General features: G+C 45.1%; 1 protein-coding gene across 1 annotated transcript; it reads left to right on the top strand.

Annotated features, from left to right (window-relative positions):
* The first annotated feature begins 46,491 nt into the window (after positions 1-46,491).
* On the top strand, positions 46,492-53,427 carry Il12a (interleukin 12A). Its single transcript, XM_032898270.1, has 7 exons — positions 46,492-46,650; positions 47,113-47,246; positions 49,239-49,352; positions 50,373-50,414; positions 50,489-50,530; positions 50,620-50,763; positions 52,861-53,427. Exons 1-7 carry the CDS (start codon positions 46,635-46,637, stop codon positions 53,014-53,016), a joined length of 648 nt encoding a protein of 215 aa, XP_032754161.1. The 5' UTR covers positions 46,492-46,634; the 3' UTR covers positions 53,017-53,427.
* The last annotated feature ends 18,662 nt before the right edge of the window (positions 53,428-72,089 follow it).

Here is a 72,089-nt window from a genome sequence, read left to right as displayed (position 1 = left end):
TTAGCATTGGAAAGTGGAGAAAAAGCACACTGTGGTTCTACCCTAAGGAGTTGTGATTCTATTTCAAGGACAGCAGAGAGTTCTCAGAGTGAGCAAAAGTGTTTCAGTTGAAGTCTGGCATAATCTGTTTGTTTCAAAGATCCCTTCAATTTCTAGCAGACATTGAAGGGCAGGAGAAAGCTAAGCTGGAGGCACTCACAGTTATTCAGGCTAAACAGGGCAAATATGAGAGAAGTCAATGGGTTCAGGAGACCCTGACAGATTCCATGCTGTTTATTCACAGAAGCAAATAACACAGAGTGACTCTCACATACGTATTAATTTTATCAAAAAGTCTTAAAATTTCCTAAAAGTACACACCTAACACATCCTAGCTCTTGGGAGGCAGAGGCAGGCAGACCTCTGTGAGTTCGAGGCTAGCCTGGTCTACAGCGCAAGTTCCAGTGCAGTCATGGTTCTGTTACACAGAGAAACAACAACAAAGAAAACTTACATGTATGTAAATATGTACTCCAAACCCTCTCTTACCTCCTTCCCATTCCTGTCGACACTTCAGATGCCTCAGTTCTTTGCCCAGATTCACAACTTTGGAGTTTTTGATTCATTTACTTAAACCAAGCCCGGCTGTGTAACACTTGATTGGCACACTCTGCGGGAGCCTGATGGTGACAGCATGCACACACTTCTGACCTGAGACACGTCATCATTCGCTTACCTGAGAAAGGCTAAAGCAGTAGGTTCAAAGATGGAAAGAATAGTTAGGGTAGTCAGCAATGAGGAAACCCATGAAACGTTGCCCTGGCAACCTCCCTGAACACAGTGCACACGTCAGTGTCAACCCTGCATTGCTATGCCTGAAACACACGTGCTGCTGAGCTTAAAACATAAATAACTTGGCACGGGGGGGGGGGGGGCAAAGGGCCCTTTGTTTCCCCAGTCGAATCTGTGTCCTACATGCAGTCTACCCTCCTTCCATACTCAGAATTTGCCAGTTATTTTATTCCATAGTTGACTTTGCTTAAGCATACTTTTCTTTACTCATACCCTTAGGTTTTCCTTCATGCGTTTCTTCCTCTGCAATGTCTTTCCTTCCCCATCCACTTGCCAAGCTTGGCTCAACTCAGCGGGAAGGGGATACCTCTTTTTGGAAGCCTGTCTACCTGCTTTTCTTCTTTCTTTCCTTCATCCCTACTTCCCTCCCTCACTCCAGGCACAGTGGGATGTGCTTCTAATTGAGGCAGGAGACTATTAACTTGGAATAGAGTATGATGTCTCACCAATCAGTAAGCTTACCAATGAGTAGCTGGGAGGTTTTCGAGGTCAGGACTATTCCTCAATCCCCATGTCATATGATTCAGGTTCATGGTATTTTCAACAATACAGCCTTCCCAGCAAGTTCCGGAGGGTAACAAAGAGCAGTGGCAATAGCACGTAACATTTGAGGGAGATCTATGGAAGCCAACGTCCCAACAACACAAAAAGAAAGTTCTTGGACTTTTTCTTTGGTAGCCAATGACGACTTACACACTCCATTATGGAGTCATTGCATTTACCCCACCCATTGATATATGTAGACATTTTAATAAGTTTCTACAGTAGTAGATAAAGAATCTCAACTTTTAAAGAGTGGTGCCATACCTAAGGTGCAGGGCACAGCAGCAATAGCGTTCAGAGAGGAAGTAGAGATGGGAAGGATAAACTCTGAGGTGAATGGAAGTCGGCAATGTTGATTAACCTGAGCTGTGATTGGTAAGCTATGCATCTGACTGGGCTGTGTCTAATGAGACTCAACAGGGCTCACTGGAAGACAGAGGCTCCTCTAGCTTCCAATAGGACAGGCACCTCTAGCTCACTTTCTGTGTCAGACACCAGAGGGAACCAAAGGCAGATCTTAAGGAAGAAGTCTGAGAACATGGGTTTTTCACGGAAGAGAGTAAGCACAGGCCTCCACTTTCTTTTGCTGCCGGGGCAGGTTTGAACATCACCTCCCAAGCATGGGCTATTTCACCAGAGAAAGTATTACATCATTACTTTCACAAACCGCCCTGATAAGTCTCCCTCTTCAAAGCCTGCGGTTTAGAGACCTCAGAAGGTTCGGTGGAATGGTGAGGCATCTGAAGGCAGTCCTGTGAGCAGGCACCTGAGGGAAGGCTGTTCCTCAAGTCCTGGCACTGCACTGATTGTGAAAGCCACAATGGGGAAGAAGTGTCGACTCAGGTCAGGAGGGAGAAAACTGGTTACTTCGAAAAGAGGAAAACTAAAGATCCCACAAATGTGAACTAAGGGTCTGTGAGTAGAGCTGGGTGAGTGAATTTCCTCTTGTTGCTCAGGAACTGGGGCTTCATGAGGCAGGTCTCTGGACGGACAGAACCACAGCAAAGGTTCCTGGCCACAACAGGCACTAGACTGTGTCCCGTCTTCACAGGGCCTTCAGAGAGAAAAGAGGAGTGATGTTTGGAAGCTCACACTAGTCTTTTCAGAGACCTCATGACAGATAGAACCACATCTGGAGTCTTACTGATGTTGTAAATCCCACTTGTGAGGATGAGACCATTACCACAAATTTTAAGCCAAATGTGAACCAAACGTTGTTAAACACAGGCCAGGATGATAGACACCAGCCAGGATGATACCTGGGGTTCTCAGAGTATGGCCACAGATTGCAATAGTCAGAGACTTATAAAAGGCAAACCCCACAGGGCTGTGTATTTATAGACTTCATCCAACTGAGGGCAAGCATAAATCACGACATATTTCTTCTCACCTATTTGTGATCAAGTACTTCCTGTTCAGTTGGGGCAGTCAAGCTTATCTGTAGAAGCAACAGCTTGTGGCTTGTCTGACATAAACAGCAGCCCCCAGCAGCCCAGAAAATCATCTGCTCTTGTTTGATATATTTTTGCTTTATAGATCTGGTAAGTGCAGTAATTTAAACTTAAAACATAACTTTGGCCTCACAATAGAAGTAAGGAATAATTCTTAAGAAACAAGCAGTTGTTTTGCAGATGTGGGTTAAACTAAAATCCTGAACATCTTTATTGAACCATTAAAGAGTTCAACCAGAAAGAAATATCCAGCCCTGAGACAGATTCCCACAGCCATCACTAACAGAGTGAGGTAGCAGTTGGAAGAGGGTAGAGTGCTTGTTCATGCACAAAGCCATGGGTTTGAATTCCGGGAACACATAAAACCATATATTGTAACAGGTATGACTGTCATTTCAGCACCGGGAAGATGCAGGCAGGAGGACCAGAAGTTCACTGTCATTCTTAGCTGCATGCCCGGTCAAGGTTAGGTTAGCTTGGACTATCTAAGACCCCATTGCAAAAAAGGAGGAGGAGGAGGAGGAGGAAGAGAAAGGAGAAGAAGAGGAGGAGGAGGAGGAGGAAGAAGAAAAGGAAAAAAGAAGGGAAAAAGAACTTGAGGTTGAGGTGAGGTAGGGGTTTTATAATTAAAGATGGGATATGTCTTCTCCTCTCTTAACATAATAATAGAATGATATTGTCCCATGTCCTTTTGTTCCTAAGAGTCAAAACTGCAGTTCACCTGATATCAGGCCGTGACCGTGTATTTGATTCAGGGACAGAAGCACAGACAGCATTGATTAAGCATAGCTTCTGAAAATAAATTCTTAAGCCAAGGGGTCCTTAGTGATCAATGAAAATACTGAGTGAACTGGGAAACTGACCACTGTCTGGGAAGAATGTAGAAACTGAATTCACTTTTCAGTCTGGAGAAGTAAGCTAACGAAGAAAAGCCCACGGAAGTTGCCAGTACCAAGGAAGCTGAGAGCACTGGAGACTCACCATCCGAGTATAGAAAGTGGTGTAGCAAGATCACTTAAAATCCACAGGAGCGCACTGTGAGCCTCCCTTCCCTCAACTCCAGGCCTCCGCTCCAAATTCTAGTAGGGAGTCTTGAAGTGTGTGACTTTGTCATTCTGTGACCTTATCTCTGGAATTACTAGTTTCCAGTGTGGCTGCTGTATATGCACGGCTGCACACAGATGGGTATGGCACTAGTTATCATCGCATCCTTAAGTCCCTTCACCGCCATGTGCCCTGAAAATAGATGGGTGCTAGCAGGCCCACAGGGCAAACATGATGTGGACAGGTTTGGCCTTTACCCCCCTTCTCCCCCTGTCTAAAAATGGTTAGATAACATTCCTAAGGCTCACACGCAAGGCCATCCCCTTATTTGGTCACTGACTCATTCTTGAGACAGCAAGGTCCAACAATCAAAATTCATTATTTACCTAATATGTCCAACAGGGATGTACAAACTCACCCCAGCACAGATCCCCCGCCTTTTCTCCTTAAAAGTCCACGCCTGCACAAAGCACTTGTTTGCTTATTGTTTACTTGCCTGCCTGCTGTCGTGCTTGTTCCTGTTGCTATGGCTGCTGCTGCTGCTGTCAACCTCTGAAGCCCCGCCCTCACTATCCTTCTGGGATAATAAATCTCTTTTGGTGTCTGGCTGTGTCCTGTACCTGTGGGGTGGGGGCAACCTCCCTTACTGAGAAGCTTGAGCGGTCTGGCAGCTTCTCATAGGTTATACTTGGATAGCAAACCTCTTCTCCCTAGTTCCATTCCCTAAGATCCCATTCTGTTCCCAAGCACGGGCTCTACAGGATAACTGCTGTCCTGAGGTGCCGGTTTTGCTCTGCCTTGGATGAGCTGCTACAGTAGTTAGGTTTCATATTTTACAGCCTGTTAGCAAATCCAGTCCATACTCCAGATCCTCTCCAGTACCACAGCTCAGCTCCAGGAAGAAGACGCCTTTTCTCTGGAAGATACCCACCAGCCGGGATGCTAACATCAAGAGGACCTAGCCATCTCCTAAAACTCATATTAGAATATTTGTAAGAAGCAATCGTAGCTAATCATGGTAAGGTATGAACATAGTTTTAGCTACTTGGGTCATGGAGGAAGAACCACTAGAGCCCATGAGTTTCAGACCAGTCTAGTGCTAAGGTTTGAACCTTCATGGTCTCAGATTTTGGACCTTTCCCTCAGCTTTTGGTGCGATTTGGGGAGGCCGTGTAACCTTTGGGAAGTTGTGGCCTTGCCAGAAGTAGCTCCCTAGCAACAGACCATGAAGATTGTACCCACACTCTGATTTCTGTCACACTCCCTGCTTCTTAGTCTGCCACATGCCCCTACGGCCATGACACAGCTGCTCCACCATGACTTCCTTGCCACAACACACTGACACAGACCCTCAGAAACTGCACAAACAAATCTTTTCTCCCAAATATTGCTTCTGTCAGAAGGGGGTAAAACTGTATCTCACAACAAACACAGACTCACCTGAGCAGAGGAAACCCAGGAACCAAGTTCTATCCCAGTGCGTAGAACAGTTCGATACAAAATAAATACACCGGAAGTAATGTTGAGGGCATGAACTGTTAGTTTTGTCCACACATGTACTAAAACTGAACACATGACTTAAGCACAAATCTGAGGATCTTCTCTAAACCTTTAATGGCCGTATGAATTATGCATTTCTAAAGTGTGGTAATTTGTACAATGCAGGCCCTTATTTCTCACTGGATACCAATTACCATCATATAAAACACGATCACATAGAACTAGTTTTGAGACATGGCAGCCTGGTTTCATTTGCCCTACCAAGGCCATTCATTCATTTATAATTTAGCTAGTCGCCATTTAACCAAAGCTAATTGAAATCATTTTTGTAAAGGCATTATTTTATATAACTTATGAAAGGATCCTTAACTACACATTCATCATTTCATGGAGCTCCCAAAAACCTACAAGAGTGGAGGATGCTGCCCTGAGGAGACTGCTGGCTTCAGATGAGATATCCATTAGAGATACGGACTGATTGGCAGATTCCAAATAATATCAATTTGGGACACTGGTTTTGTCCTTTCTGCCCCAAATACCTGATTCAAATAGAGTAGGTACACAGAAATTTTGGTATGTGATGTTTTCATGTAGCAGCATTACTGAGAGGGACGGCCATCTCAGAAGGTCAAGAGCGAGCTGACATCTAATGTTTGCTTCTTGGTGCCCAATGCATCCCTTGAGATGCTTGCCAACTCTAGCTGCCCAGAAAATATAACGGATGCAAAAGGGCCTGAAGCTGGTTGTGCTAGGTATGCAAACTCATTTAAAATACTTTTACGTTTACTTATTTTCTTATGTGTAGGAGAGGCAGGAGAATGTGCCACCATGTATGAACGATCTACAGGTCTCAGCTCTCTCCTTCCTTCATGTGGGTCCAGGACCAAGGCCGAGTCATTAGGCTTGGTAGCCTCTTTACTGCTGAGCCCCCTTGCTGGCCCTGCATGCTCATTCACGATGATGCCACATCTACACAGAAACCCCGTATCTGAAAGAGAAAAGGATATTGGCTTCAAGCCTATACATGGTAGCACTCATACCTGTAATCCAGCACTTGGGAGGCAGAGACAGGACTACCAGGAGTTCAATGCCCTTGTGTGTGCATTGAGTTTAAGGCCAGCCTAGGCTACATGTGATACTATCTCAACAAGAAAGTAAAATAGAAAATAATTAAACTGGACTACACTGATGTTCAAATGCCCAAATGAGACACTTCACAGTTTGTTCTAAGACAGACACACCTTGCTCATTGCTCTCTCTTACCCACGAGTACAGTCAATTTGATTCTTACACCACAAATAATCCTAGAAAATTTAAGCACTTGTTTAAAGGCTTAAGAACAAACTTGAAAGTCTAATTATTAACAAAATCCAACAGCCTGGGATTCTTCAGCCATTGTGATGACTCACTAGCCTACTTGTCCTGAGGGCCTTTAAGGTCTGCCTTGGGAAGAACCGGCGGAGAGGTGGTCTGCCCAGAGCCCTTGGGTTTCTCAAAGGGATGCTTTTCTGACTCCAAATCTGACAGAAGAACCCCAGCTTCAGATCACCTTCGCCAAGCACATCCCCAAGCACAACCTCGTCCCTTGTGTAGTAAGTTTAGGCCCAGCTTTCCGTTAGGAGAGTTGAAAGCTGCTATGTAAGCCCCTCCCCCTTTCTGTGTGTGATGACTACACCTTTGAAAACTAAAATTTAAGACAGTAAAGTCTAAATGCAGATCATTTAGTGGCATACTTAAACTATTGGTTTGGAGCAAAATCCATGTGAAGAAGGGTTTCGCTGTGTTTAAATTTATATAGAATTAGCTATGTGATGTGTAAATATTATAGATTGAAATTTGCCTTAAAACGGTGTTCGGTGACAACCTGCATTTAATGTTATAGCCCATGTATTTATCAGTAGACATACCTGCTCGTCGGGCTGGCTTTTTCTCTGTGCTACTTGGATTTTTTTTTTTTTTTTTTTTTTTTTTTTTTGCATACAAAATTTTGCTCAAGCTGTTTGGTTTCTATGGCAGTAGGAGAAAAAATGAAACCTGTTTCTCTATGAAAAAAGTAAGCCTGGCCCACTTCTCTGCCTATGGGAGTGTGCGTTTCTCTCTCCTGGCCAAATCCAACAGGTTGGTTGGGCTCAGAAGCCTTTTATAGCCTGTAGGTCTGGGCGGCACTCCGCTCTCTTGTAAAAACAAAGAACGAGGTCTGGCATCCATCTTGGAGGGATAAGCAACACAGAGGACATTGAGATGGATGTCTTATGACCAGTTGGGGGCGCTGTGGTGAAGGTGAGGGTGAGACTCCTCAGAAACCCCTGACCCACACCCCACCCCACCCCACCCCCACCCCATCCTGCCTAGACGTTCAAGTGACAGGCTTGGAAGGAGAGGGAGTCCAAGAAGTCTGCCCACCTGACCACCTGAGGGAATTAGATCATTAGTCAGGCAGATTCAATTCTTCTCTCAGTATTTCCCACTCAGGGACAAGTCTTTGGGGACATCCCCAAGAAAATCCAAATAAAGGCATTCATGGGATCTCGAACCTTGGCACCTTCCTTGCATGTCCTCCCGAAAAGCAGGGAGAGTTTTCCTTCGGTGTTAATGTGAGGTTTTTGTTCCAATATGCAACAAGTGAAGGCCGGTATGGGGGGGGGGGGCGAGGAGGATCAACAAGAAGACTCGATGGCTCAGATATCTATCGTCATCAGAATCCAGTGTTCAGAGCCAAGAACCTGGACCACAGATGCAAGCATGCTGCGTAAGGAAAGGACTGTGAAGTGAGGCAGTATAGCGACCATGAGTCCCTGTAGTGGATGGGTGCCTACCCACGGAACAGATGAGAAAACTGAGGCTCAGACTTGAGGGGCACAAAAGCCTGCCTTCAAAGCTTGCTTATTTTATCTACACCACATTAAGGGTTTTTATGCCAATGTGTTTCCTAATTTTTGTTTTTATTTTATATCACTGGTATTTTGTCTCATATGTGTCCATGTGAGGGTGTCAGATCTGGAAGCAGAGTCACAGACTGCTGGGAGCTGCTGTATAGGCACTGGGAATTGGACCCCAGCCCTCTGATGAGCATCCAGTGCTCTTAACTGCTGAGCCATCACTTTAGCCCCATTTCTACTAATTCTTAAAGCTCATTCAAAAAGAAAAGAAAAGAAAAGAAAAGAAGAGAAAAGAAAAGAAGAGAAGAGAAAAGAAGAGAAAAGAAAAATACATAAAGTATGACCCTAGTATTCTTTATGATCATAAATTGATTTTAAGGTCTATTGTTTTCTTAAATGACTCCAAATGCTTGTTGAAGTAATACCAAGTATTGGAGTACAGTATGTTCTAGAAAGCTTTGAAAATTATACAATAAAATTGTTATATGGTCAGTAAAATCTATTGCTTGCCTTTGGTCAACAGTTTCATCAATCATAGGTAGAAATTTTAATTCATCCAGTTGCACAAACTTACACTGTAAACACTGAACTGACACAGCTATTTCCAGACCTTGACTTCCAGACTCATCGTGCTTCATCTACCAATATGACTGGATTGGCAGGACTTAGCTGCCGGAAGAGGGCAGTCACATGAGCCACTCAGCTGCCGGAAGAGGGGAGTCACATGAGCCACTCAGCTGCAGGAAGAGGGCAGTCACATGAGCCACTCAGCTGCCGGAAGAGGGAAGTCTCATTTCAAGAAGGTTTTAGGCTCAAAGTTTCAGAGCCCTTTTTTAAAAATCAAACTTATCTGTTAGGTCAGTTCCAACATAACAGAGAACATAAAGGAAAGGGGAAAGTGGAAGGAAGGAAATATAACAAAATACACTATTGTGTGTGTCAGAGGGAGCTAACCGGCCAAGATTCTGTCTACCATAAACCTCCCTCATCTGGTAAAAGTTTAGTTTATGAAAGGGCTTCACTGTGTTTCTGGAACTCGATGTCCTGGAGCCCACTCCTTCCCCCATTCCTTCATTTCTTTTGCACAGATTATTTTGAAACCAGCCAGTCTTGAAGGACCAATGGAGTTGACCACACGAATTACAACAAAACCAAGTAAACTTCCAGCCCAGGAGCACGCTAACCAGCTTCTGTGGTGACTGACATTCATTCATATGACCCTTGGCACTAAATCAAGATTATTGGTCATTTTAACACGAGGAAGGAAAGAAAGAAAAGAGGAAGAAGAAAGGGGGAGCAAAAACAGTTACATTCCATCAAGTTTTAACAAAGAAGTGTTTTGCAAACTAGTTTTCCATTGAAGTATTTCTAAATGTAAATGTTTACTGGAGAGGGATATCAAAATGAGTAGTGGTTCATAAGGTTTTATAGTAACAGAACAAAGAAAGTCACAAATCTAGACTTTTGAAGTATTTATTTTCACTTAAATACAGTTATATCCTCCCTCCCCCTTCCCCTCTACATCTCCTGCGATGTCCTCCATCACCTCTTTCACTTTCATGGACTCTTTATTATTATTATTATTATTATTATTATTATTATTATTATATATGTGTCTGTGAGCGTGTGTGTACATCCTGATGAATCCATTTAGTGCTGCTTGGGTATATATGTTTTTAGGAGTGACCACTTAGCCTTGTATGTCCCATTGAAGTCTGTCACACCCCTAGGAAAGACTAATTCTCCATCTTTCAATAGTCATTGTCAGTACTCCTAGGGATGGGACCCTATGAGATTCCCCATCCACATTGTCATCACCATGACAACTGGTGTTGTCATTGTTCAGGTCTTGTTTAGGCGCCCATGTTGTTGTCATGAGTGTAGCTTCCCTGTCAGCAGATTTCCTGACCCTCTGGCTATTACAATCTTCCTGCTCCCAGCTCTGTGATGATCTCTGAGCCTTGAGTGGAGAAGAAGTGTTGTAAAGAAATCTGCTGGAGGTAGGCATCCTACAAAATACTCTGTGTGTACCAGTTGTAGTTTTCTGGAATGGTCTCCATCAGATGCAAAGAAAAGTTCTTTGGTGAGTTACGAGAGCTACATTTATCTGTTAGTTTTAAGGATAAGTATGTAAAATGCAGTCAGGAGTTATGCTGGTATAGCAAAACAGCAGTGGTAGTTACCCTCTAAGACTCATGACCTCAGGAACCACAGGAAATTGGAGGGAGGAGGATGACTATTTGGTAGGCTAAAGAAAGCTCGAGATAAACTGTAGTTGGGCTTTGGGCCCGCAACATTCCTTTCTTTCCACATCCCTAAAGTTCCAATCAGTCAACCAGCTTTTGAAGATGCAGCTGTTTTCCAGTAACTCTCACTATCAGGTGTCTGCCTCAATCATTCTTCACATTAAATGTTGACATACGTCTCTCTCTTAGTTGAACCTAGACCTCAACCCTTGGCTAGTCTAGCAAGCCAGTTTGTTCTGGGGACCCCCTGTCTCCATCCAAAAGGCTCTTGGATTACAGACAATCATCCATGCTCACCTGGCATTTACATGCGTGAGCTAGGGATTTGAACTCATGTCCTCATACCTGTGCCCTGAGCACTTTATCCATTGTGTTGTCTCCCAAGATTGCCTCCCTGTTCTAATTCAGGATTTCTAACACTAGCAGGAAGGGACATCTTGCTTCAGTCCATACATTAGGAGCTTCTTACACACAGTGTTCCTAAAGGCCTTAGGGGAACGGGATATTAGAAGCAGCTACGGCTCAGATCTTCCAGCAGGAGACAAAGGATGGAACAATCATCAGCCTTAGAAATACCCTAAAAGGTACCAGGGAGTGTTGACTCCCAGAAACTGAAGAGAGAGTTCTGAGAGGGACTCAGTCCCAATTGTGGGGAAAGCCACTCAAAGCTAAAATTAGCTTTGATTCCCATTTCCACAACAGGTGTCAAGCAAACTTGATACCTTGTTTTGTTTTGGTTGTTTAACCTTTCACAGTTGATAGGGCTCCCCAGCTCCATGGAAAACCCTGCTGCGTAAATCAGCCTACTTCTAGAGAAGTAAGGTATCCGTCAGCCCAAGCTGGGGAGTTCATTCATGTTCAGGAAATGTGTTAGTGAGTCAGAGCCTGTGAGCCTAATCTCATTATTAAAGAATGTTTCTATCCGAGGAGGAACTAGAGATCTGGACAATGTCCCTTTCTGCCTCTTCTAATTTTAGGATATGAGACTCAAAGGTGCAAGGCACATTTCTTTACGAAGCCACAGGAATCCCTTCTGAAATCACGGCTGAGCAATAATACACTTTTGTTTCTATTCTGTTATCATATTAATTTGGTAGCAACTGCAATGAAAATATTCAGGAATTTTTACACTTTGTGTAACTGTCAGAGCAACTCACTTAAGCAATGCTGCTTCCTTGTGGTCTAGTGAAAACTTTCTACTTCTCATAGTCTTTATCTCTCTTTTCTACTTCTGAAAGTTTTTTCTTAATGTGCTATTATGTACTGTGAATGAGTGGGGTGGGGAGTTGGGGGTGACTTCTGGGGTCAAACTCAGGTTCCTAGGAGTTGACACAGAAATAGAGTTCTCCCTTCGAAAGGACTAAGAGTTTATTCTAGAGCCAAATGTGAGAGACCGTGGCCTGGAAACAGGTTTAGGATTCCCAAACTCCATGTGCCAATGTGGAAGAAGAGTCATGAAGTTTTTATGGTAAAAGAACAAAGGAAAATCAGAAATCATTGAAATAGCATCTATTTCTTAGGTTAAAGGTTCATGATGCTTCATGACATGTATGACATGTATGTCTACCCTTTTGCTAAACACCAAGGTCTCTTGTGTTCAAGAGTTTTAATTTTATGTCTCACATCAGAATGGAAAATTACCAAGAAAGCTTCGACAAGACTAGCTGCTGTTTATTCTGTGTTTATTCAGAACTGGATATACAATATTAGTTTTGATTCTCAGCATGATGCTGGGAGCAAAGGCCACATGGGAAATCCTCCTCTGGCTTCCAGAGGAAGGGAACAGCACACAATTAGGGCCTGACCATATGCGCTATTCTGACCATGTGATAGATCGGGGCAGGAGTTCCGACTTGTACACAGTGGTGAAAGGGGCAGATCTTAGGTTCCGCCCCCAGGGGAAGAGAGAACATGTATGGAGAAATTTTGCTGTGGCCATTTCCTTGAACAACACACATGATCCACACATAAGTAAACTAGAGTAGTGTGAGGTCTGCACTTGCAGGGTGTGAGATACAGATAGGCATTTCACAAAAACAGCTTAGCCTTTGAAATAGCTCTTAGCAGCTTGCATAAGATGTAAGCCTTGTAGTTATAGAACATATCAAAACTAAGAATCCCTTAGGAATGGAGAAGAATTCCTTTTGCTGTCAACATGGATTGTGTCTGGGGACTTACTTCTGACAAACGGCATACATGAGAAGTGGTTAGGTCATAGGGACGGCCTAGCCTACTTCCTGCTCACTTTCAATCACTGTCCTGGGAAAGCCAGCAGCCAAACTAAAGAGGACTTGGCAATCCAAGACAGGGAGCTAAGCCCCGACCAGCAATGGCAAGGGGGCCACACACATGTGAGACTTGAGACTCGAGGGGGCAATGTAGCCCTAGCCATGTGTTCGGATGGCAGAGCCTGACTCAGAATCCTGTGAGACTCTGACCCGGATCAGGACGAAGCTGCTCCCAAACTCCTGACACAGAGAAACCCACGACAAAGATATCGTTTTCTATGCAAGAATAGATAATGAATGTGCCAACAGCCGGTAACTAACTCTCTTCATTCTGATCTGTGAGGATCGTTGAGAGTGAGATTTCCAGGTACTTCTTGTAGATCTGGATTGTTTCGGTGTTGTTTCTTTAAATAAACCAAGCAGCTGGAGCAAGTCACTAGCTCACTTGTGAGAGACCAGGAGCTAGTCAGACTCTCCCTGACAGGTAAACAGACAGGGAGAGGGGCCATAGCTAAGTAAAGGTAGTGAATCTCCAAGGTAGCCACCTTCTTCCTCACCCCTCCGTAAAGCCCAGCAGCTTAAACCAAAGACTTTGGTGGCTTCTGTCTCCCAGGAGCAAGCCCAGGGCTGACTGGCTCAACACATTCAAGGCCTGCTCAGGAGTCTTACACAACAGTTTGGGGCCAGTGAGCCATCCAACTTTAAACTGACCAACCCCATATAAGAAGAAGACTCTTCAGAGACTTTAAAGCCCCAGGCTCCCATAAGAGGCCAGATTTTTCACTCTGAGTCCCTGAGCTGCTTTGCAGAGTGCCATTTTCTCTGTGAGTCTTCTCTCTCTCTCTCCCTCTCTCTCTCTCTCTCTCTCTCTCTCTCTCTCTCTCTCTGTGTGTGTGTGTGTGTGTGTGTGTGTGTGTGTGTGTGTGTGTGTGTGTGTGTGTTTCCCCAACCCTGACAAACAGCTTCCTTGAACTGCTTATTCTGTCTATGGTGCGTGAAATGGCTCTCCTACTACCTGTCAGGTTCCATTTTTTTTTTTTTTTTTTTGCCTTTTAATTTTTTTAATGGCAGAGAAATTAAACATGCTCAGGATCCCTAAGCTGTATCATCTTGGGGCTCAACTGAGTTCTCTTCTGAAGAGTGTATCACTTGCTTGGCAGCTTACAGACTGTTCTTTGTGCCTGGTTGCCCTGGGTGGTAACCTTAGGCTGTCCACCAAGCTGCTCCTTCTTTGGGGATGGACTGGACTGCCCGGAGGGCACTGCAGCGGTTCTAAACACTTGAGGACAACTCTAAGGAAATACCACTCCTGCCGGAAGGGCCTCTGCAACCATAATTGTTGATGAGGCCAGGCTTTGCTTCAGGCAATGCATCCCAGTTTTAGAAGACTCCACTATGGGTGACACAAGCCACAAGTCTCCCCTCTCCAGGCAGCCTGTCCCACGCAGTAGGGAACATAGCATCTCCTCACTGACTTGGCAAGAAGCCCATGTGGTACAATGTAATACTTCTGATTGGCTTATAAGTGAAGCTTGTGATTAATAGAGTCTGAAGCTGTGCACATAAACGGCTGTGGCTGATAAGACTGATCCAAGCACGTGAGTCATACCCTTTTCCTAGCTATATAAACAGGCTGTACCTCAGGAAATGCCCCTAGGATTACACCACTGAACCCCAGATTGAGCTTTTCCTAAAGGTCCTTTCCTTGCTCTCTTGTGAAGTGACCTACTAACACCGAGTGGAGGAAACGCTGGGCTTCAGGACCCACATGCCAGACAGCAGCAGCCAGAATTGATTAGAGAATGACTCCAGAGGCTATAAAACTCAGCAGCTCTGTAAGCCCTCAGTGCCGTCAGCACCTCTATGGCAGCCAAAGAGTTCCAGAGAGTGTCTGAGAAATGGTGCTCATGGAGACTACAAAGGGTTACTAGGTAGACAAGTTGTGAAAGTAGAGACACTGAGTCCCGCTTGCTGGAGGCATTTCCAAGAGCTGCCAAGAGTTAAGACCAGCAATCCAACCCTCAAAGCTCAGGGCCCACACTACCAGCTGCTGGCTTTGAAGGCCTAGATGCTGTTTGGACCTGAACATCTATCTTGGATATATACATCTCTAGGTCTCACAGCCTAGAGTTCCACATCTCCAAGGGGTGAAAGTTTAGCCATCAAAAAGTATACATGGAGCAACCCATGGCTCCAGATACATACGCACCAGAGGAGGATGGCCTTGTCGGACATCAACGGGAGGAGAGGCCCTTGGTCCTGTGAAGGCTCAATGCCCCAGTGTAGGGGAATGGCAGGGCAGGGAGGCAGGAGGGACTGGATGGGTGGGTCAGGGACAGGAGGAGGGGGATGGAAGAGGAGGTTTCCAGAGGGGAAACCAGGAAAGGGGGTAATATTTGAAATGCAAATAAAGAAAATATCCAATAAAAAAAGAAAAAGAAAAAAAGTTTGGCCATGGGCACATAGCAGGTCAGGGCTGCCAAACCTAAGGAAGTTGCTCCTTGCCTATTAGTGATTTTATCCAAATAGAGCAAAAAAAACCAAAAACCAAAAAACAAAAAAACAAAAGCCCTAAGCAAGTGATGTGTACTAAACTATGCCGTGTGATATTGAATGGGTGGAATTATGTATTATATGCACACAATGTACAATGGCATCCTTGGGTGACAATGATGGGTCAAAATAAGCCCTGAATGTGGGGCTGTAGCATGGGGTACATACAATGGGGAAACTATTGGGGGATGTAGAGAGTGCACTGCACATTTCTGTGCTTCCTGCTCGATCCTACTGTACCTGTTACAGTATATAAAACCGAACACTTCACTTAGTGATCAACTGCTTTTTAAGTAGAAGGTTATTCTAACCATTTAAGTTATATTAAGAAGAGACAGATGCTGTGGGAGAAACTTTGGGTTTTAGGAAGGGTCGAAATCCAACGTCAGAACAAGGCACCTGCACAGTGAGAAGCACAGCAAGGCCTTCTCCAGAGCCATCTGCTACTTGAGTATTTGTGTCTCAGCTGTGAGCTAGACATTGCAGACACCGGGAGCACAGCCATCGTAGATACCTTCTGGGACTTCCATGAACACCAATGTGCACAGAAGGAATAGAAGTGAGGACAGCCAGTGCCACTCAGGAGAGACATGTCAGAATATGAGTGTGGTGGGGGTGGGCATGTTGACCAATCCACAGGGGAATGAGAAAGCAAGCTTCTGTCACAGAAATGATACAACGTACAGAGGACGAAGGGGATGGTTTGTATATGTATAGCCCAGGGAGTGGTACTATTAGAAGGTGTGATCTTCTTGGAGTAGGAATGTCACTGTGAGTGTGTGCTTTAAGACCCTTGTCCTAGCTGCCTGAAAGCCAGTCTTCTCCTAGCAGACTTCAGGAAAAGATGTAGAATTCTCAACTCCACCTGTACCATGCCTGCCTGGATGCTGCCATGCTCCCACCTTGATGATAAGGGACAGAACCTCTGAACCTGTAAGCCAGCCCCAACAAATCAGTAGCCTTCCTCTACTCAAAGGATAAACAGGCTAAAAAAGAAATTAGGGAAACAATACCCTTCAAAAATACTCACAAACAATATAAAACACCTTGATGTGACTCTAACCAAGCAAGTAAAAGATCTGTGTGACAAGAACTTCAAGTCTCTGAAGAAGGATATCGAAGATCTCAGAAGACGGAAAGATCTCCCATGCTCATGGATTGGCAGAATTAATATAGTAAAAATGGCCATCTTGCCAAAAGCAATCTACAGATTCAATGCAATTCCCATCAAAATTCCAACTCAATTCTTCACAGAGATAGAAAGCGTTTGCAAATTCATTTGGAATAACAAAAAACCCAGGATAGCAAAAACTATTCTCAACAATAAAAGGACTGAGGGAAATCAAATCACTGACCTCAAGCTGTATTATAGAGCAATAGTGATTAAAAACTGCATAATATTGGTACAGAGATAGGCAGGTAGATCAATGGAATACAATTGAATATCCAGAAATGAGCCCACACACCTATGGTTCCTTGATCTTTGACAAAGGAGCTAAAACCATCCAATGGATAAAACGATAGCATTTTCAACAAACGGTGCTGGTTCAAATGGAGGTCAGGATGTAGAAGAATGCAAATCGACCCATTCTTATCACCCTGTACAAAGATCATGTCCAAGTGGATCAAGGACCTCCACATCAAACCAGATACACTCAAACTAAGAGAAGAAAAAGTGGGGAAGAGTCTCGAACACATGGGCATTGGGGAAAATTTTCTGAACAAAACACCAATGCTTATGCTCTAAGAGCAAGAATCGACAAATGGGACCTCATAAAACTGCAAAGCTTCTGTAAGGCAAAGGACACTGTCATTAGGACAAAACGGCAACCAACAGATTGGGAAAAGATCTTTACCAATCCTATATCCAACAAGGTAATATCCAATCTATACAAAAAACTCAAGAAGTTAGACTCCAGAGAACCAAATAACCCTACTAAAAATGGAGTACAGAGCTAAACAAAGATTTCTCAGCTGAGAAATATCGAATGGCTGAGAAGTACCTAAAAAAATGTTCAGCATCCTTAGTAATCAGGAAAATGAAAATCAAAACAACCTTGAGATTCCACCTCACACCAGTCAGAATGGATAAGATCACTCAGGGGACAGCAAATGCTGATGAGGATGTGGAGAAAGAGGAACACTCCTCCATTGTTGGTGAGATTGCAAACTGATACAACCATTCTGGAAATCAGTCTGGAGGTTCCTCAGAAAAATGGACATAGTACAACCTGAGGATCTAGCTATACCTCTCTGAGGCATATACCCAAAAGATGCTCCAACATATAACAAAGACACATGCTCCACTATGTTAATAGTAGACTTACTTATAATAGTCAGAAGCTGGAAAGAACCCAGATGCCCTTCAACAGAGGAATGGATACAGAAAAATGTCATATATTTATACAATAGAGTACTATTAAAAACAATGACTTCATGAAATTCATAGGCAAATTGATGGAAATGGAAAATATCATCCTAAGTGAGGTAACCCAGTCACAAAAGAACACACAATGGTATGCACTTACTGATAAGTGGATATTAGCCCAAAAGCTCGGAATATCCAAGATACAATTTACAGATCACATGAAGCTCAAGAAAGAAGACAAAAGTATGGATGCTTCAGTTCTTCTAAGAAGGGGAAACAAAATACTCGCAGGAAGAAATAAGGAGACAAAGTATGGAGCAGAAACTGAAGGAAAGGCCATCTAGAGACTGTCACACTTGGGGATCCATCCCATATACAGACACCAAGGGTCTCTCCTCCCAGTCAACCACTGGACTAAGCACAGAGTTCCCAATGGAGGAGTTAGAGAAAGGATTGAAGGAGCTGAACGGTTTTGTAACCCATAGGTACTAAACCACCAACCAAAGAGTACACATGAAGGACCCATGGCTCCAGCTGCGTATGTAGCAGAGGATGGCCTTGTCAAACATCAATGGGAGGAGAGGTCCTTGGTCCTGGGAAGCTTGATGCACCAGTGTTGGAAAATGCCAGGGCAGAGAGGTGGGAGTAGGTGGATGGGTGGGGTGGGGGAGCACCCTCATAGAAGCGGGAGGAAGGGAATGGGATAGGAGTTTCCAGAGGGAAAACCAGGAAAGGAGATAACATTCGAAATATAAATAAATAAAATATCCAATTAAAAAAAGAGTTACCTTGGTGGTAGTGTCTGTTCCACAGTAAGCCCCTGAGTAGGGCAACAACATGTGGGGAAAGTTACAAAAGCTGGCAGTAAGGGTAGCTCCCTCAATGAAGATCCAAGAGAACAACCCCTGAGAAGCTGCATTCCGAGTGACACTCTAATCGCAGATTTTCAGAGAAGTAATTTACTGTATGTGGACGCCATTTGACTTTCTATAGACTGAGGGAATGGTGAGAAACTTACGGATGATGAAAATGGGATGTTACTGTGCTTCTTATGCCCCTAACTGGCCACACACCTGAGCTAAGTACCTGTTGTAGCAAGGGGACTGATGTTTCCATCCAACCACAATCAATTTCCGGGTCCTCTCAACCCAGTTGGCTGACCCTAGGTAGAGCGGACAGAGAAGACAGAGGGGAGATGGTAAGGCTGTGAGTTCAGAGCCCTACCATGGAAATGAAGGGTCAGGGTGAGGCGGAATGAAGAGACAGGAGCTACAGAAGCTGAGACTCTATGAGATGAGATACCCAAGAACTATACAGCACCATTCTTCGGTGTGTTGCAGACTGTTTTGGTACAGGTCTTCAACTGTGCCTCATGTCATACAGTTCCCAAAAGTGTTAACTTCGGGTACCAATGGTTGTTTGCTGTAGGGCTGCTGTGAGGATTAGGTAAATTCATCCATGTGTGAGCACTTACAAAGGCGCTTGGTTCACAATGACTGTTCGAAAAGATTAGCCATTGTTGCTCTTGTTTCTGGACTTGGAGAGCAGCACCGTCACTCCTGAAAGGGGCTTAGCCAGAAGCACCCACGGGCATTGGAGACAAACACGCAGCTTTGGCAGTGTGATTAGAATTCTCACCAAGCACGGTGAGGAGCTCATTGCCTTCACTTTACATTCTAGCCCAGCCAGAAAACTGTGAGAGCCAAGTCTCACCCACCCTACACAGAACGCTGCCCAGGATTAGGGCCTCCTGTTCTGTCACAGTTTGGACCCCAGAACCATTGCCCAGTTGCACTGCCTGGCCAGAGTCCTTTCCCTCAGCAGGTGGCCTGCGACCAAAGGCTGTTTTCTTCTTGCAAAGATTTGGCCTGAGAGAATGGAGTTGCTGTTATCTTGGCACAGGCAAAAAGGGAGCTCACCTCAGCCCCCTCGGTTTAATAAAGAAACAGCTTCCAGATTTATCTTTAGAATTCACACCCCAAATGCCTAAGAAAGGAGAGGATTTTACTGATCGGTTGTTGGAAGAAACTGTCATGCCCAATTCACCTTGGTCACAAACGGAGGAGCCTCAGCCTGTCAATACTGCAAGGAAATAAATGTTTATAAGGGTAGACAGGCCTGAGAGCCTAGAAACACCCACTTTGTCTTAAGGGACAGCAGCTCTACTGCTACTGTTCATGTTTTGTGAGGCTGGGGTGAAAGGTTTGAAAGTTCCGGGTCCCTTTTCTGTTTCAGAATAGAGCTTGTCTCTCTCTGAATACTTTTATGCCAGAATTCAGGTGCTCTTCCTCAGCTTGGTTCATTTCTGGCCTTGAAAGCATCCAGAAACATTGTTCATTTGCTCAGAAACATTAAGGACCTGTCCCATGTTGGATGCTGCGCTGAACCCTGGGTAAGTTGTCTGTTCTCTGAGGTGCCTGCCACCAGATGGGGGCACAGATGTAGAGAAACAAGATGAAAACATAGCACACATTCTGCTTTGTAAGAGTTGCAGGGCTCGACAAGAATGGACAGGAAGATCTACCCAGGACTCACCACCTGATGAGTGTTTCCCTGGCTGTCTACCCATGGTCCACAGGTCACCTGCTCCTCGGGACAGCCCTGATCGTAGCCCAACACAAACTCACATGCTTACTTCAAACATTCTGGGAACTTTGTGATTTTTTTTTCTTTTGAAAACAGGATTCTAGATCATTAACTTTGCCGATGACAACATTGTGTCAGAGCACCAAAAAAATGAGCACTGATGACAACATGGTGTCACAGTATCAAAAGACTAAGCACACCTGTCAAACTTTTCCTCTGCCCAGGAAAGTTGTGCTGTGGAAAAAAGTACTGAAAGGTTCTAAGGCTTTCAAAATGAAATAGAGTTTGTCTCTGTGGTTAAAACTCTCACCAGTGAGAGAGAGATTCAGAGGCAGAAATTTTCTTTGTACTTTTTAAGCACTCTTCTTAAGAAAGCAGTACCAGGACCCATGTTTGTCCCTCAAATGTCACTATATCTATGTATGTCAAGTGTCTTAGCCAAGGTCACCCAAAGTAACAACTTTCTCTTTAGGCTGGGGAATTCAGAAAAGTGATGTTTTTACAATGTCTCTACACTAGGGGTGAGGTTTATTCCAAAATTCAAATTGCTTTTCAGGAGAAGATGCGGTCAGAAGTGTGTGCTTAACATATCATCATTTATCTGGTAAGGGGTGCTAATTGGGTTTCCTGGATTTGAAGGAAGACTGTTCAGAAGTATCTGCTAAAATTAGGAATTATCTCAGCTGTCAGGGTCTCCCACTTTTGTGGCAGGGGGAGATCTTTTGTGTGAGAGGCAAAGGGTTCTGGTTCTTGCATTTTTACAGCCCATTTCTGGCTAAGAGTGACTTCACTGGACGATCGAAACCACAAAGAAAAGGGGAAACACTCTTCCTGTTCCAGGCATCCTGGAGAGAGACTTGAAATCTACCACTGCCGCTGGTCATAGCCAAAATTGGCTCAGGTCTTCCTGTGGCCCAACTCCTGACAAGAGCAAATGCTCGTTTTTACAATAAACCAAACTAGAAGCAACAACAAAATGGCATTAGTCACAGAGGTCAATAGTACATTCAAAGCACAAATGCTGGGTGAAGGGGCCCAAGCCACAGCCTAGGAGAAGTAAGACATATCTTTGCCCTGTTCTTAAAGAGTTAGTAACCTCATTCCAGCCACAATCTACCTTACAGTCACCTCTCTCCAAGACCTTAGGAGTGACTAATACATTCAATTCAACAAAAGGGACAAGGGGGGTGAGGAGGACAGTCATGCGGGCTGAAGGGTCACGGAAAACATGAGGCCTGGGATGAGTCTTCAGAGCCCAGAAAGGAATGGGTTCCAGGAGGAACAGTTGCAACTCAAATGAGATTTTTAGAGGCCTGAGTCAGGGATTTGAACTGAACAACTAAGGAGTACAGCACATAATTAATGAAGTCAGAGACAGCTCACCTACCAATTATTATTAAACTGTAAGTAAAGGGTAACTGGGAAATATTTGTTGATTTTTTTGTTTTTTGTTTTTTGGTTTTTTTTATAAAATGAACAAAGGAATTTGGGTGGAAATGTGCCAGTATCTTTTTTTTCTAGGCTGACTTAGCCAAATGAAAACAAAGGCATTCATCACTGTGCCCACCAGTGTCAGGCAATGCTGCAGCACTGAGACAATAGAAAATACGTGTGTAAGGTTCCAGCCTGTGTGGCAAACATTGTGCTAGACAAAACACAGGAGAAAGAAAAGAAGGAAGGAAGGAAAGAAAGCGGGCAGAGAAAAGACGAAAATAAAACTAAGCTATTCACTGGAACTCCTAACTCACGCTGAGCTGTCAAGGAAAGGGTCTCTGGGGCAAGTGACCTTTAATAAAAATGAGGGAGGATTGGCCATGGTGGCACATCTCAGAGCAGAAGAGGGCAGGTTTCTGTGTGTTCCAGGTCAGCCAGAACTATAAAGTCTAAAAAAACAAAGATATGAAACAGGTTAAAAAAGAAAAGAAAGAAAGAAAGGAAGGAAGGAAGGAAGGAAGGAAGGAAGGAAGGAAGGAAGGAAGGAAGGACGGACAGACAAGAGGCATACAGAGTCAAGTTGTGGTGATAGGGTCACTCAAGCCAAGAGGAAAAGGTATAGTGGACCCTAAGTAGGCATGGGTATTATATAGGCAATAATTTAAGTACTACATCTAACTTTCTGTTGCTATGATTAAAAAACAAAAGAAAAGGCTGACAAAGGTCACTTAAGGGAGAGGAGGGTTATGCTGGCTCACAGTCTGAGGTGAATCATGGTAGGAAAGTCTCAACAGCAGGAGGTTTGTAAAAGGTGGACATGGTGCATCTACGGTGAGGAGACAGAGTGTGGTGAACCCTGATACTCAGCCAGGTTCCCCAGGGAATGAGCTACCCTTCTTTAGGGTGGGTTTTCCCCCCTTCCATTAAATCTTCCTTGCCCTCGAAGACATATATAGAGTTTGTCTCCTTGGTGATTTTAAACTGATTCTCATGAGCTTAGCAATCAAGATTAATGTCACAGGGCCAGCAAGATCGTGTAGCCTGATTTTCTGAGTTCAACCCCTGGTACTTGAATGATGGAAGGAGACTGATTCACACACATGGTCCCTTGACCTCTACATGTGTGCTTTGACACATGTGCAGCCATGTTTGTGCTTGTACACACACACACACACACACACAAAATTCACATACAGACACACATATGTGCATGCAGTCATGCACACGCACACATGCAGAATCGCTAACATATAACAAAAATTAATATCACTGTTGCATGGCTGGTTGGTGAAATATTGTTTATGAGTGTATGAAATTGTTTCTGAAAGACGTTAGTATTTACATCAGCAGACTGTGTAAAAAGATGCCCACTCCCGCCATTGTAGGTCAGCCTCATCCGATCCTTGAGCACCTGAACAAAGGACAGAGAGAAGAAGAATTTCTTCTGGCCTGGGACACCTATCTTCCTCCCTCCGCTCATCACTGAGCCTTACCAACATGGCTGGCTCTCAGACGTGATGTTCATCACACTCCCAACGGCCTCCTGCTGCTGCTGTTTCCCCTTAACTAATGTCCTTATGGATCCCCCTGGGTCCCCCTTAGTGCCCTAACAAATTACTCCCCAATCTAAAATTGGTTTTCCTTGGCTAAATGGGCAAAGAAGGGATCTTGTTTCACAAGTTACTGCAGGTACAGAACATTATGGGAGATATGCAGAATTTTAAGGGACATTAGTAGAATTATTAGCCAGATGCCGACTGTATTTCTATGCCGTATTTTCTTCGTTCGTTGTCTCCATTTTCTCTACTGGTTGGAACCAGTCATTCAAACTGTACTTTTGTGCCAGAAAATGGCTATGGCTGTGCTAGTAAGCCCTGCGTGGGACTGTTTATAAAAGAATAATAAAGTCAGGCTTGTGTCTTAATGTCCATTTTATATGCATGGCTTGAGCTGAGTCCTTTATGCATAATTCATGTGGTCATTTACAGGCTTTTACATGACTTCTCCATTAAGAGTTAACTAAAGAAGAGGATGTTTATCAGCCCTGGTAACCGGGATATTATGCAAATCTTTCTATCTCTAAGCCAACAGAAAGGAGTTGTGTTGATTAATTTAAAAGATGAGGGCATTCACATCTCTCTTGATGTTACGTGTCATTAATTAATGTAGCTAACTGAAAATAATTTTGAAGGGTAAATGTGTTTGCGCATTGCCTTTGGGTAGGAAAATACCAGTTCATTCTGAGAACAATCTCATGAATGAATGAAAAATATCTGATTGTACTGACTTTAGATTCTCTCCTTCTGAAAAGGTAAATAAAGTGGTAGATATAGTGTCAGGTAACATCAGAAGACCCCCCCCCCTTTCTTTCTCTGCTTTGGGTCTTGCTATGTGGCCTTTAAGTAGCCTTGGCTTCCCTGGTACTCTTTATGTATTTCTGGATGACCTTGAAGAGTTAGTAATGCTCTTGCCCTGGCCTCTCAAGGGAACAAACTTACCTGCCTACCTTTAGCCTAGTTTATTAACAATCATTTAACTTCTTGCAATATCAGCTTATTTGTATAGATAATGGTCAAGGGTCTGGAAGAAATATTGTCCACACACACACACACACACACACACACACAATGATATTTTTATTGGAATTGGATCATGTGAGTGTGGATGCCAAGACATCCCACAATCTTCCATGTGCTACTTTGAGACCTATGAAAGCTGGTCATACCATTTGACGTTGATCCAGAGGCCCGAGGAGTAATAGAAGATGTGGGTATGACAGAAGTCTAATTCCTCCAGGTCTAAACATTTCACAAAAGGAGCTTCTCTGATATCTAAGGGTAGGGAACAATGGAGACCTCAATCGAGAAGTGAGAAAGAATGCAAACAAATGATGCCGTCTACAATCCCAGTGCTCTGGAGGCCAAAAGAGAATATTGGGTATCTATTTTATGGTACTGGACTTGAGGTCATTTTCTTACAGACATTTACTCTGTATCCCAATTAAATTCCCACAACACAGAACTTAAAAGGCAGCTGGAGTCAGCTTGCAAAGAGCCCCAAGACAAGATTTAAAGAAGCAAAACCGCTAATGATGTCTGGATAGAGGAATAGCTGTTCTCGGCAGATAAAACAGCTGGTGGTGATGACAGTAGCGAGAGACTCGAGTCAAAGAAAACAGAGCTGGGGACCGCACTTCTGAACTGAAACAGCGATGTGGGAGTTAGGAGAAAGAGCAGATGTAAGAGACTTTGAGGAAGAAGAACTCAAGGACCTCAGTGGTCAGGGTTGTAGAGTAAGGGAAGTGGCAGAGACATGACCTGGGGTTAGCTGTCTGGGGAATCTGAGGTCCAATGAGCTCATTTCAGTAACACACAGGCCTATCCTAACTATCTGGGAGGGTGGGTAAATAATGTCATTTTCTAATGGAATAGACCAGGAAGGAAACTGCAGGTGACAAGAGACAGGCAGTGGAAGGAGCTTGGTTTGAGGCCACATTAAGACTAGATGATGCTGTTTTAAAAATGGGGTAGCATCCCTCAATCAAGTCAAAGGTGGATGCCCTTACTTCATAAGAAGTCAGGGTTGCACTGCTCCTTCTTCTCAGCTCTTCGATGACATACCCATCGCCAACTAGCTTCTGAGCCAGCTTCCCTTGTTTCTTTTATCCCTCTGTACTTCTTTGAGAGTAAGAATGAGGCACCACCCTCCACAAGAAAGCCCAGCACCTGGAATAGGAGACATCTGACAGACAGCAACGCCTCCAGACTCTGCAGCCGGTGCTGATGGGTGACAGAAGGTGACCCTTTTACCCTCCCGTGTGCCAGTTCTGCATTGTGCACTGAAGCTACCAACACAACCCTGGAACCTGTCCCCAAGGAATGGCGAAGCCAGAAAGGCTGATAAGAAAATCACGTCTAATGCAAAACTGCATTCGGGAAGATGGGAGAATTTAAAGAGGGTAGAAACTGGAGAGGATGACATTAAAGTCACATTTTGAAGACTGGTGAGGCAAGAAACTGAGGGGTTGCTGTGGGCAGGTGAGCAAGGGCACAAAAGGATAAGATGCACACAAGGACAGTGTGTGTGTGTGTGTGTGTGTGTGTGTGTGTACACACACGTATGCACATGCGTTTGTGTGCCTGCCCATTAAACACATTAAAGGTTCCTCACACAGAACACCAAAGTCTAACTCGAAATCTCCAGTAACGAATCTCCCTCACGTTAAAGAAAGAAACTGAAGCATCCCCTCCCCCTCCTCCTCGTTTGTGCCATTTAATCAAGATCTGAATTCTCTGCTCCCCTCTTCTGTCCTTCTGTCTGTCAGTTGTACATGGCTGAGTCTGTGCCTGCCTGAAGGCTGTCTTAGGAATCTGCTCCTGTGTCTGAGAGTGTATGTGTCTGCAACTGGGTGAATGCATCTGTCCGTGTCTGTCCCCTAACAAAGGGCTTTGCTCTCTCTTTTGTTGAACATCACAGAAAGTATCACATGGGGGATGGATCAGGGGAATACTGTACAGAAGTCTCTAAGACTTTTACAAGGGATTACGTCACTAACCCAGATAATGAACAGTACTACAAGCACCATTGCTGGTCAAGCGGTATCCATATATTGTGTTCATCATCTAAGGTAGATACTCATTTTATAAGATTGCTTTCAATATTTCTTTTTTGCTGTCTCCAGCAAATGATTATAACACACCTGCAAACATCTATGCATTACTCTTGGGTCAGGGACATGGGTAAGTACTTAATTTAAGGTTACAGCTACACATTAGCTTAGGCTGTAAAAGTTGACCAGATGGGAAATCCAGGGCAAGTGAGGTTGGTTATTACATTGTTCTCCTGAAGGCAAGCTAAACAAACAAATCGAGTGTCCAGAGATCTCAAATGCATTGTCAACTCTGACTGGGAGGCCCAGCAAAAGCTCCAGGCTCTTAGAATGTAGGAGATATTTTCAAAATGTTGCACCCCATATTAGTGTGTACCATTGTTTAAAAAATTAATAATAATTGTGTGTTTGATGTAAAGTTTGGCATATATAAAATAAGTCAGCCAGATCAGAATAATAGTCATGTTTATTTCCACAATCTGTTATTCCTTTATGCTGGGAATTGTCCTAGTTAAAACTTTAAAAGCCCCACAGACTTTATAAATTCAAACACATAAAAGTTTAGTCCCTTTAAATAGCCAGACTCTTTTAAAATCCAAATCTCTTCTAAAAGTTCAAAGTCTTTTGACTGTTACTCCTGTAAAAGTCAAAATTAAGTTAAATACTTCCTTCAATTGGGAAGAACCAGGGCATAGACACAATCGATCAAAGCAAAGCCAAACTCCAACAGGGTAAAGAATACATTATCCAGTGTCTGGAATCCACTTACTATCTTCTGGGCTCCTCCAAGGGGCTCGTGCCATTTCTCTAGCCCTGGCCTCTACAGCAGACACAACTTGTTTTCTCAGCTCCAGTCGGCTCCACTCCACTGCTGGCACGGTTCTTGGTGGTCATTCCATGGCACTGGCATCTGCGAAATGCTGGGGTCTCTGCTGCAACTGGGCTGTGCTGTCACCAATAGCTTCTCCTTGGTTCTCTTCAGGGATGCCTACCCTACCACACAGTGCCAAACCTCAACTGCTCTCTGTGACCCCTGCAAACCCAGAACCACCTGGGTGACTCTGACACTACTAAGTTTGGCTGCCGGCATGCAGCTTCCGGATCACAGCTTGTGTATGCTGACACTGTGGAAACACTTCCCAAAAGACTTCACATCAATGAGCTGGTCTCTTAACCACCACTAAGGCCTCAGCTCCAGCTGAGCAGCATCGACTATGCCAGCAAAGCAAAGGTTGCTTGCACTTTAGTGATTCTGGTCTCTGGTAAATCACAGCCAATTATTCACCCCCTTCTGATCAAATGTATTGTATCCTTCAGTATTCTTCACACAAAAGGTCCATTAGGGTCTTTGTTTGCCTCTGAAACTCTACAGCCCTGGCCTCCATTTGTGCTGCTCTCAACAGTCTTAGCTCCTATAGAACAGCACACCAAGCCTTGAACATTTCATGGCTTTTCTCAACGTCCCAAAGGCCTTCCCAATCCTCCCCAAACCAACATGGTCAGGCCTGCTACAGCAATACTCCACTATCCTGGTACCAATTTCTGCCCTAGTTAGGTGTCGTGATCACTGTTCTATTGTTATAAAGAATCACCATGGGGGCTGGAGAGATGGCTCAGCGGTTAAGAGCACACGACTGCTCTTCCAGAGGTCATGAGTTCAAATCCCAGCAACCACATGGTGGCTCACAACCATCTGTAAAGAGATCCGATTCCCTCTTCTGGTGTATCTGAAGACAGCTACAGTGTACTTATATATAATAAATAAATCTTTAAAAAAAAAAAAAGAATCACCATTACCAAAGAAACTCTTATAAAAGGAAACACTCGATTGGAAGGTCGCGTGCTGTGTCAGAGGCTTAGTCGGTTATTACCGTGATGGGCAGTCATGGCAGACGCAGCGCTGGAAGTAGCTAAGGGCTACATCCGGATCCACAGGCAGAGTTCAGACCTGAGCCAAGCGCGGGACTTTGAATCCTCAGAGCCTACCTCTATACTTGCCCCCACGAGGTCACACCTCCTAATCCTTCTAAGCCTATCAAAGAATTCCACTTCCTGGTGACTAAGGATTCAGACATATGAGCCTGTGGGAGCATCTTATTCAAACCCCCACATTCGGGTTACTGTGGCTGTGATGAAACACCGTGACCCAAAGCAGTTTGTAGTGGAAAGGGTTCATTTGGCTTACACTTGCCCATCACAGTTCATCATTGAAGAACTCAAGCAGGGCAGTAACCTGGAGACAGGAGCTGATACAGAGGCCATGGAGGGTATTGTTTACTGGCTTGCTTGTTGTGGTAAATATTAAAAAAATAATTATCCTTTTATCCTGTGCTAGCGCCAACATCCTTAGGGCCACGTTGCACTGCTGGGTACTTTCATCTCAGCGGCTCCACACTGCCCCCAAGTACTCTCAGACGCAGGCAGTCCTTGAACTGTTCCAGCGAGGCACCTTGACATGAGGCTCGCTAGAGCTAGTTCTGGCACCAAAGGGTCACACGGAACTAACCTAACATCAGAGCTCTAGAAGCCCAGCAGTGGCTGGCCTATGGAGGGCCCCTGCCTCAGACTCTGCCCACGCTCCCAGCAACTGCCCCCTGGTAGTTAATTCCCACCTGCCTGGAGAGGTCATGACTCAATAAACTATAACTTAATAATCAGATTTATATGTTAAATTCTCAATCCACAATATATCCAAACAATAAACTTACAACCAAATGATAAAGATATAGGAGTTGGGGATTTAGCTCAGTGGTAGAGCACTTGCCTAGCAAGCCCAAGTCCCTGGGTTCGGTCCCCAGCTCCGGGGGAAAAAATAAACTGCCCACCTAGATAAGATAAATTGACCTATAGAGATCTATCCCTTAAGAAATATTCATAACAACCTGTATCTATGCAGAGATGCATGCAAGGATCATTTAGGGCTGCCTCTATGTTGCCTCTCTCCTTTCTGCTTCTCCCTCTCCTAAAGCCTCTGTTGCCGTCTGCCTTCCTTCTCATTCATTGACAGGCCTCGTTTTATCTTGTGTCTGCCTTCACTTGCATAATGATATCAACCTACACTTGCTTTCCATGGCTTGTTCAACCAGCTTTCTTCTTCTTTTTTTTTTTTTTTTTTCATCTTTATTGAGTATTTCTTATTTACATTGTTGTTCATATGGGGTCTCAAAGCCCCTTCAAGCTCTTCAAGTTCTTTCTCTGATTCCTTCAACAGGGGGTCCCGTTCTCAGTTCAGTGGTTTGCTGCTGGCATTCGTCTATGTATTTGCTGTATTCTGGCTGTGTCTCTCAGGAGAGCTCTACATCCGGCTCCTGTCGGCCTGCACTTCTTTGCTTCATCCATCTTGTCTAATTGGGTGGCTGTATATGTATGGGCCACCTGTGGGGCAGGCTCTGAATAGGTGTTCCTTCTGCCTCTATTCTAAACTTTGCCTCCCTATTCCCTGCCAAGGGTATTCTTGTTCCCATTTTAAAGAAGGACCAAAAGCATTCGCATTTTGGTCATCCTTCTTGAGTTTCATGTTCAACCAGCTTTCTTACAGAGCCCAGAACTACCAGCCCAGGGATGGCACCACACACAATGGGCTGAGATGTAAGTTGCCTCCTCTGTGTTTGTAGCACTTAGTGTTCAGTATGTGCCATTCTGAGATGATGGTGAATCATGCCATTCTGAGACGATGGTGAATCCCATTCTAGTTCCATAGTACAGATGACTTGTTCGTTATTCTAATCTATATGTGGGGTGCAAAGCACCTTGTGTCTGGTCCCAAATAACCTCCACTATTTCTTATTATATAAATAAACATAATTATTATATAAAATAAGTTTATTATATAAATACATGTGATCATATGTATTTTTCTTTTTTATTAGCATGTTAACTACATATGATAATAGGAATCATGGTAACATTTTATATGTACACAATGTATTTTGATCATATTCACCCCATTCTCCTTTCTTGTCTTCTGCCCATTCTCATGATCCCCTTACTTTTCCCAACTTGCCCTCTTCTTTTGTGTCATTAAAAAAAAAGATCCAATGAGCGTTGTTAGGGTTGCTTATAGGAACACAGATGAGGGGTTGTTTACAGGACTGTGGGCACCTCACTGTGAAGAAAATGTCTCTCCTTCCCAATATTGACCATTAACCAGAAAAATCTCCCTCTTTTCCTTTGACCCCTTCATTGTTTCTTACGCTAAGTTTTGGTGGAGTGATATAGATAGCCCATGCAGACGTCACTCAACAGTCACTGTCACCACTTAAGAGTCTCTGCAGCTACTTCTGCCCACTGTGGGGTGGGGGAACTCCTCTGACACCAGCACCAATCTACTGGCATAGGCACTGTTATTTAAACAACTTGACAAAAACATCAGGGCCATTTAGCAAAACCAGAATAGCTTCCCCAATTGGCCTTATGGTCTCCGGTCATGAACTCTTGACCCAGTTTACAGTACCAGATGAGAATTCCCTTCTATGATGCAAGCCTCCATCCATCAGAAGGCAGTTAGTGACCCTATGACAGACCTGCCCCTATTGCGTCGCTGGACACATCTCGCCTGGATGGTCAGGAGTGCTGCTTGTAGGATCCACAGCTGAGTAAGAATGTTGGAGGCAAGCACCTTCTAGCAATCTGGGGCCTACCCAGCAGGGAGGACACTTCCAGACTAGTTCCAGGTTTATCTCTCTATACCTTGAGGCCAGAACATCAAGTCTCAGCAGTAAGGTCTTAATATCTGGCTCTAGCAAGCAGCCACCAAAAGTGGCACTTGGTTATACTTTGGGGGTCTTCAGTAGTCTCCCCGACCAACAACACATAGGAGGCGACCTACCTTGAACACTGAGGTTTTCATTGGATAATCTGTAGATTTTGGAAGCAGAATTATCAACCCACACAGGGAACTCCATTTCAGTTCTTTTGTTATTGGTGGTTGTGGTTTGTTTGGTTTTTGTTCGTTTGTTGAGATAGGGTCTCAGTATACAGCTCTGGTTGGCCTGGAACTCACCATGTTGACCAGACTGCCTTTGAACTTACACAGATGAGTCTGCCTCTGTCTGCTAAGTGCTAGGGTTAAAGAAAGGTACCACTGGGCCTGACCCAATTCTGTTTTTAAAAATAATTTACTGATTATCTTTTAAAACTATTTTAAAAATTAGCTTGCTGATATTTAGACTTCCTCACAGCTTTTTCTTACATCATTAGTTTTAGTTGTCCCCTCCCAAGCCATCCTTTTCTTACTTTATTGTCCCCCACTTCAAACTTTTCCACCCAAAATATAAACTCCTCTTCAGAATTTGACGTGTTTTCTTAGCTGATTTTTTAAATGTATCTTTGTGTCTATCTGGAATTATAGTAGTATATATTGCCTTTTGTCTCCTGGGAACAATGTTATAATTGGAGCTGCCATCTGGCTTAGATATATATACTCATGTAAAACACCAATGGTGGCCAAGTATACCGGTAACCGTAGTGGAATAGAGATAGGCAGAGATAGGCAGGTCTCAATCATTCCTGGTCGTGTGTGTGTGTGTGTGTGTGTGTGTGTGTGTGTGTGTGTGTGACCATTATCAATATTACTAAAAACAAAAAAACTGAAACAGACTTTGTCTTGTTAACCTAAAATTCAGTAATTTTGTAGATCGTACAACTGAGCAACATATTACTAAACTCCCACTAGTTTTGCAGTGGATGGCATTCTGCTACGTGGGTTATGGTGGTAACCTTGCACCAGGTTACTTTTCCAGGACTTGAGAGCCACTGTAGTTGAAAATACTGACTCCTGGCTTAGACCTGCAAATGTCTGATATGGTGGCTGAAACGTCTCTGTCTTCAAACTGTGCCTCTCTCTTTTGAGGCCTCAACCTGTGGGCTAAAGATAACTATCAGCCACCATAACCAGAAATACAATGTCCTAAAGAGGGTGGCACCCTAGTTTCTGGAAGATCTTTCCTACTTCCCAGAAAAGACATAAATAGTTCTCCCTATCTATTAGCTTCCTTCAGTCCCTTATTATTACAACTCAGTATCTGTAGTTCCTTAATTCCCTGAAGATGCTGATTTGTAAGCAATGCCTCCCTCGTCTTCATTCATTGGCCACTGGATGACCCTTTTCCTTTCCCTGCCACTCTGGTGAGTCATTGGCTTTAAGGAGCTGCCACAGGACCAAACAAACCCTCTTTTGGGTCTCATGGCCACAAACGATATGTCATAAAACCCTTCTACAACTACAAACTATCACAGCCAGTTAAAGTATACAGTGACCAGTCTGTCCTTTAAAGTAAGCAATTGCTTCTGCCAACTGCACCCAGAGGTAGAGAAGACAGTCAAGATTCCAAGCCTCAGTGCCCAGCAAATATTTCCAGCAATGGTCACTGTAGAATTAGAGCTGCTTCCCAGGCCTCTTGGCAGGGAGCTCCAGGACCACAGGGATAAAATTTCCTCCCTGCTTTACTGGAGTCCCAGGAATATCCACAGTCCCAGCCTCCGAGTCCGACTAACTTAGATCTCTGGATGCTTTATCTTTGTTCTCTGCAAGTCAGAGATCATTTATTATTCTAAACCTTTATTTTTTTATTTATCTCCTTTTTATTTTTTTATGTGTATGGGTGTGTATGTGTACCACATGCTTGTCTGGTGCCCACGGAGGTCAGAAGAAGGTGTTGGTTCCACTGGAACTGGAGTTGCAGAGAGTTGTGAGCTGCCATGTGGGTCCTGGGAATTGAACCTTCCCAGAAATAGTGAAATCGAACTACAATATGGATCAGAACTAGAATATATATATATATATATATATATATATATATATATATATATATATATCCCCACATTGCGGCACAGAAACACAAAGAATAGAAATCAAGAGAAAAGGATAAAAAACATAGAAGACAGATTTTAAAGTCTACCATACATTTAATCTGTGACAAAAAGAACCTACATATAATGGAACATTATCTGAAGAGATAATGGCTGAGAAGGTTTCAAAACTGGTCATGATACCAATCCATGATTCACCCAATCAAAATAGCAAAAAAAAAAAAAAAAAAAAAAAAAAAGGATCATTACAGTAGAGGCAAAGATGTATCCTTAAAAGCGTCTAAGCAGAAAAAACCCAAACTAGAAAGGATGTCATTAGTAGACTGAAAGAAGATTAGAGCCACTTCAAATTTTATACCCAGCAATCATATCTTTTAAGAAAGAAGGTAAAAATATCACTCTAACAAAACCTGAGAAATGTTCCCATCAGGAACATCTATGTGAAAATGAATTCAAAAGACTATACATTTCACAGTAGAATCATTTTCAAGAGGGCTGAGCTGTGGGAAGAGATAAGAACAAAGAAACCAGCACACACACACACACACACACACACACACACACACACACTTACACACATGAAACTCAAAATCAACTACATCCCTTCTTCAAAACCACAGAACATAGCTATGTGTGTATGACCCCAGAAGTCAGGACTTCTCTAAGACAAGCTATACTTCTGAGGATGGCCGAGCCCCAGCAGATAGTTTACTAAGTGAAGCCGTGCAGAGCAGCAGAAAGAAGTCTTGTGGGAGTTGAGGACCTCGGATCTCTTCCGGACCTTGACATAAATCATCAGCTTGACTAGCAGGTCACCTCCTCACTCTGGGTCCTATTATGTTACTGCCTTCATTGAACAAAGGGTTTGGAAATGAAGCCCTTAAGTTTCCCTCCAGAAAGGAAAACACGTACCTTGGTGATCACTTTTAGAGTGCAATTTGGAGAATTAGTCTCAGAAAATATCTATAGACACAGCCTCTGTGGTTGGAGCTGTTTGTACCATCAGAGCCAATGGCTCAAAATGGCCAGCGCTTCTCCAGACCTGCTGCATCTGCTCACAGCCCTGCTGGTAGTTTTCACAGTACATTTTTAAACAGCAGCTATTATATGGCCGGCATTTCTTCATTTCTCTTCCCAAGTTCCTTCGACACCTCTATTTCCATTCCCGCATGCTCCGGAAATAGCTTGCCTCACTTCACATGTCGGTGTTTATTAGCACCGAGGCAGGGGATGCTCATCTGAACTGGCAGAGATTAAATAATTGAGACAGGCATAAAGGCTTTTTATGCTGGTGTTCCTCCATATCATCGAGGGACAACCCACTTCTGTTTAATGCTTTCCTGACCCATTTTGGGTCGCAAAGGCATGCTGGGACACTGTTCGCAAGCCGTTTGTACCAACTCCTTGGCAAGCAATGAAACATCCTTGTAAGGTGGCAGTCGCACATCCGTATTGGTAAAATCCAGACTCTGGGGCTCCGAGCTCAATGTCAGAGCGGCTGCGGGTGCTGGGAAGTAAGCCGGCTCCTTTGTAAGAGCAGCCAGCGCTCTTGACTGCCGCCCACGCCATCTCTCCAGCTCCTACCTCACTGTTACTGTTTTGCTTTTGCTCTTTAGTTATATGTTGTCGACGGTTTTCTTGGAAAACTGCTGAGCTGATATAATAAGCAAAATGTATTCGTTTTTTTAAACTTTCCTGTATTTCTTTGGTATAAACCATGTACCTTCAAGCCTTCCTATTCTATCCTGAGGGTAGTGAGTAGCCTCAGGTACCTTTGCCCACTGTAGTGCCTCCCTTTCTATCCAGACTGTACTTAAGCCAGCATTGGTGAATGAATCAAGTAATGCTTTTGTTTGCTTTTAAAAATTTGGTTTCTTGTTTTCTTAGACCAGCAATCCTTGAAATCAAAATCCTCCTGCCTCGGCCTTCAAACTGGGATTCCTGGCATATGCTCAGGTGTCCAGCGGCCGTTGGCCATTTCAAAAGTAAACAAGGTAGAAACAAATGCAGAAAACAGGTCATCATCGGTGATCCCGAGTGACCTGATGCTCACTCTCCCCTCCCCTCTGCTCCCCTCCCCTCTGCTCCCCTCCCCCACCCCAATGCATTTCACTTTGGTTGGCTGATATTATCTGATTAAGTTGCAGTTGCCCTATTTGCACAAGTCTACGTTGACTTATGCTGTTAATTTGAGGGGTACCAGTTATGGGGACCAAATCCAGGGTTTTATCAGTGCTGGACTCAGACACACCCTTAACCCTCTAAAGAAGGCAGCTTTGTGCACGTGCCAAGCGGTTATCTTTATAAATAGTTCATCAAGCAATCCCTTCTTATAAAACCTTACTTTTTTTTTGCTGTGCCCACCCAGAGCTTGTTCAGAAATCAAAACAGGGAAAGACCTGTCTGTGCCTCTGTACACATGCTATCAGATCTAATTCAAATAATGCAAAACTCGTTAAGGACGAAAGGGGAGTAGATTTAAAGTAAGTATGTGCCCTTGGGGGCCTCCAGGCTCTGACATTTCCTTCGTTTCCAATCGGACGAACATACTGAGCGTATGGTGTGATCCCTGTGATTGTCCCCTGAGTCCCTGACACACCCAAGGATATCCCAGGTGCTATGGAGCCAGTGTCTGGTGCACAGTGTGCACATGTTTGGTGGCTTCTGTTGGATGACTCATTGCTCACACAGGCCCTCCAGATGCCTTCCTTACCCCGACTCCCTCCCACCTCCTTCTGCCCAGCTCCAAACTTGAGTTTATCCAGCACTCATTTTTCTCGGCTTCTGCTATTCTTAGGCTGCTGAGAGATGCTGGGGAGCGCGGAGATGAGACTTCTGCCAAGTGGGCCTACATGAAAGCAGACCCCCTCCCGCCAAACCTCACACAGGCCCCGTTTATCTCCTGCCGCCATGACAGGAAGTTGCACACAGTGATCTTCCAACTCAGCGGTGGCCACGGCTGTGACTCCGACAGTTACCGGCAACTTTTGTCGCGGGTTCTCACCACTTCCTATGCCGTCCCTCTCCAACTTCCCTTTTCCTAGGCTGTTTCAGGTTTAATCGATCTTGCCGCACTTTAAGCCTCCTCCCAAACTGCCTTCAGTCGCTTTTTAAAACACAGGGCTAATTTGCTTTATTTTATTTTTAATCTTTGTAGGTTATTTTGGCAAAGATCTTTGTAAACTTAACCGTGATGCTGTATTATATTCTGTACTATGCTAACCACGCTTAAACGTCTTTAACGACAGACCTACTCATACATATTTTTGCATTTATTTCATTATTACAATTCTTTTCTTTTGCATTTCTGACATAACTTTTGAGTTTCTGGAATTCCTTAAGGTATAGTCCTGGCTTCATTGGAGGCAGTGGCTCCAAAAGTTCAGATTTTTGGTAAACTTTGCCAATTTTATTTTCAGAAACAGTTTCGTTATGAATTTGCCAAGACTGGGAATTCTTTTTCACACCTTTTTCAACTTGAAAGGATTTATTTCATCGTATCTTTTTAACATATTTAACTATTTATAACCTTCTTCGGTGAATTGTCTTTTAATGACTCTTCTCATTGACCTACTGGGGTCCTCATTTTCTTAATTATTTTCTCTGTGATGTTGATAAATCTCACACAGTAATTTGTGTGACAAACTCTCCAGGCTGGTTGTTGTGGTTCCATGATTCTCCTGTCTCTGCCTCCCTTCCCTGGGATTGCCGGTGGGGGACTCCAATCTACCTTTGCCTTTAATCTCAGATCCATTCCCTGGTCTGGAAATCATCTCTCATGAAAGTGAGTTTGTAAGATTTTAGCATATGTTCTGTTATGATATAAAATTTACCCCATCTATCCTGGGAATTATGCTACTTCTGAAGTTTTTAAGTTTTTATTAATTCTTTGAGAATTTCATGCAATATATTTTGGTCACATTCACCCCCTCCTCCCAATGCACTCTGTGTCCTCTATGTGTTTTTAACTGTTGAATCTAGTTTGTAGCCCAAGTACCCTTGGGTGTGGCCTGCTCTGAGCGTGGTGGACCTATCATGGGCCACACCCTTAAAAGCATAACAGAGTCTTTCTCTCCCATTGGCTCTCAGAGGTCAACACATCTCTAGGTAACGCCCAGACTTTGTGCCCAGCTCCCGTCCCTCAACCCCATGCCAGGGATTTTGTTCCTGAGCACTTGTGATTACGGGCCTGTACCCTGGACTTGCCTGACCCAAATAATACGCTGAAAGCATAGCCCTTCAATCCTTATAAGGTTCTTAAAATACAAAACGAAGTCTGCAGAAAGTCAAGGAGTCCAGAGGGACTTGCATGTTGGTGGCTTTGCTTTCAGTACGTCCTCAGCACGCAACCTCCACCCACGCTCCCTCGCCCTCAGTAACCTCCTCTGCCTCCACCACCATCGCCGTAGCTACCCAAGCTATAGGAGCGCGTACCCTCTTGGTTCTCCACTCCCCATCTTAGACACACATATCCTCCCTCTGACCTGTTCCTCCTCCTCCTCCCCAGTTCTCACTTCAGAACCTACCGTTCCAGAGACACCTCTAAGACAAACCGTGAAGACTCATGGGTGCAGCTTGTTATTTTTATCTTCGCATCCTCATGAGCCATGGGTTCTACATCTACTTCTCCTGCTACTCTGTCGTCAGCTCCAAAATCTGCACGAATTCAGTTGGATCCGGTGCTGAGAATCAGCAATGTTATTTTCAGTTGCACAAAAAAAAAAAAAAAAAAAAAAATAGACAGCTCTCTCATAGGAACAAAGCACCTACCACAGAAGAAACCCAAACTTACATCACACGGTGTGCCATACGGCTCACTCCTCATGCCATCGTCAAAGGTATCATTCCCACATATAGCCGCCATAGCATCAGAACCTCCACAGCTTCTGGAGCACAGACAACGTCTACCTAGCTCCATGATAGCCCAATCGTCTTGCTGTTAGTCTGTGATATGGTCCCAGCGGCTGACTCAGCAATGTTATAAGTGAATCACAAAACCCTCTATGTTATCCCTGCAACTCCTGAAGGTCTCCATCCAGCTTTAAATAGCTGAACTATTCCCTGGAATGCAACCAGGGGACACACTGCCCCATCTTTAGCATCCAATTGAGCATAACATTTCAGAACCCAATGCACACCCATACGGTTGACTTAAACACTTCTTAGTGATAGTAACTCCAACCATGTGTTCACAGGACTTGATCTGAGAAGGGAAAGCCCTTCCCCACCTCCAGTGTGTAAAACTGTTCCTCCAACCACCTCTACGTGAGGAACTGCTAAGCTACTCCTCTGTGTAGAGGAGCCACTATCAGTCTTGCCTGGCTGAGGAGCGAACTCCCCTGTGGCTAGCCAGTCAGCGAGGTTTTCTATTGTTTTGTTTCTGACTCTTCACAACGATTAATCACTCTGGCTTTTCTTTTCTTCTTCTGGGCAGGAATGCTTCCACTTCGATCAGCTCTCTGATGTTTTGCTTTGTATTGTTTTGTTTGAGGCAAGCCTCATGGTGTAATCCAGGCTGGCTGAACTCAAGATCCTCCTGCCTCAGCCTCCCCAAGGTTGGACCACCGAGTTAGGCTCTTCAGCTGCCTCCTGTCTGTGAAACCAAGTTCCTGGGCTCGGTTCGTCAGATCGCTTCCATTTTATGAATGAAATACTTCCCAACTCTGGAGTGAAAAACAAAGACAAGACTCATAAACTAAATTGTGGCGATGTTGTCTAGATACTATCATGTCTGCTGGGAACGGAGAGGAGAGTAAAGTGAACTGAGTCCTTGTGACCCGCAGTGAATGCTGTGGTGCCCAGCGGCAGCAGATGAACAACCGCACCAGCTACACATGGACAACGACACAACAGATATTGTTAGCTAGATCAAAGGCAGACGTGGCCAAAAATCGTACTTCCACCTGGGTGCAGAAATGTTTCACACTTCACGTTAGAGCAGAGGAAAAGCGGCCTCTCTGCCTCCCTCCTTTGTGTCTCTATGGTGACAGTCCTGCCCCTGCACATCATCACTATCCAAAACGCTAACTAACACTGTTAACTGGGGCCTCAAAACTAGAGTTACTCGGTGTATTTTTTTAAAAGCTGTTTTTTAGGCTTTTACTAGGTAAAGGCCGTATTTGCATAACATTCTCCTATCCTCAAGCTTCCCCCTCACCACACTGTATTTTAAGAGGGCAGTAACAATATGTTGGGGTCAAATCCCGCCTCTCACACTGCCTCAGGAGGTTATGCACAGCTCTCTAAAGCCGTTTTCTGGTCTGTAAAACAGTGACAGCAACAACATCCGATATGTAGGGTTTATGAGGACTGGGCAAACTGATCATGGAAAATCATCTATGGCAGTCCCTGACAACAACATGAACACAATAAACGTTAGCCACTGTCACCAGCAAGCAGTGAGGCCGCTCCTCCCTGAGTCACACTAGCTAGAATATTTGGGGGTGAAAAATCCCCTAAACACAAGTGGGAAAAGTACCAAGCTTCCCTGGAGAACACACTGCTCAAGGACTGGAGACACTCAACTACGTTATTGACACAGAAGACCCTGGCGTTAAATAACAGCCTAGCTGGGCAGTGGGGGCTCACACCTTTAATCCCAGCACTCAGGAGGCCAGAGAACGTCTGTGTTCAAGGCCAGCCCGGTCTACAGACAGAGTTTCAGGTCAGGGATACACAGAAAAAGCCTGTTTTGAGAAACCAAGGCAACCAAATAAAATGGCAGCCTATTGGTTCCTCCTGGAGTAACCAGTGTTCTGAAAGGCATTTTCTGCAGTCTATATAATTATTTTAACAATGATTTTTTTTATTATTCCAAAGGTAACCGTTATTGATTGGGGGGAAGGGGGACTTGGTTTGATTTTTAAGGGGAAATAGCTCCAATTTAGAAGGCATGCTTTTTCAGAAAGGCACGGACTCAGTGTGAAGTGTACAGCCCAGCCCCGGAGGTACCCACCTGCCCTTAACTCAGCAAAGAGATCTGAGTGATGAGGCTTTTATTTAAAAAGTCCCTAATCAGTTTGTTCAAGAAGAAAAAAATTCTCATTAATTTGGGAGTCTTCATGGAACTTTGTATATAATTGGTGACTTTTTGTCTGTTATATCCCCAATTCTTGGTTCAGATGATAATGGCTCTTTGTAGAATTTGTAGAATCCATTTTTGTAGATTGGTAGAAGCCATTTGTCAGATGGCTGCCCTGAAACCACGGCAGCAAATTAGTTTAGCCCTGTTTAAATACGAAACAGATCATTCTCTATTGCATTACAAGAATGCATTTGCTTCATCTCTTTATAGAGCTATATATTTTTTGGATGTGGGAACATTACTATCTAGTTTCTAGAGAAAGAACACTCAAAGCTGTTCCACACCTGTTAGGTAAAGGACGCTGTTAGCAAGGGTAATACGCAGAATGGGGTCTCAGATCCTTGGAGTTCTTTGCCATGAGTTTAGTTCCTGTCCTTACTCGAGAGAGAAACACTGGAGCATCTCTCGCTGTGAAAACACCAGAGGAAGTGAGATTGTGGGATGTCAGAAAGGTCTCCCTCCTGCAGCCGCTTCTCTGGAAACCAACTAGATACACAGCTTTGCTCTGACACTAAAGGAAATATTTAGGGCAGAAAGCTAATCCTACTCTTCCTTCAGAAGCGTGAATTGGCCCCGTGTTTTCCTTCTCCTTTCTTTGAAACCAATGAGCTCATTCTCCATGAATTTCCCAAGCAGTGGGTCATGGAGTAAACAAAGGTATGCGATAATAAACTGCAGGTTCAGACTGCCTTTCCTGGCAAAAATGGGTTAGGGGGTCACTACAATCTAGAATTGCCCAGAGAGGGCTACAGCTTCTTCCACGGTGCATGGAGGGACCCAGCTCAGCCCAGAAAGCACCAGAGAGACTTTGCTCTCAACTACCTCTTCACCCTGGACTACACAAGCACAACTCTCATTTTCTTAAAAAAAAAAAAAAAAGAAACTAATATATAATTACAGCCCCCCCCCCTTTCCTTCCTCCAAACTTACCTGTCTTGCCCTGCCACCGCTTCCAGATTCATGGTCACTTTTCTTTAATTGGTATTATTACATCTACATGCATAAGTATGGACATAACCTGCTGACTCCATCTTCTGTGTCATGTATGTGTATGAGTAAGGGATGACCGGTTGATATTGGATAACCTATGAAAAGCCTCATCCCTGGAGAGAATTAGTTCTCCCAGGTTCAGCATTCCTTGGCCACCTTTCATCACTCTTTGTTTAGGGGTAGGGTTCCCCTCCAGTTTTCAAATTGTGTGTTTATATATGCATGTCAGTGTAAGGATATGTACACAGGGGTGCAGAGGCCAGAAGACAGCCTTGATCCCCTGAGGGTGGAGTTCCGGGCAGTTGTGAGGTGTCCCTTCCCAGTCCGGGGTACGGGCTGTACTTCGGTGTTAAGGGCAAACCCAAATGCTTTACAGAGAACGTCCACATGCCTAGTTGTGTACAGAACTTCAGGGTGTGAAAAGGAAGGTTTCACCATATAGATTCAAACCTCAGTGGTGGCTGCTTACACTAGCTAAGAGGACCGCCCTGTGCCTGGGTTTCCTCGTTTGTAAAAATGAAAATTGTATCCGTTACTTTTGTAAAACTGTGACCAAAATATCTGAACAAAAGGATTTAAGGGAAGAAGATTTTACCTTGGCTCATGGTTGTGGAACATTTAGTCCATGGTCAGTGGCTCTGTTTCTGGGCCCATTGTTAAGCAGGATATCAGGGTGACAGGATAAAGGGATTTAGGAGCATCTTAATTTGTTGGCAGACAGGAAGTTTAAAAAAGGACAGAAATTAAAAAAAAAAAAAGAGCCAGATGACGCATATCCCCAAGCATACTCCACCCCATCCCAACCCCCACTGCCAATGACATATTTCCTCTGATTATGTGTCTTCTCCCCTTTGCTACCTCCCAATAATGCTATCATAGTATGTATTCAACAAGGGATCGATCCATTGATTAATCCATGACCCAGTTGTCTCTGAAACATCATTACCGACATATCAAAGACGGGCTGCACTAACCCCCTAGCCATTTCTTAATCCAATCAGGCAGACAATTAAAACTAGTCATCTCAGGGATAATAACAGTACCGGCTTACATTATTATTATCTCCATCTATCAGAGCCTGTCCTCTACCAAGAACATTGGGAATGGTATACTATTTAAAACAAAAAACAAAAAACATAGGCAGTTGACGCTTCAGTTTTGGAACCTTGATCACATTTACAGTCAAACCTTCCAAACAACTAAAAGAATCTTTTTCTTGTTTTTCTTTCTTTCTTTCTTTCTTTTCTTCTCTCTTCTTTTTTTAAACATTTCTACTATTCCAAATGCATTAATAAGCTGTCTGTACAGCCAGGGCCTTGAGAAGCCAACATCTCTGAACGATGGAGAACACCCTGGAAAATCCCCCACTGTTGGCACGCTCTACTCAGGCATTTGCCAATTCATAAGCACAGTGGGTATGAATCGAAAGCTGAGACCCTGGGCAGATAATGGCTGTTAGCAGGAAAGAGTCAGGCTTGGGGAGACCCAATGAAAAAAAAAGCTGAAATTCAGATACAGCAAGTTAGCCAGGGCATCAGACAAAATCCTGAAGGGAGAATGTAAAATGGAGATCGTGGTACAGACAGAGCTGCTCTTTGCACTTCCTCATTAGTAAGCAGGGCAGGTAGGTGTCGGACAGACAGAACAAAACGTGGTTGAGAAATTATGTGAAGGTAATTGTGATCCTGAGGAGATGAACAAATAAACACTGGGTTCAGAGCCCACCAGAGCAGGGAAGTCTCAGGAAACACTTTTACTTTCAGTAGAACCTCTGGGAGCCTCACTGTAGAAATAAATACAAATAATAAATCCTAGCTTTTAGAAATGAAACCTCAAGTCAGCTTAATCCCTGATGGATTTGGGGAGCTTCTGGTTTTTGCCTGACTGCTGACACCCCTAAACATAAACTGTAAACCGTGTGTATGTGTGTGTGTGTGTGTGTGTGTGTGTGTGTGTGTGTAATGTCTACCAGTCAATATGTAACACCAAAAAATAAAAACACAAACAGTAACTAAAGTCAACCTTCAATAAAAGAACCTCAGTTGTTGAGACCTAAGTGAAGAAAGTATGTGTTACCTAGAACTGTCGAGGGACCTAAACATTGAACTGGTGAGTGATCTAGAACACTGAACTGGTGAGTGACCTAGAACATTGAACTGGTGAGTGACCTAGAACACTGAACTGGTGAGCAACCTAGAACACTGAACTGGTGAGTGACCTAGAACATTGAACTGGTGAGTGACCTAGAACATTGAACTGGTGAGTAACCTAGAACACCGAACTGGTGAGCAACTTAGAACATTAAACGTGCAATAAACAGGCAAATGGAAACACCTGACTCCAGTTCTTGGAACAGAGGAGGAAATTCCAAAAAAGCATCATTGAACATGTAGAAGGTTTCAAGAGGTTGTCTATATGTCTGATTGGAATCCTAGGAGGTTGTCAATGGAAACCTGAAATGAGATCAAGTTGAAAACTAGAGGCATCTTTGGAGAGCTAATTCCTAGCTAAGAACTTTCCAAAGCTGATTTAATCAAGCTAAAGATTCGTGGAGAGAAAGCTCAACCTGGAACTCCAGCTGACCGCCTCAACTTCCCCAGTCAGTTTCTTCTGGATGTTTTTTTTATGGCCCTGCTCTCTCAATCAAGTTACTGCTGTTGTCTCTCCTGAATGTTATGAATTCCTGAGTTGATGATGTAGTCCTATTTTCTCCCTGTTTCTACTGCCACTTGATAGTTATTTATTTATTGTAATTTCACTTGCTTTAAACTTAATAAATTCACCCACTCCAAACTGAAGCTGTGGCTGTTATGAATAATCCTCTGAAGAGTTGAAAATAGTCCTCTGCATCACACACAAGATTGCTGTACTAAGCAAATGCTCTGCCACTGAGACAAATCGCCATCCCTCTTTTTAAAAAATGTCTCTAGTTTTAAGTTTTAAGCTCTCATCTAATTGCTCAAGATGGCCTGCTACCCTGTAGCCAGGCAGGCCTTGAATTTGTGCCTCGGCCTCACACATAGCTGAAATTTCAGGTCTGTACCACTCACTGACTCAGCTTCTATCAAATTACAATAAAATGATGGTCTTGCCTTTTCATTTCCAGCATTAAAATCTCACATTCGTTTTTCTTTCCTTATAACATTGACCTCCATCTCTAATAATGTACTAAATACTATTAGGACTAACCAGGCAAAAACCACAAGAGTAATCAAACAAAGAAAAGTAGCATTACAGAAGAAAGTCAAAACACCAGAAAACGTTTGGCAAATGGATACAGAGAATAAATACCCACTGAGTGCTTATGCTCAGCGGTGGAGTGCTCACCCATCCAGTGCTTACCCAGGAATGAGACGTCTGTATCATTGCCTTCACCCCAAGGTTTTTTGAACTTGAGGAAGAGGGTGTGGGAAAAGTGTTAAAGGGCAGAGATCAGGGAAGACTGAGGAGAAACAGTGTTTCTCTGGACAATACAGCAACACTGCAGTCACCAACCCACAGCAGCTGTGGTTGTCTGCACAACACAGTTGCAGGATGACACAGGCAAGATTCCAATATGGAGCATGAGGGAGTTCATGAGCCCCCACCCCTACCTGAGGGACTATGACATTTGATGACTTCTTCAGGAGGGACATTTAAGCTATTTGTGTGTGTGTGTGTGTGTGTGTGTGTGTGTGTTGGGGAGGGGAACCTGGTTAGTTGACTCCGCTCCTGATTTATGAGTGTATAAATAGCACAAACTAAGCTCAGTGGATTTTCTTTTAAGTAAGTTAGGGAATGATAGTTAGAAAAGAGTGAAGGATTGTTAGTGGAGGCCTGGGGGACAAATATGATCAAAATACATTGTAAGCATGTGTGAATTCTACAAGAACTCTTTTAAAGTTATATTTAAAGACCATGGGTCAGGAGCTGTATCTGGTGGCCAAGAATGCACACTGAACAGAAGCTCTGGGCTCATCTGGATGTAAGAACTACTGTTTTGTAAAAGGTGTGCCCTTAGGGAAGGAACAGCTCTCTCAGGATAAGCTTCATCTTAACCTTCTGGACACAAGCACAGCTCTACATATACATCAGTGATTCCAATCATCGATTGTCCCCTGTCCCCAGTTCCCAGTCAGGGACCTTACAGATCAGAGCTGCTATGGCTCCTCATTGGCCTTGCTAGGCCCTTTTCAGCAGAGGTCCACCCTGCTGAGAGCTCCCAGCATGGCAGCTGACACTGATCTCCTCTCTCCAGGCTCAGAAGGAAGAAGCAACGTTCTTCTCTTTTGTGCTTGTTACTATGGAGATGGTTTGCCTCAATAGGAGGTGGACAGGTCTGGAGGAAGCCAGACACATGGCTGTCTCCAAGTCAATGACCAAGCAGGACCTCCTCTCTCTGCACACCAGTGAGGCTGTCTTGGGGTAGAAAGGGGTAAAGTTCCAAGGAACCTCCTACCCCAAACCTCCAAAATACAACTTGTCATTGCAAGCTTCAAACTCTCAAACCTCTGCTATAAGAGCTGGGCCCTGCTCAATCAGGCCCACTGGGAATCCCTTGAACTCACCTTTGTTCTTCATCTCCAGTGGAACTGTGGGTTGGTCATATCCTGCCATCTATTCCCTTGGATCTGAGCTGCCCTGTGCATCCAGCGTCTACATTGCTGCTAAGGGATCTTTCTGTCATGCACGGCCAAGGATATCTCTATGCTCAAATTCCAGAAAGGCTAAATACATCCCCATCAGTAGGTATCACAGCTTGCAGCACTCATTCTCTGTTCCCATCTCCCCTCTGTCCCCCTACTGTGTGATCCCCATTTCCAGAATTAGCTCAGAATGCACCCCACTGGCAGCCAGGTAATGTCTCCTTGCAGATCCTGGGGCTTCAGGAGCCTTTGCTCCTAGGCTCCTGCAGAGAGATGGCCTTGCTCTCTCTGGGCCTTTTTCTCCCAAGATACTGTGCAGTCACTGGGCTAAACCAAAACTGCCTAGATCCGAGTTTTAAGCGATACATAGCTACCACACTAGTTTTGTTCCGTTCTATGTTCAAGGCTGGACACATTCGCAAAAGACATTCGCAAAAGTCAGACTCAGAGTCCACGGTGGAGGGACAAGAGGGTAGCTTGTACTTCTTCGAAGGGGGCACTGGGCACCGTGCTATGGCTAGGGGGTAGTGGGGCGGGACAAACCTGCCCCAGGATAAGAGCAGCTACTCGCAGGCCGGTTTTGCTTTCACTCTGAGTGCGGTGGGTGATGGGACCGTCCCGAATCTCCTCAGGCGGGCACTCCGAGAGTTAATTCGAAAGCGCCACCCACCCCTGGGGCGATCGACGCTCTTGTCCTTGAGAAGCTGATGTAGAGACAGAGAGAGAAAGCAAGAGACAGTCCTGGGAAAGTCCTGCCGGCGATCCAGACAATTATAAAAATGTGTCCCCCAGGGTCAGTGCTCCAACCTCTTCTCCCTCGGCATCCAGCTGCTCCTCTCAGAGCCGGTCCAGCATGTGTCAATCACGCTGTAAGTAGCTGAGGGCCGGCTGACAGGGTAACTTGATCAGGGACGAAGGCTCAGGAAAGGGCAGACAGAAGCCCCGGACCCACTAAGGGAGACTAACGGGCGGCCAGCAACTGCAGGGCAAGGGAAGGAAGAGGGGAAGGACGGTCGCGCTAAGTTGTGCTGCACCTGGCATGGTCTCCTCATTGTAGAACAACCGGGGTCGGGGAGGTATCGCTATGCCCACTTCATGGAAGAAAACTAAAGCCCAGCCTTGAAGCTAGAGTAAGGAAAATGCAGATCCAAGCCAGTCCCCAAACAAGATCTGAGAGGTCGTGCTTCATCTGTCAGCCCCGAGGAAGGGGTTAAATCATGGGTGGAGGGAGGTCAGAAGGAATGGATGACAAAAATAGTCAGAATGGCTGAAGAAAGAGACAGGTCAAAACCAGGCTGACAAGCTCCACACACCCTTCGTTTCCCTTCCAGACCTCCTCTTCTTGGCCACCCTTGTCCTCCTAAACCACCTCACTTCGGCCAGGGTCATACCAGTCTCTGGACCTGCCAAGTGTCTTAACCAGTCCCAAAACCTGCTGAAGACCACGGACGACATGGTGAGGACGGTAAGTTTCTCCAGTCGTCTGACCTCAAAGCTCCGCTGTTGAAATGACTTCTAACCTATCTAGTATCTGCTGGGAAGCCGTAGATCGTGGGTAGCTGGCAGGTACCGTAGAGGAAACTTCTCAAACCTTCTAAACATAATCTAAAGGAAACTGTCTCCAGAGAAAGGAAGAATGGTGATAAATCATAACGGCATCAGTTTGGGCTGTTTCTACACTTTTCTCACAGAGGAAAGTGGGTACTTAAAATGTCCCTCCCAGCCTGCCTGGCTGTGTGACACGGTGTCGCAGGATGCCCCTTGCTTTTGCCTCACTGCAGGTAGAACAGGGAGACAGTCACTAGCTACACTGTACTTCACAAGCTGTAGAGGTGAATTAGATTCTCTCTCTTCTGCTCACCAATGTCCAGCACAGTGGTGCGGTTCCTCACTGGATGGACACATCTCTAGGAGGACTCAAACATCAGAACCTCCATTTTTCTGGGGCAAGTGTGACCCAGTTTTATTCACAGCTCTGTTCATTCTTCTCAGGTTTCATATCTGAATGCAAACGTAGCCTCTTCTGTTGTAAAATTGCCAAGGTTTCCTCTCACTTTTGGAACAAAGCTACAGCAAATGTTAATGTGCATTTCCAGATACCCTGCAGCTGCTAGGGCTGGGGCTCCATTATAGAATTCTGGCTTAATTATGAATGAGTACTGGTGTTCTATCTCCAACAGGGCGTGCATTCATAAGCACAAAGGCACAAAGGGGGAAGGAAGGAGACTCCTGTCTTCCTGTTCTGTTTTCAAATCTTTCTTAAGGATCTTCTAGCCTGTTGTCTTGTAGCTACCTCAAGATAAGCTCCACTCCACAAGGCCTTCTTGGTGAATTCCTTCCTTCCCTTCTAATCTTGCATAATGTGCTGCTGATTGTTCCTCAAAGCTCAATCATAATTAAGTGGGGTTCCCAGGCAGGAGAGGTGGCTCTGTGGTTAAGAGAGCTGGCTGCTCTTCCAGAGGTCCGGAGTTTCCCAGCACCCACATGGTGGCTCACGACCATCTGCAACTCTGGTCAGAGGGGATCTGTCATCTTCTGGCCTCTGTGGGCACTGTGCACACGGTGCACAGACTTACATGCAGGCAGACATGTGTAGGCACGAAAACTTAAAATTAAGGGAAAAAAACTTAAGGAAGTTTCCCTAAGGAATCCCTGCAAAAAGGAGAGACTGTTTTCCTAAAGTGAGGTTTGGGTAGAGAGGATGAAGGTCTTTCAAAGTTAACTGGATGTTCCTCACCCTTCCACTGCCAAATAACAGTACTGGGGTTGGAATTCAACTCTGTCCTAGTTTGAGTCACCATTGCTCTCTAGTTGACCTTGGAATCCAGGAAGGCACAGCACTGCTTGCTGTTTGCCACACACCCCAGGACCATAGCTGAATGGAACGGTTAGGTTATCCCAACCTTCCATCAGAGAGCTGTTGACTTCTTAATACCTTGTGTGATTCCGTTCAGTGGTGCTTTCCAGCACACCGGGGGTAAGAGACAGCCCAGTGCGTATGTAAATTAAAGCTCAACTAGTATTTAGGGTTTGCAAGTGTGTTACCGCTGTCAAGCTGTGACTTTAACAGTTTCCCCTTTAGAAGTTAGACTTGAAAAAAAAAAAAAAGATATTCCTAGGGCACAGCTGCTTGGCAAAAGGAAAAACAACAGGATCCACCGGAAGCGGGCATCACAGTGTGGTGCTGACGCTGATTAGCACAGCCTGTTGCAGCCACCCCAGTGTGGAAAAATATCCTGCTGGCAGACAGCCCACGCAAGGGGGGGGAAGGGTAGGGAGAGCACGCAGGAGGTCCGTTTCTTCTCATCTTATGATAAGTGTGAGTGTCCCATAGGCCAAAGAGAGAGGCTCAGAGTGGCCAGCCTAGGCTCTGCGGAGCCACTGGAGTGCAGGTCTCAGAGGAAGCCAGCCACCTTGGTGAGAGATTCAGCTCAGCTTCTCCTTATGCTTTTCCCAGGCCAGAGAAAAATTGAAACATTACTCCTGCACTGCTGGAGACATCGATCATGAAGACATCACACGGGACAAAACCAGCACGCTGGAGGCCTGCTTACCACTGGAACTCCACAAGGTACAGAGGACTTCCCCCGGGGAAAAAAAAAAGATTAAGGGCTGTGCAGCCGACCTCAGCTGTCTCCAGACATTTACGTGTAGCTCTCAAACGTGAGAGTTTGGGGAGAGAAAAAAAGTCACAACCATACAAATGCTTCTCCGGGCGGAAGGATATACTCAGTAACTGTGAGCTGGGTGTGGTGGAATAGACCTTTAATCCCAGCACTTAGTGGGTAGAATAGACCTTTAATCCCAGTGGGTAGAAGAAGGCTGATTTCTGTTAAGTTAAGAGGCCAGCCTGGTATACATAGTGAGTTCCAGCCCAGCCAGGGATACACAACAAGATTTCATCTTCAAAAAGAAAGGGGTAGGGTTGTGGCAGGTAAAGCTCAGGTAGTGATGTGTTTACTCACAAGCATGAGGACCTAAATTCAGATCCCCAGCAAGCTGTGCAGCCTCAGGGTGGGCAGAGACAGGAGGATGCCCGGGCCAGCTGGTCTAGCTGAATCAATCAGTGAGCTACAGGTTCAGTGAGAGAAACTGTATCAGAAAAAAAGAAGGCCTGGAGAAGTGATTGAGAAAGACCCCAAAGACTGCCCTCCGGTCTCCACAGGTACACACAACTGCGCGCGCGCGCACACACACACACACACACACACACACACGCACACGCACACACACACATGCACACGCACACGCACAGAATACCTATACATATCCACCCAAGAGTAGTTATGATGGCGAGGTTTCTTATGCTTTTCACTGTAATGAAAAGTTAGTTTGAGAAAAAAACATCAGAGAGATTTATGTTAAGAAATAATGGGGAGGGGTGCGTGCCTTTAATCTCAGCACTTAAAAGGCAGTGGCAGGAGAATTCTGTGAGTTTGAGTTCCAGGAAAGTTCCAATAGAAACCCTCTCTTTAAAAACAAATGATGATGGTGGTGATGGTGATGATGATGGTGGTGGTTATGGTGGTGGTGGTGATGGTGGTGGCGATGATGATGATGATGATGTCCTTGGTTTATGATTTTCTTCTAGAATGAGAGTTGCCTGGCTACTAAACAGACTTCTTCCATAATAGTAAGTAATCAATCTAAAGGTTCCTTCCTCATGATGGATTCATAACACTGATGCCTGATCATTCTTTCCTCCAGAGAGGGAGCTGCCTGCCTCCACATAAGACTTCGTTGATGATGGTAAGCCAATCACTCTTCTGAAACGCAGCAGGGTCATGGAGTCCCAGCCCATCTCAATGGCCCCCTCCCCATTTTGTCCTGCCGTCTAGACCCTGTGCCTTGGTAGCATCTATGAGGACTTGAAGATGTACCAGACAGAGTTCCAGGCCATAAATGCAGCACTTCAGAGCCACAATCACCAGCAGATCACTCTGGACAGAAACATGCTGATGGCTATTGATGAGCTGATGCGGGTAAGGCTTCCTCCTATCAGGATGCCTCCTTTATTAGATACAATAAAACCAGCATGTCTTGGGTTGGGAGAGACCTGACCATGCCCTCCCACCCCCATCCCAACCCGTGAAAGGCCTTGCAAGGTTACATTTGCTAAGACAGCCGTGAGGGCACGCTCTACAGTAAGGGCAAATGCAAGCAGCCGTCTATTGGTGATCTCCTGATACAAATCAGGCTTCTTTTCAAATTCTTTTTCTTGTACCATCCCCACAACTAGCAAATAAAGTCTGTGCTGAGGAGGGTGTGGAAGCTTAAGAGGCTGAACTAGAGTCTCCTTTAAAGGGTTTTTTTGTTTGTTTTAAATATGTTCTTCTCTAAAAGGTTTGAGATTAGGACTGGAGAGACAGTCCAGTGACTAAGAGCACTTGCTAAGCAACTGTGAGGACTTGAGTTTGGCCTGGAGCTCCTATGTGACAAACAGGGTGTGGTCTTGAACTGCTCTGTAACTCCTGGGAAAGGAGACAGGAAGGCCTCTGAGGTTTTCTTGCTTCAAGTTTAGCCATGAAGCCTCCAGGTTCAGGGAGATACTCTGCCTCCAAGGAATAAGATGGAGAATCACAGGATCCCCTTCTCTGGCTTCTGCACAGTGTAGGCACAGATATATGCATGTGTGAGTACATATAATACATGCAAACATACATGTGTCCTTTTTAAAATTTGTAGCCTCTAGAGGCTGCACACCTATTCAAACATTCCTAGGGAAAACATGTGGGGCTGGTGTCCAACTATAATCTATTTTGAACCAAAACATGACCAAAATGAACAGTGATCTTCCATCTAAGGAAATACAGCGTTAGGCATCTGTGGTAACTTGCCGTTCCATAGTAGCACAAAACGCAGAAATATGCATATGAGAGAGATGAGCATCTTGGCAACTAAGTCACGGGATGAAGACAGCAGTTCACTGTCTGAAAAGCAGTTGTTTTTCATTTCATACATACTGTGTCAGCTAGGGTTTCTATTTCTTTGCTAAAGCATCATGGCCAAGAGCAAATTGGGGAGGGGAGGGTTTATTTCGTCTTACAGAGAATACGAATCTGTCATCCAGGGAAATGGAGGCAGAAGCTGATGCTGTAGAGGAAACTTGGTGACTGGAGTGTTCCACATGGCTTGCTCAGTTTGCCTTGTATAGCACCCAGGACCACGGTGGGGCGGGGCGGTGAGCTGGGCTTTCCCACATCAACCATCAGTCAAGAAAACAACCACAAGCTTGCCCACTGGCCAATCTGGCTGGAGGTGTTTTTCTCAATTGATGTTTCACTCTCCCTAAATGACTCTAGCTTGTGTCAAGTTAGCATGAAACCACCCAGGACTTTACACATTGCCAGATGACTTATTTGAAAGACAGTGACGTTGATGCAGGTGTTAAACAACGTACCATACAGAGATTTGTAATGAATTCTGTATGGACAAGCCCAGAAGTCAGATGATTCGGGTAGTAGAAAGAGGTCTACCAGGGACCGAACGGGTTATAAAGTACGATGACTTTAAGCTCGCTCTCCCCCCCCTCAAGATTTTGAGAGGAACAAGCAAAAATATTAAACATCACGGAAACATAAGTTCTTATTCTATGTTATGAAATGAAAGGATCGAGTGGGAAACACGGTACTAGCTCATTTTCCTAACACAAATGGCATCTCTACCAGAAATAGATCTGTTGCTGATAGTGAGCTCTAATGCATAGACCCCACCCATCCCCAGCTCCCTCTTCCAAAAGGACAGGGCTTCTTAACATAACTCATAAGAATTAATCCACTACTACTGCAGACACCACCTCACAGACTCCTATCTTCTGAGAAATCCTAATGATGACTTTTTCTGGGTAGTTTAAGGGTCTTGTCAGAGATCCCTCAAGACATAGGTACGTGCTCGCAAAGGAGTATTTCTTCCCCCTTTTCCTGCAGGAACACAGCAGGAGTAGACCCGAGAGGGGTGTAGGAGTGTAACGAGGGTCTAGGTTGCAGGCCCCGGGCTGTGCATTGACTGTATCCCTTCCTTGCAGGCAAATGCTTCCATTTTTAAATTGTGTGTATGCTATGCTTGGTGTTTCTTTGTAGTCTCTGAATCACAGCGGCGAGACTCTGCACCAGAAAGCTCCCGTGGGAGAAGCAGATCCTTACAGAGTGAAGATGAAGCTCTGTATCCTGCTTCATGCCTTCAGCACCCGCGTCATGACTATCAACAGGGTGATGAGCTATCTGAGCTCCTCCTAAGGAGGAGGGCTAGGAGTCAGGTAGTCCTGGCCTGGATGACCTTCAGCTCCTGTAGGAATCTGTACCCCCAAAGGTGGCACGGCTGCCTCCGCGTGGGCCCCTCCATTGTGTCTCTCATATTTGCAAGTTGTTTGTAAGTTTTCATCAAAATATCGTTAAGGGGAGAGTATGTCCTCCCTCAGTGTGTCAGCAGAAGGGCAAGAACTGATAAGCTATTATTTTTGTACCAAAGTGTTTATGAAAACACTCAGTCACCCCTTATTTAAAATATTTATTGTTATATTTTATACTTATGATAAGCATATGAGCTATTTATATTTATTTATTTTCTATTTATTATAATATTTCTTATCTGATGAATTTGAAACATACCTTATTTTGTGGTTCTAATAAAGTAATGCAAGCACTTCACAGATGTTCTTGGAGTATCTACCTATCTGTCTGTCTGTCTGTCTATCTATCTATAGATTGTTTCTTTAATTATGTAAACAGGGTCTCACTGTGTAGAGCAGGCTGGCTTCTGACTAACAGAGATCAGAATGTCTCTGCCTCCTGAATTCTGGGGCCAAACCTGTCTATCACTTTGCCCAGCTAACTAGAGTATGTAAATGTTCCAAGAAACAGTGCAAGAAAACTATGAGTTTGCACCCTACTCCTGTGATAAACAAACGGAACTGGGGGAAGGGTCATATATCATGTTACAGCTTATAGTCCAACGCTGAGGGTCATCATGGCAGAATCCTGATGGAAGGATGCTGCTTACTGGCTTGCTCTCCATGACTTGCTTAGCTGGCTTTCTTGTAGAACCCAGGACCACCAGACTAGGATTCGCACTACCCACCGTGTGCTGGGCTCTTCCATAGCAATCATTAGTGAGGAAGATGACCCCTCAGACTTCATCAATCTGATGAAAACATTTTTTCAATTGAGGTTCTGTCTTCCTAGCTGCCTCTAGTTTGTGTCAATTTGACAAAACAAAAACAGCACAAAAATTCTGATGACTTTAGGACAAAATAATCTTGCAAAGACAGCCACAATGTGGCTTGGGGGATGGCTCAGTGGGCAAAGTGTTCATCTTACAAGTGTGACAACCAGGGTTCAGATCCCGAGAGCTCAACCTGTATCCCCACTGTTCATCAGGCAGACTGGGGACTACTGAAGCAAGCTGGCTGAGTTGACAGGTCAGACTGATGAACTCCAGTCTGAGGGAGAGACTGAGCCTCAGTATACGAGGTGGCGGGTGTCCCCGCCAGCGGGGACCCAGTTATTCAGGGTTCCAAAGGGGCGCTACCCTTGGGCCTAATAGGGGGCGAGAGAAGAAGGAGACCAAGCAAGATTCTATTGTCAAGGTCTCGTTTATTGGGATGAACGTTACAGCTTTTAAGGCTTTCAGGTAGGGGGAGTGACCTTTGTAAAACATGAAGGAGGGGGAGATGAGGGCATAGGCAGTGATAGCTGGAGGCAAAGAGGTCAGGCGATGAGGTCAGGTGGTGGAGACACCAGGTGTTGACTGAGGAGATAACTGATTTTTGCTTAGGCTGAAGCATCCTGTGAATGTTATCTTCCTGTGCTGTAAATTCATGGGAGAGGCTCTTAGAGGAGTATGTGTGGCCAAGAGTCACGTAGCCACTTTGAGCTATACAGTCACAAAACGGCCAGGCCCAAATCCAATATGGCTCACTACAGGCGGTTAATCAAGAAAGGCACTCAACAGGAGCCTTGGGCCTCCACACCCATGTGCATATGTGCAAACACACACCTATGTGTCCATATACGTCTGAACACACTAACAAACATATGCCACAGATATATACATGAAAAAATGGCCAAAGAATTCTGACTCATTTCCTAGTCATATGTATATGTATATGTGTATGTGTATGTATATGTGTGTATGTGTATGTGTATGTATATGTGTGTAAGTGTATGTGTGTGTATGTGTATGTATATGTGTGTATGTGTATGTATATGTGTGTATGTGTATGTATATGTGTGTATGTGTATGTATATGTGTGTATGTGTATGTATATGTGTGTACGGGTATGTTTATGTATATGTGTCTATGTGTATGTATATGTGTGTATGTGTATGTATATGTATATGTATGTGTTTATATATGTATGCATATGTGTATATATAGCTGGGAGACCAGGCTGGCCTCAATACTCAAATGCCTGTGTGAATTATAGCTTTTAAGGGTTGCTTTACTATTTTTCTTCAACATTTGAATCTCAAAGTAGAACATACAGAAGAAATGTTCTCCCTGACAACCTCAGGCCATGACCTGCTGTGCGTTAAACAAATACATTATCATACTCTTCAACTTGGAAAAAGTGTCCTATGAGACTCTCTAAATTATTCTAATTCATGTGACCCTTTGGGCTCTCAGAGGGAAGCCCTTTTAAAATTACAAACAGGAAAACTCTCTGCTTGCCTAAATTATGTAGAATGCTTCCCCAAACCCCATGTAAAATTGCCTTCCTTTGGTTTAAGACGTGTCTTCCTTCTGGCCTTAGTATCAATTCTGTCTTTCTAGTTCTTTAAACCACATGAATTTAAAAAGTCTCACAGTGGAATACCACATCATTTGGTTCTGGGATAACCATGTTCCTTCCTAATAAATAGGAAAGGGCTTTCAGGCCTTTATTTAGAGAGGAGCCTTTTCTAAGTTGTTTCTTCCCACCAGGCCCCCAATTCCTCTCCAGGGCTCCAGAGGAAAATAAGTGTGGCCTCTCCTCCGTGACAAACTCACTGTCAAGATTCTCACTCTCTGCCCATCGTCAGACAAAAATCGTTGGAGGCCAGATTCACCAAAGAACTGGATAACTGCAGGCTCCTCCCAGGCAGGGTTCCTCCTAGGCAGGGGCTCCTCCCAGGCAGGGGCTCAGGTCACAGTGGCTCTCACAAGCTGTGAAGTAGTTGGCTATGTATAAGACACTGCAGAATGACACCTGCTGTCTCTCTCCCCTTTGAATCAAGCCGAGCAAGAGAAGGTCTCCTCCACAGACTTGTGTCCGTGTAGAAAAACCCTCATTACATTTGTCCTAGGCATCAATATGAGATGAGCTTTAAATAATGACTGGAGGTGAACATGGTAGTGCATGCCTGCAATCCCCATACTTAAGAGGCTATAACAAGAAGGTTATGAGTTCAAAGTCAGCCTAAGCTTCAGGCCAAGATGTATCTCAGACAAAACTAAAGTAAACCCAACCGGCCCAAGTGAGGTCTTCATGGAAGACTCCATTCCCCACTCCATAGCTCGTTCTCACATCCTCCTAGATATGTGCATTAGTGTGTATGTGCTCTGTCCAGGTTTTTTTAATGGCTCCCTCCCTGTGCCCTCTTCTAAGACATGAAGATAATACTCAAACTTGCCTCCAAGGATCAGAGTGATGGCTAAATAGAATGATTCAGGCAAAGCCTTTGCCTAGCCCTCAGTGCACAACAAATCTAAGTAGGTTTTAAGGGTTACTCATCTTTGGGAATCTCAACTCAGACAAAGTAATTAAACCCTCTGCTATTTCTTCATTGGTGGAGTGTAAGCGAGTAAAACCAAATTCACAGAGTTACTGTAAGTTACTGTTAAATGAGACAGCGATGGAGTCAGGAATGGGGGCACATGCCTGTCATCCCAGCACTCATAGAAGCATCACAAGTTCAAAGCCAGCCCTTACTACACATGAGTTTGATAACAGACTGGACCAAAGGAGACCTGTCTCAATAGCATAAATACAGTAAATAAATAAGACACTGCGGGTGCCTAATGGATTCTCCAAATAAAACCTTTAATGCTCTGGGGTTATTGGCTTCGATACTTCTCATGGGTCCCATCAGGCAGAGCCAATGAGATGGTTTGTAACGGATGAACACACTGGACCCTCCAGGGCACTCAGCTAGAGTGCGCTCAGCAAAAAAAGGTTGTCTGAGTCAGATGCTGGCAAAAGGAAGGCCCCTTCCTCCAAGAACAAAGGCTGAGGGCCTGACTTTGTAGACCAAGTCTCTCAGCTTAAACCCATGCCCAGGCACAGCCCTAGAGTTCCCTTGACCTAAATGCTCTGGTAACAAGGAAATAAACCTGAAAGTGCCCCTGACACAAAGGACTCCACCCAAGAATCAGCCAGGAAAACACAGGCAAGGAACACACACACACACACACACACACACACACTCACACAGGCATGTGTCTGAAAGCACAGTTACTAAGGAGGCTGACATAGGTGGATCATTTGACCCTGCAGTGAAGTGGGGTGACATCTAGCCTTGGCAGCACAGAATTTGTCTCCGTGTTTTTTTTTTTTTTTTTTTTTTTTTTATGAATAGCTTGTATTACATTTAATTATTGTGTGTGCGACATGCATGTAAGCACACCATGGGATGCTTGTGAAAGTTAGAGAATATCTTTCAAGAGTTGGTTCACTCCTTCTACTATGTAGGTTCCAATGGTCCAACTCAGTCTGTCGGGCTTGGCGACAAGCACCCTCACCTGCTGAGCCAACATTCTGGCCTTCAAAAGGTTTTGTGATTAAATGTTTACCAACAAGTTCATTGAAATGTATTTGGTGAAAAAAATCTTCAGTTGTGTCTATGTATCCTTAAGTTTGATATTAAAATAGCAAGTATATGGTGCATACCTAGAATCTGAGCATTAGGCGACTGAGGCAGGAGGATTGCAAGGTAGAGGACCCAGAACGGGCTATTTTTTTTTTTAATCTTTATTAACTTGAGTATTTCTTTTTTACATTTCGATTGTTATTCCCTTCCTGGTTTCCGGGCCAACATCCCCCTAACCCCTCCCCTCCCCTTCTATATGGGCTTCCCCTCCCATCCTCCCCCCATTACCACCCTCCCCCCAACAATCACGTTCACTGGGGGTTCAGTCTTGGCAGGACCAAGGGCTTCCCCTTCCACTGGTGCTCTTACTAGGCTATTAATTGCTACCTATGAGGTTGGAGCCCAGAGTCAGTCCATGTATAGTCTTTAGGTAGTGGCTTAGTCCCTGGAAGCTCTGGTTGCTTGGCATTGTTGTACATATGGGGTCTCGAGCCCCTTCAAGCTCTTCCAGTCCTTTCTCTGATTCCTTCAACAGGGGTCCTATTCTCAGTTCAGTGGGTTGCTGCTGGCATTCGTCAATGTATTTGCTGTATTCTGTGTGTGTCTCTCAGGAGAGATCTACATCCGGTTCCTGTCAGCCTGCACTTCTTTGCTTCATCCATCTTGTCTAATTGGGTGGCTGTATATGTATGGGCCACATGTGGGGCAGGCTCTGAATGGGTGTTCCTTCTGTGTCTGTTTTAATCTTTGCCTCTCTATTCCCTGCCAAGGGTATTCTTGTTCCCCTTTTAAAGAAGGAGTGAAGCATTCGCATTTTGGTCATTCTTCTTGAGTTTCATGTGTCCTGTGCATCTAGGGTAATTCAAGCATTTGGGCTAATAGCCACTTATCAATGAGTACATACCATGTGTGTTTTTCTGTGATTGGGTTACCTCACTCAGGATGATATTTTCCAGTTCCATCCATTTGCCTATGAATTTCATAAAGTCATTGTTTTTGATAGCTGAGTAGTATTCCATTGTGTAGATGTACCACATTCAAAACGGGCTATTTAGTGAGACTCTACCTTGCCAATAAAATAAAATAAACAGATAATAAGATGATGTTTTTTTTTTTTAGAAAATCAAGTTTCAGTGTGTAACTGAGGGTGTAGCTCTGTGTGCCATAGGTGAAGTGTGTGGGGAGGGGCGAGGATTGTTAACTAGGATGCCGACAGAACACCAGATAGCCCATCTGTGGAATCCTTTGTAGTAGAAAACCTAGCAGCCAATGCCTTGTGTGCCTTTGCTCACCTCACTTACAGAGGAACCTGAGGCTTGGAAGCATTGTTGGTTCTCATGGTGGGGAGGTGGCAGGTGCCCATCTGTACCAGTGAACCCAGGTACACAGCTCCAAAGTGCCTTTCTCTGGCCATGTCGAAGTCACAGTAAGTCACAGTAAGTCACAGTAAGTCAAGTCACAGTAAGCCACAGTAAGCCACACTAAGTAAGTCACAGTAAGTCACAGTAAGTCACAGTAAGTCACAGTAAGTCACAGTCACAGTAAGCCACAGTAAGCCACGGTAAGGCACACTAAGTCAGGGTAAGTCACGGTGAGCCACGGTGAGTCACAGTAAGTCACAGTAAGTCACAGTAAGTCACAGTAAGCCACAGTAAGTCACAGTAAGCCACAGTAAGTCACAGTAAGCCACAGTAAGTCACAGTAAGCCACAGTAAGTCACAGTAAGTCACAGTAAGCCACAGTAAGCCACACTAAGTCACGGTAAGTCACGGTAAGTCACGGTAAGTCACACTGAGTCACGGTGAGCCACGGTGAGCCACGGTGAGCCACGGTGAGCCACGGTGAGCCACGGTGAGCCACGGTGAGCCACGGTGAGTCACGGTGAGTCACGGGAGCATTTCCTCCCCATACCTATGCAGTTCTCACAGTGACCGAGGTTCTGGGCTGCTTCCCTTCCCCAGAGAGCGTCAAGTACAGAAAGCCCATGGTACTTACATACGTGTGCCTCTAGCTCCTGGCACTCAACAACAAGAGCCACGGGAGGAGAGACTGAAGGAAAAGGGTCCAATGACCAGCCCAATCCGGGATTCATCTCCTGGTGGGCCACTAAGCCCTGACACTACTATGAATGCTATGTGTTTGCGGAAGGGAGTCTGGCATGGCTGTCCTCCGAGAGGCTCTACCAGCAGTTGACTGAGACAGAGCAGATACTTACACCCAACCATCGGACTAAAGTCAGGGACCTCTATGGTTGAATTAGGGGAAGGATTGAAGAAGCTGAAGAGTAGGGTGACCCCATAGAAAGACCAGCAGTCTCAACTAGCCCAGACCCTAGGGAGCTCCCAGAGACTGAGCCACCAACCAGGAGCATACGTGGGCTGACCCCGAGGCCCCTGGCACATACGTAGCAGGGGACTGCCTTGTCTGTCCTCAGGGGGAGAAGATATATTTAATCCTCGAGAGCCTTGAGGCCCCAAGGAAGGGAGAGGCCTGGGGGGGGGGGTGGAACCCTCTCAGAGACAAGGAAGAGGAAGACTGGGATGAGGAACTATGGGAGGGGGTTTGGGTGGGGGCAACGACTAGAATGTGGATAAATAAAATAATTTAAATTTATTTTGAAAAGTGCCATGGGTTTTTCTGGGTTTCTTGTTTCTTTTTTAAAACAAAGAATAGTCAACAAAGTATGTTCATAAATTGTTTCCAATTACCAAAAGCAAAGGGGAAACATTAAAAATATATGTGCTTGCTTCCTTCAAAATAACAATGCATGTTATAATATACAAGGTGTATAAGTACGCCTTTTAAGTAAACAAATTTAAATATCTGGTTTGGGGTTAAGTAGCTCCCATACTTTAAAAAGAATTCCTTGTTGGCAGAGTGTACCGCAGTGGTAAATGTGCCTTCCTTCCTGTTCTGCTCCAGAAGTCAGAAAAACATCCTGGGTTGGATGGGCAGTTCAGTTAGTAAACTATTCGTCTAGCATTCAGATAGGCTGTGTTCCTTCCTAGTATCTCGGAGGTTCCAGGGAATCGGCTCCATTGCTTCTGCACCAAGGCTGGGGGCAGAGTTGGAGCAAAGTGGTTTTCCTCGCAGTGGAGGAGAAGCAAAGATCAAGGGCGTGGGGTGTAGGGTTCCTACAGAATCCTCATAGCCAATCATCTGTGACCTCTGCCCTCCAACGGTGCCCACCTTCTAGAGTGTCCACCACTCCCACCAGCAGACAACCAAGATGGAGCCTTCGGATGACACCAGAGTCAACCCTAACATCAAGCAAACATCACATGTTCTGTCCACACCGCTCCCAACAGAAGCGGCTCCAGGGTCCCAGCGGACTCCGGGTAACTGCAGCACCCCACACCCTCTCTCATCAGTGACGGCCTGCACAGCGACTCCACTCGCGTGCTTCTTCCGTGCCTGCTCCGGGAAGCGTTGCTTTCTGTCATGGTTTATATATAAAAGGCACCCATAAAAGCTCCGGTGTTTGAACACTTGGTCCCCAGCCACAGACACGATTTTGAAAGGTTGTGAAATTTTATGAGATGAGATCTGGGTGGGAGAAACTGGTCGCTGGGGTTCAGGCTCTTAGGATATTAGCTCAGCCAGCTGCCGCCATGACCCTCTTCATCCAGATGGCGGCCGTGTAGTTACCAACGGCATCATGTGACACTGCTGAAACCACCACAGCCGCTGCTGCTGCCACCTTTCCCAGCCCCGTGGACCGTATCCGTTCCAACTGGGAGCCAGACGAACCCCTCCTTCCTCAAGTCGCTCTTGTTAGGTAGACCAGGAAGTGGAGACGGAAGTAATACTCTTACTCAAACAGGTATTGAAACTAAGGCAAAGACAAAAACTCCCTGAATTCATTCAAGCCACTCGCGTCCTTATTTCTGTAAGTAACAGAACCTTTAGCTTTTTGCCTTTTACATTTTTTCTTTTCAAGCTTGCCCGAGAAGAAAAATGTTGCTATAAATGCAAGGTTCATCTTCTCAGCTGAAAATCAAGCCTGTAGCAAATGTGTTCAGCCCTTCTGAGACAGGAGCGGTCCATGAATGTGCTCCTGCAGGATGAAGATGGGTGACTGACTCAAGGGACTCTAACCAAGAAATGTCCATCAACACAGGATGTAACTCCATCTATGGACTCCAGGGGACAATTGGAAGTCTGGCCAGCAGCCAGAATTCACCCAGGGCCTCCCACCAGCGTCAGTAGCTGGAAAGCCATTGTCAGGACTCCTCAGACCAGGCTGTGTGTCAGGAAGACCTGGAAATGTCTGAAGTTTCCGTCACAGTGCTCCTTCTCTGGCCCTCACCTGGGGTTACGTCTTTCAGCAGGCCCCAAGTGCCCTCCCCCGGGAACTCCAGACCATGGGCAAATGCCCAGCCCCACCTTCTAGAAATCACTACTCTCACAGGGGCACAATCATCAGACAGAGGTCCTTAGAGAATGGGATGAAATCTGCCTCCACATGAAACTGCATCGAGGAAACTTACTGTAAAGCCAGCACCAATATAACCCAGTGAGCTAGGATACAGAAAAGTCCCCTTCCTCCTCCTGCTTCCTCGTCTGATCAGGAATTAATAGTAAAATATTTGGTTTAAATAAAAACATCTTGGCAATTGGGGAACTCTGCTCACTCTTCTGATAAAGGAACAAGGGGAACGTACAGTTGTCCCAAAGCAGTGACAATATCTGTGTGAGCTACTTTACCTGGACTGCATTCATGGAGCCTCAGTTCAAGCACAAGAGAGCTGGGTTCAAAACCATCTGCTGCCCACAGAACCAAGATGACAGCAATCTCAGAATAGGATGCTTTAAAAAGTGACTCCTGGAGCGAGCCACTCAGTGGTTAAGAGCCATCATTCTCTCTCAGAGGATGAAAATTTGGTTCCCAGTGCCCACATCAGGTGGCTCACAGTCACCTGCATGTCCCCTTCTGGCCTTTCTGGCCTCTATTGGCCACCATACATTTACCTGTATACACACACACACACACACACACACACACGCACGCACGCACGCACGCACGCACGCACGCACACACTTTCAAAATAAAACCATTAAAAAGTGACTGACTCAGAGAACTGGAAGTGAAACTTAGGTAGCAAATACATGTAGGACCTTGAGTTTGACTCCCCCCTCCCCCAACCAAGTAACCTGTAAGAAAATAACAGTCCAAAAAAAACAGGAACAGCTGTTAAAGGGTGATTTCTCCTTGTCTACAGTTTGTCCACACATCTTCCCAACCCCAAGAGTCAGTGGGGTTCATTATTCTCTTCAGAGAATCCTTTAATGAGAAATCAGGTGCTTGACATACTTGCTTGATCCCCAGGAGGCAGAGATGGGGCAGAGACAGAGAGACAGAGAATCGATGCCTCTCTCTTGGTTTTGATTCCACTAAATGCATCTCTGCTATCCATTCTCCCTGCTTCCCAAAGTAAATGACCCTGGATTGAGAATCAGACCTTGTAGTTTTACTGGGGTGGGAGAATGAAACTTGAAGGTCCTCTGAAAAGATACTTGAGTTTCTCCGGAGAAACCAGCACACCCCAGCTCTTTGAATCAAGCGTCTCAGACAAGGGTGAAGCTTCAGTATGCAAACGCCAGAGGGCAGCAGACCTCAGGCGATGTCCTGGAAAGAGCTTGGCTTTTCAGGAAGCAGACCAGGAAGAACATTCTGAAATGAAGTCATTTGATGTCTGTTTGTGTTTGTTTGGTTGCTTGGTTGCTTGGTTGCTTGGTTGTCTCTCCCCCTCCCCCCATTTCTTGGGATTGCTTGAAGGCTTCCAGCAGGCTGGGCAATTGCTCAGACAAGGAGAAGCCTCTGTATTACTTTTCTTCTTGTCACAAAATATCTGACAAGAAGCAACTTAAGGAGAGAAGGGATTATTTGGGTGGGTGGGGGGGTGTCACAGTTTCAGGATACAGGAGTACAGTCTGTCATGGTGGGCATGACATGGCGGTGTAAGAAGTTCTATGTGAAGGGATTCTATGTACTGCAAAGTCTGTGGTGAAGGACCTGAGAGACATGGAGCCTGGGGCTCAGATCTCTCCTTTTCCCCACTTGTATTCAGTCTAGGGCCTCAGCCAGTGAGACAATGCTGTCCACATGCAGAATGAGCCTCCCTTCCTCTCTTAAACCCCTTCACAAGCACAGCAAAGTGTGTCTCCTAGGTGATTCTAAATCCCATCACATCAAAAACTCAAGATTAACCACACATGCGGAACCTGCTTGGACATGGCACATTTAGACACTTTTGCATTTCCAGAGTAGACAGAGTAGACAATGTGTAAGTAGGGGTCCATGAGAAGCAGCAGCTCGGTGTTCTGAGCATATAAACAATAAATAATCAAAGGCTTGAACTGTTTTAAGCTCAGGGGAGAGAGAGAGAGAGAGGGAGAGAGGGAGGGAGAGGGAGAGGGAGAGGGAGAAGGAAGAGGGGAGAGAGAGGAGGGGAGAGAGGGGAGGGGAGAGTGAGAGAGAACAGAGACACACAGAAAGAGCCTGAGATAGAGAACAGAGACAGAGAGACAGAGAGGAGTTAAAAACAAAAGCATGAACCCTGTGGTCTGATCCTTACTGGTTTTCCTTGTTCTGTTCCGGTATGGGCAAGCCTCACTGGTGCCACCCAGTGGCCTCCCTGAGCACTGCTTCAGTGCCTGGAGAGCGGAAGGCTCCGTCTATACTAGCTGAGTCTCTAGTAGCAGACAGCCATCATCTACCCTTTACTGAGACTTAACACCCACCTAGAACTTGACAAGCACCTGTGACTGTCACTTTCAGAGTGGACGTTGTGCTCCTGGGGTAGACAGGGACAGAGGCCTTGAAGACAAGTCAGCGCTTGCTGAGGTGACCTGAACTGGAATTCCAGCCCTCCCTCCTACTGCAGCATGAGTCATCCTTATTGAAAGGTGTAGCCCTGTACTTACCACTGAATTTGCATAATTCTCTGAACTCAGGTTTGTAAGCAAGCAACCAACACTTTCCATATTAGAAATGCCTGTTTCCTAAGACTCACGTTGATTCCAAGAAAGCGATTAATTCAGAGAATTTCCTATTCACCTTGCAGGGCAGAGAGGACATCTTCCAAGCAGTTATCAAAATGCTGGAGAAGAACAGCGCACTGCCTCTATCTTGCCTCAAATTCAGTGATCTCACTGTGTGCATTGTAACATGTCTAATGCCACCAGTATTGCTATCTTCCTGCTCCAATTGGGTGAAAGCCAGTTCTATCCACTCTCCCCAGCTTCTTAGCCAGGGCAACCAACTGCATATCTGCTCAGGGCATTTCGGTAAGAATGGATGAGGCGTTTAACATTTCCTCACAGGTTTGTAGTCACCTGTAACAAAACAAACTCCCCTTATTTAAGAAGTACATGTTAACCACCTTTAAGACATACCTACACAGCCGAAAGCTCATTGCTTCTTTTTTAATGTTTTTATTGATTCTTTGTCAATTTCACATCATGTACCCCAGTCTCACTCATCTCCCCATCCGTTCATATCTGCCTTCTGTCCTTGCAACCTCCCCCTAAAAGAAAACAAGGAATATAAATAAATAAATAAATAAATAAATAAATAAGTAAATAAGTAAATAAATAGATAAATAAATAGATAAATAAATACATCTGTCTTGCCTTGAAGGCTGCAGTGTGTCACATAGTACACCCAGGCAGCTTTCCTCACAAATACTCATTGCAATGAGTCATTGATCTGGTTCGAGGCCTCTGGCTTCTGCTGCAGTATCAATACTGGATCCTCACTGAGACTCCTAGAGCATCCTGTTGTTGCCCTGTGTCATGGAGATCCTGCATCTTTGGATCTGCAGGACTGGCCCCTTCACCTATTCTAGTATCTCATGGATGGGGTGGATGTTGTAGTGAGCCAACTCAAAGTCCTGGATCTGGGCCTGGGTGGAGCTGAGCTGGTCAGCCCACCAGCCCTCCTGGACCTATGAAACCAGGGGAGCTCTATCTCGCTGCCCAGGTGAGGTGCAGGGCCCGCTCTTCTGAGTACTGTAGCCAAGGAGTGATGGGGCCAGTTCTTCTTGCTCTCGCAACCTGGAGGGGACAGGGCTCATCTGCCTGCAGGAGGTAGACAGATGTAGTGGGTTGGCCTGATGCCGCTTGCATTCTAATGCTAATAGTAGTCCACAAGACCTGGCTGTCCCAGAGAGAATCTGCTGCGTGCAGACCCAAGTGACCTTATGTGTCCTTGCCCCCCAGTTATTTCTGACTGGTAAATAAAGATGCTGACAGCCAATAGGTGGGAAGGAGAGACATAGGTGGGGTTTAGGATTTCTGGGCTTGATGTCGGAGAACCACCCAAGGGGAGAAGAAGGCAGAGGAGGAGGAGGAGGAGAAGGAGTAGGGGGGAGTGAGAGGGGGAGGAGGGAGGGGAGGAGGGAGAAGAGGAGGAAGAGGAGGAAGGTGCCAAGGGTTAGGAGTCATGAAAACTTGGCCCTAAGGGCTGGCCAATTGGAGTTAGGAGCAGCCCAGATGAAACATAGTAATAACTCCAGGTTATCGATAGGAAAGTAGATACTAATAGGGTAGAGGGTGGGTATCTGCCCAGCTCTTGTGATGTTTAAGGCGTATTGTAAACATAAAGGCTGTGTGTGCTTTCATCTGGGAACTGAATGATCAAAGGTGGGGTAGAAACCCCAGACAGGGATTAAAATGTTCAACAACAGGTAGGGTTCATCCCTCCCTCACCCCACCATCTCAGGCAGATGAGGGGCAGGGTCAGCTCTACTGTGCTTCCCAGGAAAGGTGCTGCCTGCTCTTCCTAATACTGCACTACCAGTGAGGCGGGGCCAGCTCTCCCACCCCAAAGCTACCAGAGTCAGCTCTCCCAGGCTGCTCAGGTGAGGGGCAGGGACAGCTCTCCAGTCAGAGACAAGGGGCAAGGCCAGCTCAGCACAGTGCTTGGACATTAACACGGCTGTAGGCAGTAACCCAGACCAGACACATCGGTATGGCCTTTGGTGGTAACACATGCTTCCAACATCAATACAGAGCCTGGCTGTGATAGGACCCTGGGTCCAGACATGTCTCCCAGCAGCAGCCTGGGCCAGGGAGTCACTATGGCTTCAGGTGGCAGCATAGGCCATTTGCATGAGTTTGGGCCCAGGCATCAGCACTGCCTCTGGATATCAACATAGTCTCAGACAGCCGCCCAGACCACTGGCATGGGGATGCTTAACCTTCACTGGCAACACAGGTCACAGGTATCAGCATGGACTCCAGATGCAGTAGGGCCACTGTCCTTGGCGGCAGCTGGGGCTCAGACATCATGACCCCCAGTGGTTGCTCAGGAACCTCATATCCTCCTGGTCCATGCCAGCATCTCGTCTCCAGTTCCGCCTCTCCCTACAGTGCAGGGACCACGCAGCTTTGCTTTGTTTGCATTCTCTCCATCATCTCCGTGTTCTCGTTGTAGTGGTATCCATCGCAGGGCCTGGAGTGGGCGCTTGGGCATCTCTCTCTTCCTGCTCCCCCAGCCCATTGCTTCTTAACAGTTTTAAAGACTGGGCCATCTATCCCTTCCTATGGTATGATTGCTAGGAAAGTGTGCTGGCTACCTTTACGTCCGCTTGACACAAGGTAGAGACACATCAGAGAAGGGGAGCCTCAAGTGAGAAAACGCCTACCATAAGATCAGCCTGCAGGGTATTTTCTTAATTAGTGTTTGAAGTAGGGGGCCCAAGCCCATGGTGTGTGTCGACATCTCTGGGCTGGTGGTCTGGGGTTTTATAAGAAAGCAGGCTGAGCAAATCATAAGGAGCAAGCCAGTAAGCAGCACCCCTCCATGGCCTCTGCATCAGCTCCTGCCTCCAGGCTCCTGTTCAGTTTGAGTTCCTTCCTTAGCTTCCTTCAGTGGGCTATAATTCAGGTTATGTAAATCAAATAAACCCTTTCCTCTCCAAGTTGCGTTTCGTCATGCTATTTCATCACACTAATTAAGACAGGTATAACGGTTCACAACAAAAAGTCAGGTGAAACTGTTTTGCAAGTCGAATTAAATTGAAATTAAAAAGTGTCGTCAGCAAAAATAATTTATGTGGCTCAAAAGTAAAAGTATTCGGCACACGGCAGACAATTCACCTCTGCCCCGTTCCAGCTCCATGCGTTTAAGCAAGCTCCAGCATAAGGCAGATGTCACAGCAGAGGCCGACAATGAGGACAGAAGTCTTTTCTGTGCCATTCCCCAGTGCGGGCGAGGGAATCATTCATCAGAGACCCGGAAACGGAAGAGGTGTTTGTATCTCACCTGCAGCACACGGATCTCTCCGAAACAGCAGCATGTTCTTGGAAGAACCTGTGCCCGCCAGTGCGAGCCCACTGGTCCACAGAAAACATCACCCGCTTACTGTGTTTCCCACTATGGCCTTTGTGGTCCTGCGGTGCTGTGGTGCAGAAAAGCCACTTGCAAAGGGTAAAGGACAAGCGCCATGGTCCTTCGCAAGCTTCGCTGGCGACCTAAGAGAAGAGCGAGGATGGTTCTTGCCCTTTCCCAGGATCCCATCGCCTCATCTCAGCCTCTACCAACAATTTATTACTAAACATCCAACATTTGGACTGCGGTCTTCTATGTCCCACAGGTTTCCCTTTTAAACTGTTCCAGGGTCTGGAGTCTAGATTGAAGAGCGACGCTAAGGGGTCACTCATGCCACCTAGTGGCTTCCTGGTGTACAGCCGGGTACTCCTAACTGGAAATTTCCACTTTTCAATTTCTAATAAATTCAACGTTTCCTAGCATCTATTACAAACACAAGTGCTCGGAGCCATCTAGAGGCTAGTGTGTCAGATCCTGAACCTAAACAATTAACAAGATCTCAATGTGACCCCGTTAATATGGAAGCTCCCCGTGCCTTTTAAATCTCTGCGGTGATAAACTGCATCCAGATAGCTCAAAGTTGTCCTTACAAACTAATAATATAAATAATGGCTATTGGAGTTTAAAAAGACAGGGAATGTGGTGGGGGGCATATTTCAACACCTGTCCTGAGATAAGTAACAGAGTGGGAATAATATCCAGTGCTCTATAGCAAAGCAGTGTGACAAGAGTGTGCAGGAAACTGTTACATGTCTGCTGAGGACCTATGTGGAAAGAGTTCAAAGGTCCAAACATGGAAGAATGGCATAGGAGGCATCAGAGCACAGTGAAAAGGATGATCCGTAGTAAACAATGCCTTGGAGAACCATGAGAGAGGCTCCAGGAAGTGAGGCAGAGGGCCTATTACCTCAGGAGCATCTTGTACCCTGGGTGGTTCTTAGACACAAGTCCATGCCTCCTGTGTGAAACATTTACATTCCATTTATAAGGCATGCTTATGGTATGTTCTAGCATGTTGGGTGCCAGAACACAGCTACAGGACCCAATGTGGTCAGTGTAGTCTGATTCTGGACATGGCCTCCTGCCTTGCTTTCCAACTTTCCCAGATATAATCTACAGCGCGGGCCAGACAACCGGGTTTGAACCAGTCTGTCCTGAGAACGTTCTGGGGAAGGCTGCTCTGTCAATACTTAGTATGTGCTTACTTTTTTTCATTCACATGTTTTTCTCAACTCAGACAACCTTCACTGCTTTCTCTGTTACGGTTGTGTTTGAAGGTACACTGAAACAGAAAAATAAAAGGCTGTTTACAGCATCAGATCGTAATTCACCCCATTCTTTCACGTCCTCGGATCTCTGGTCCGGCAGACAAGATCTGCAAGCTCGACAAAGTCAACAGATTAGCTCAGAGGCGGGAGGATGACTGCTATCACTTGCCAGATGAGACAGAGGTTTTTAAAATAAGATAAACATTTCATTCTCCATGTGATTGCGAAGCTTCTGCCTATACAGCAGAGGGGAGTGGAGTCACAGCAGCTCTGCCCGGGCAGGAGCATCCCACACACTGGAAAACACCGGCCTGCAAAGCCCTGTCCGGATACCTCCATGTGTTTCAGCACCACTCTCCATGCTTGGATTTAGACTCTTCTATGAGATGTCGGTGTCTGCCACAATGTTACACATGCTTGAAGGAAGAGCCCAAAACCATAAAGGAACAATATCAATTGGCTGTTGTCTTAGCCCAGAAAAGGGCACATGACACAAATAACCCATAAGGCACAGACTCACTCAAAGATGTTTCCAAAAGGTTAAACTATCTGGTCTACTGAGACAGGGTAATCACAAGTTCAAGGCCACCTGGGGCTATGTAGTAACATCCTGTCTTAAAAGCAGTTAACTCGGGCTGGAGGGTGGCCAGTGGACAAGAATGCTCACTTTGTGAGTATGAGAACCCAAGTTCAAATTCCTAGCATCCATGTAGAAGACAGGCATGGTTTTACAGGCCTGGTTACACGTGCCTGTCCCTCATGCATTGTGGAGTAGATATGGATGGGTCCTGAGGCTGGACCGCCAGTCAGGCAGCCCCAGCAATCCTCCTGTCACCACCCCTCACAGCACTGAAGTGACAAGTGCTTGTGACCACGTCCAAGTTTTATGTGAGTTCTGGGAATTCCCACTCAGATCCCCAAGCTCGAGCAGCCCCAGCTCCCGGACTGATTTCTTTACTGGAAATTGGTTACTGTTTTGCTCTGATTGATGCTTGCTGTATTCTGTCAGGTGACTGGGTTCATGGCTAACAGAGTGGGACCATTCTGAAAAGCGTCATTAGTAGTAGGTGCCAGTCACAAGCAAGGGAGGGCATTTTGATTCAGAGGTTTTGAGAGCTAAGAGCAGTCAGACATGTATCTGAAAGCCCACTAGATGGCGTGAGTCACTCCTCCATGCTTGCATTGTAAAAGAGCCTTTAAACAGTTACTTTAAATGTACACAATTATGGGGCACGTTGAATACTTTAAAATGTATATACGATGTATATTGAACATACAAGGAGAATTAACATTTTCAAATTTTCTGTGAAAATAACAATGGTGGCCATCTGTGGGGTATGTGGTGAGCAAGTTACACAAGTGACATAGATGAGTTTCACATGCCAGGTCATTTTAAGCAGCAGACTTAAAGCTACACCCAAGCTTTTAGTCACTGAGAGATGCTTTTACACGGTACTCGTGGGCATCAAAAACATGGGTTCTGCTCTCCCCCTAGTCTTAATTACCAGTATTAACTCTCAGATCATACATCAGTTACACACAGTGATGTAAAGGTTTTAAAGGAAGGTTAGGTGGCTGGTGGTAGCAGGGTTAGAAATCCTTGCTGAAACCAGGGCAGAGAGCTGGTACAGTGGTTCAAAGAGTCGTGGAGTGGAGAGAAGACATAACAGAAAAGCTTTGCATGATGATTTACAATTAACTCTAAAAAAAGATATTAAGTCACCCAAGCTCAGAGCTGCCTCAGTTCCAGACACAGAAACTGGCTGCTCATCCGCCACCCCCCAGAATAGCATTTCGTAAGACATGCACTGAGGGAAGACTCCCTGGGCCCACTGAGTCAGAATCTCCTAGGAATGGACGGACAGACAGGAAGAAGGCAGTGTTTGAACATATGTGTATTTATAAGCTTCATGGTCTCACATAATCAGTTTCTTTAATTTATATGAGTACACTGTAGGTGTCTTCAGACACATCAGACGAGGCCATCGGGTACCATTACAGACGGTTGTGAGCCACCATGTGGTTGCTGGGATTTGAACTCGGGACCTCTTAAAGAGTTGTCAGTGCTCTTAACCACTGAGCCATCTCTCCAGTCCTCAATTAATTGAGTTAAGAAGTCTATGAGAACCATTTTACCAAGGCAGAGATGCAGGCTCAGAAATGTCAATTAACTACCTCATGATCACACAGCTTGAAAACAGAAAGTGATCCTTTCACTGGTATCCACTAACAGTTGGTGCCCTGTCTTTCCCTTCATTCTCCCCCGCTGCACCCTGCAGTGCCAACTCACATAGCATAGTACAGCTGCCCTCCCTACAGGACTTGTTACACGCTGAACTAACTCCTCCACATATTTATTATTTCCCAAGCTTCATGGTTCTAGAAAATACATGAGCTTTCCCATTTCACCCCTAGTTGTTTAAGTTGTTGTTCAAAAGGACTTAGGGGAAGCCGGAACCTGAAACTGGGAGATATGGTCTCCATGACAGGCCTGAAGAAACGATCCCACCTCTGTGACCTTTGCCCCCTGTAATGCAGTCTCTGCACATGTTCATTTTGTTAAACCAATTACAGGAGCACACAGAGTGAACCGATCTTACACAAAACAGGTCCTCCTAAAAGCCAGATCTGCATCCGTGGCAAAAGCATACTTTTCCCACAGCCGGCACTGCATAGCTCCTTCCCACAGCAGCTCCTAAAGCCCTGAAGAAACCTGTCAGGTTACTAGTGGTTTTTCTCCGCACTATGAGATAAGACCTGGCAAGAAGTAACTTTGACAAAAAGTTTTACCTTCCAGTTTACAGGGGACACAATTAATAGCGGTGGAAAAGCAAGGCAGCCAGATCCTGAGGGCACTGGTCACAGTTGTTGTGCTGCTGCTGCTGCTGTTGTTGTGTTGTTGTTCCTTTCCCCCTTTT

Source organism: Rattus rattus, chromosome 3, assembly GCF_011064425.1.
Source record: "Rattus rattus isolate New Zealand chromosome 3, Rrattus_CSIRO_v1, whole genome shotgun sequence".
In the NCBI taxonomy this organism is placed as follows: Eukaryota; Metazoa; Chordata; class Mammalia; order Rodentia; family Muridae; genus Rattus; species Rattus rattus.
This window is presented reverse-complemented; position numbering and strand designations above follow the sequence as displayed.

What these genes read in the sequence shown, in the direction of transcription:
- Il12a (XM_032898270.1), top strand. An exon ending in CGGACGACATGGTGAGGACG is followed by an intron (nt 47,247 to 49,238) that starts GTAAGTTTCTCC and finishes TGCTTTTCCCAG; the next exon opens with GCCAGAGAAAAATTGAAACA. An exon ending in AACAGACTTCTTCCATAATA is followed by an intron (nt 50,415 to 50,488) that starts GTAAGTAATCAA and finishes TCTTTCCTCCAG; the next exon opens with AGAGGGAGCTGCCTGCCTCC.